General features: G+C 43.0%; 3 protein-coding genes across 3 annotated transcripts in view; all 3 read right to left on the reverse strand.

Annotated features, from left to right (window-relative positions):
• Positions 1-39,069: 39,069 nt before the first annotated feature.
• On the reverse strand, positions 39,070-57,281 carry baz1b (bromodomain adjacent to zinc finger domain, 1B). Its single transcript, XM_072695188.1, has 19 exons — positions 56,530-57,281; positions 54,910-55,026; positions 53,836-53,980; positions 51,577-51,766; positions 51,098-51,417; positions 50,702-50,890; positions 49,158-50,622; positions 48,690-48,828; positions 48,252-48,433; positions 47,684-47,804; positions 47,312-47,410; positions 47,041-47,218; positions 46,578-46,763; positions 45,736-45,883; positions 45,343-45,493; positions 44,913-45,019; positions 44,602-44,780; positions 43,894-44,000; positions 39,070-43,602 (listed from the first exon to the last, which is right to left on the reverse strand). The coding sequence occupies exons 1-19, from the start codon at positions 56,646-56,648 to the stop codon at positions 42,861-42,863; spliced, it is 4,884 nt and encodes a 1,627-aa protein (XP_072551289.1). The 5' UTR covers positions 56,649-57,281; the 3' UTR covers positions 39,070-42,860.
• Positions 57,282-60,789: 3,508 nt separating this feature from the next.
• bcl7bb (BAF chromatin remodeling complex subunit BCL7B b) lies at positions 60,790-68,832 on the reverse strand. The gene is made up of 6 exons (XM_072695705.1): positions 68,676-68,832; positions 66,843-66,918; positions 66,515-66,617; positions 66,117-66,290; positions 65,021-65,100; positions 60,790-63,718 (listed from the first exon to the last, which is right to left on the reverse strand). Exons 1-6 carry the CDS (start codon positions 68,765-68,767, stop codon positions 63,644-63,646), a joined length of 600 nt encoding a protein of 199 aa, XP_072551806.1. The 5' UTR covers positions 68,768-68,832; the 3' UTR covers positions 60,790-63,643.
• A 1,908-nt stretch (positions 68,833-70,740) lies between these two features.
• tsen34 (TSEN34 tRNA splicing endonuclease subunit) overlaps positions 70,741-72,089 on the reverse strand; it is a 4,856-nt gene continuing 3,507 nt past the window's right edge. The window contains exons 3-4 of the mRNA XM_072695266.1: positions 71,533-71,814; positions 70,741-71,103 (exon numbers count right to left, since the gene is read on the reverse strand). Coding sequence (XP_072551367.1) covers positions 70,898-71,103; positions 71,533-71,814 — 488 coding nt within the window. The 3' untranslated portion in view covers positions 70,741-70,897. The remainder of the gene's footprint in view (positions 71,104-71,532; positions 71,815-72,089) is intronic.

A 72,089-nucleotide genomic window follows, 5' to 3' on the forward strand; every position in this document is an offset into this window, starting at 1 on the left:
CCCGCATAAAGTAGACTCATGTTATCCCACAGATTCGACCAGCTCCCCCTAAAGTAGTCTTTTCATTCTCCTGTTGCTTTTTCCACAATGCCCCCATTATTTCTCCGTAATCAGCGCACACACACACACATATATATATATATATATATAGATATATATTGCGCCTGCATTCATACAAGTGGACGCCCCAAAGAAAGTGCCCCCTCCCGGATCCCGTCTCGGCCTTGTCGCATGCTATAATAAGAGAGAAGAGAGAAGTTGGGTCAAAGCAATGCAAATATTTAGATGAAGTAGCTGGGTTTGCATGTGAAAGGGGGTGGCTCTGGTTCAAATGCAAATTGGACCTCGAGAGACTCTTTTAGGAAGGCCTCAATGGCCTGGGCAAGCCCTGCATTACCAAGCACGGACTATGAGGCTTTAGTCGGGGTAAAATTGGCGTCGTCACTGTATTTTAAAGTGTGAAGGAGGAAGTCCAGGCTGGGGATTAGGTGTGTTGTGGAAGACGCTGTAATAAGCAGACGCGCACAATTTACTGTCGTAAAATAAAGGTAGAACCTAAAAGAACCTTTCGGTTAATGGTTCTATAAAGGGCAGCTTCACCGAGGTTTCATATTTCCTGCGATGTTAAATGGTTAAGATGTTAACAGGGTCATTTCGGGGGTTACAGATTGTTAAATGCACTGTATTAAATCACAGAATTTGGGATTCAGACGTCTGAAGAGTCTTTAAAGCTACATGACAGACAGCTAGAACATAAACTGCTTACGGATAAGTTGCCTGATGCCTGAGCGATGGTTTTACGATAGTCTAGAGATCAGTTTTTGGCCTAAAATTGTTTTTAAAGAGATGTAGATGCATGTTGTTGTAAGCATGACTATACAAAATGAATATTTCTGCTGGATGACCAATGGTTGAAATTTCACAGCTCAAAAATCTAGTTAAAATGTAATATTTACATCTTAACCATTGAATTATGCAAGAAAATTGTGCTGATGAAAATTCCCTTTAAAGAACCATATTTATAAATATATTTATTTATGCTTATTTATGAATTTAATGCATTGAATTAATTATAATTAAAGTTAATAAAGTATTTTGCCCCCCTAAAATATCCTGTATCCAAGCCAAACCATTAAACGCCATTATTTCTATAAGCTTGCAGCATCTGCAACTTTCATAATGCATCTTCACAATGCACAATTTACGCTAGTATGCCATCCAACATGGCGCTTTCCCGTTTCTCCTCCTCCTCCCCCAAGACCAGGTCGTTCCACTTCTCCCCCTCCAAGCTTCCTCAAGGGACCCTCTCCTCTGCATCCTCAAAGAGAATGGCTGAGAGCTCAGCAGGCAGTGGGCTGGAGCTTTCCATGTCAGCTCTCGCATCACCACCTTTAAATGCGGAGGCTGTTCTGGTGATCTATTTTATTAAGGAGTCCCCTTCTATCCACCCCCCCAACCCACCCCATCCCCCCCCTTTGCACCTATTGTTGCCTGCTGCTCCACTTAGCCCCCCTGCTTGTCCCTTTGATGTGAGCCACTCATGCAAATGAAGGGAATTTTCTCGACGCCTGATCCGGAGCAGCCTAGGTCAGATGATAGTCCTGAAGATGGCTTTCTTCGCTGCCCGGGTGACCAAGTGACCGCTCTAGCAGATCAGATCGCATGCACACACACTGCTGTGGCGCGTGGGTGTAAAGTTAAAGGTGTAAGGGCTGCTCGCACCTAAGTGCAAGCCACATTTGGCCGCATACTGAGAGGGGGGTCTGAGTCTGGCTGTGTCTTAGCTCAGCATTTGTTGAAGGTATTATTGGTTCTATTGCTTGTCAAAAGTTTATGGACTAGTGTGCTGTAAATCTACTTATTAAAAAGTAGAATTGGGTTAATTACAACAATAACCAGCGATTAATTTGACAGGATTAATTTTAAGGGCTAGCTAGCTCTTCCTCGAATTACAAGGAGAACAAATAAATATGAGAGAGAAGCCCGGACACAGAAGCTTTAGAAAAACAACATTTTAAGAGATAAATGGTTTAGTTAAACAGTCCTGAACATAATATAAATAAAAACTATTTAATGTATATATGTATTTAAATATATTATATAAATTATTATATCATTTATATAATATAATTATATGAATATATGAAAATCTATAAAAAAAAGTTAGTTAATAAGTAATAAGTAAGTAAGTAAATGTTTTTTTCCTAGAATATCTTTTAGAAAAACAACTTTTTTAGGAGATGGAATGGAAATGGTTTAGCTGTTGTAATTCCTCTTTAAAGAACCATATTTAGAAAGAACCCCAAGTTAAACAGACCAGAACATAATATAAATCAAATATATTTCATGTATATCTGTATATATATGTAATTTATATAATATAATTATATGATTTATATAATTAAATTAAAAAGTTAGTTAATAAGTAAATAAGTAAAACATTTTTTTCTTAGAATATCTCTCAGAAAAACTATTTTTAAGTGATAAATGGTTTAGCTGTTGTAATTCCTCTTTAAAGAACTATATTTAGAAAGAACCTCAAGTTAAACAGACCAGAACATAATATAAATCAAATCTATTTAATGTATGTATGTATATAAATATATAAATTATGATATCATTTATATAAGATAATTATATGATTTATGTAATTAAATAAAAAAGTTAGTTAATAAGTAAATATTTTTTTCCTAGAATATCTTTTAAAAAAACTAAGCGATTAAGCGAGCGAGGATAGAAGCTGATTTAATCCATATTTCATCATAAATAAAATCTGTAGTCTGATAATCTGTAATCTACCTCTTAAACCCATCAGTAGCGACGCTGTGTTTATGTCACTAAATAAAAAAAACTCTAATATGCCACTAGTCTCTGTGATAAGCGTGACTTACAGGAGGAAGTTGGGCCCAAGTGGCTTCATACCCCTGGCATTAGGCAGCATGGTGCCAATAGGTTCATGCTTAGAGTCCTATTCTATTGGCAGTACTTTTACTGTGTCAGCAGCAATGGGTGCAACTTAAAGTAGCTGAATGCATTCATTAGAAGGGGTGTCCACAAATATTTGGACATATAGTGTATCTCATTAGCAGGTGAGCACAAGGCCTCTTTGAGTAAGCACCGTAAGCTAAAGCTTTAATAGGCAAACAGCCATTAAAGCCGTAAAGCACTGTTCACTGGCTTCACGAGTGTTCTTCTGACGCGTCCGTGTCAGAGCTGTAGCGGCAGACTGCCGGAAAGGTGAATGAACGTTGACTGTCTGACTCACCTCAGGTCGGCATCCTGTGACAGGATCTAGAGAAGCTAGCGCTAGCCCCAGCCCTGGCTGATTAGACTGAAGGCCTGTTTGTTTTCAGCCAAGGTCTTTCCGGTAAAGCACGAGCACCTCGTGGAACGTGGAATTAGTCACTAGGCTAAATGTTAGAAAGTGTCTCACGATTTCATCACCACCGAAGTTCAGCTCAACACAATTCACTTTTATGAACGCAAAGCTTTTTATAACAGACGTGGTCCCAAAGCCGCTTCCCAGAAACGCAGACCCAGACCCCTAATGAGTGCCGCCACGGGCGACAGCGGCAGAGTGAACTCCCTGAGAGTCTAGGTACCAAGATCTCGCGTCACACAGTGAACTCCTTCATGTCTAACAGGTGAGTTTAGCATGATATGAAGATGAAAAATGCCTCGAACCCGTGTGGAAGTCTGCACAGGTAAACCTTCAATGAGGGGTTTTCACCCTCAAAATACCCATAAGGCCATTTTTTTAGGAATAGATAGATATACAGTGGGCAGTGGTGGCTCAGCGGTTAGAGCGCCGGGCTATCGATAACAGGGTTGTGGGTTCGATTCCCGGGCTCGGCAAGTTGCCACTGTTGGGTCCTTTACCCTCTCTGCTCCCTGGGCGCTGGAGTTGGCTGCCCACCGCTCTGGGTGTGTGTGTACTCACTGCCCCTAACACGTGTGTGTGTTAAATGCGGAGGACACATTTCGCTGTACAGTGTACACTGTACAGTGACAAATACGTGCACCTTTACTATAGATACCCTATATGTCCATATGTTTGTGGACACCCCTTCTAATGAACGCATTCAGCTACTTTAAGTTGCACCCATTGCTGCTGACACAGATGTGCAAACGCACTCACATACACACACACAGCTTGTCTAGTCCCTGTAGAGAAGAAGTACTGCCAATAGAATAGGACCCCCTGAAGCAGATAAACGTCATGAACCTATTGGCTCCATGCTGCCTCATGCTAATGCCAGGCGTGGGCTAGTAGAGGGGTATAAAGCCCCCCAGCTGCATCGAGCTGTGGAGCAGTGGAAGAACTGTGTTCTCTGGAATGATGGAGGATGGAGCTCAATACAATACCTCTGGGATGAGTTGGGGGAGCTGGGGATGGAGATGAGGTGGGGTGGTGAAGATCATCGTCCAACATCCTGACCGTATTAATGCTCTTGTTGCTGAATGCAATCAAATCCTCACAGCAATGCTTCCTTTACAATCTAGTAGAAAGCCTTCTTCCCTGGACAGTAGAGATTACAGTCACTCCAACAAAAGCGGGAGAAACTCTTTTAATACCCTTGATTTCAGAAGAAACCGTGAATGAGCAGGTGTCCCAATACTTTTGTCCATAACGTGTATGGGGTTTTGAGATGTGAGGCAGGTTTCTGAGTTGATTTAATGAAGTTTACAGTTTCTGTCGGGTTCAGTCTGACCCCGGGTGAGTGACGCAGGGCCTTAATTGAGCCCAGTCTCATCAGGAAGGGCTACAACACTGCAAAGCTCCTCGGAGACGGCTGTAGCTGGTGCAGCTTTCTTTTCACAAGCTGTACGGTCAAAGAGCGCTGACACGGTAAAGTCAGTGCTGCCGTTTTATGATGGCGTGTGTATGTGTGTGTGTGTGTGTGTGGTGTGTTTCAGCTTAGGTTGTCTCTCTAGAGCGAGGTCCTTTCACACTCACAATGCCAGTAAACTGCAGCTGGTGAGAGAGAAAGAGAGAGAGAGAGAGAGAGAGAGAGAGAGAGAATAGAGACATCAACTAGCGTGACCCTGCCAACAGACATGAGGTCAATGCTAGCAAAGCATGAGCACACACTCGCTCTCTTTCTCTCTCTCTCTCTATCTCTATCTCTCTCTCTTGTCCTCCACACACACACAGCTTGTTTTTGTACAATGTCAGGACATGAGGTTATATAATATTGACATTTACATTGAAGAAGGCGTCTAGCAGAAGCTCTTCTCTCCAGAGCGACTCACAGCAGAGCTTCACTGTTCACTCAGAAAAGACCCTCAGTCCAAAAGACCCCTCTAATCTTAGACTCTACTAAACACAAGTCAATATGGAGACCATAATACTCTTCTTTTCGCCTGAGTACTCTCATAAGAGGAGGGTCTTCAGTCTGGGTTTGAGGACAGCGAGCGTTGGACTCTGCTGTTCGGACACCCAGGGGAAGTTCGTTCCACCACTTCGGTGCAGGACAGTAAAAAGTCTGGACGCTCGTCTTCCGTGGATCTTAAAGGATGGCGGGTCGAGCCGAGCCGCACTTGAAGCTGGAAGGGCTCTTGGTGCAGATCAGCTTTTGACCATCGCCATCAAGTACTGGTGGAGGGGCTGGCTGGTCCAGTCTTGGCTTTGTAGGCCAGAGTCAGGGGTCTGAATCTGATGACCTGGGCAGCAGCTTGCATTAAATAAACATGTGTGTGTTTACATTTAATAACAGGGCCTGTGTGTATTCCAGTTATGGCTGCTTTGGCCTGAAACTGGACAAAAACAAACACAAGCTCACACACAAACTCTCTCATAGTAACCCCTTTATCTTGCCCTGTGGGATGCAGAGCCTTTGATTGCGGATACACTTTCACTGCCACGGTAAAAGAGTCCTGTCCCTCTCCTCTCGTATGAGCAGCATTCGCCAGTCTGAGTCCTGAAGTGACCCCGAGCAGCAAACACTCTCAAAGTTCTTGGTTCTTAGAGAACCAGTGTTTGTAAAGATGTGAGAACCTCACTAGAGTTTAAAGAACCTCCTGCTCTGACGTCTTTACAGTGACACTTTACTTGGATGGTCCACTGTTTCGCTTCGTAGATGCTCACCTGACATTCAACTAACCTTCAGCTGAACTCTAAGATGAATGTAACTGACTGTCTATTGAAAGGAGACATAACCCTAACCCTTATCCCAACTCTAACCCTACACTTAACCCTAAATCTAACCCTAACCCTTATCCCAACTCTAACCCTACACTTAACCCTAAACCTAACCTTAACCCTTATCCCAACTCTAACCCTACACTTAACCCTAAACCTAACCTTAACCCTTATCCCAACTCTAACCCTACACTTAACCCTAAATCTAACCCTAACCCTTATCCCAACTCTAACCCTACACTTAACCCTAAATCTAACCTTAACCCTTATCCCAACTCTAACCCTACACTTAACCCTAAATCTAACCCTAACCCTTATCCCAACTCTAACCCTACACTTAACCCTAAATCTAACCCTAACCCTTATCCCAACTCTAACCCTACACTTAACCCTAAATCTAACCCTAACCCTTATCCCAACTCTAACCCTACACTTAACCCTAAACCTAACCCTAACCCTTATCCCAACTCTAACCCTACACTTAACCCTAAATCTAACCTTAACCCTTATCCCAACTCTAACCCTACACTTAACCCTAAATCTAACCCTAACCCTTATCCCAACTCTAACCCTACACTTAACCCTAAATCTAACCTTAACCCTTATCCCAACTCTAACCCTACACTTAACCCTAAATCTAACCCTAACCCTTATCCCAACTCTAACCCTACACTTAACCCTAAATCTAACCTTAACCCTTATCCCAACTCTAACCCTACACTTAACCCTAAACCTAACCTTAACCCTTATCCCAACTCTAACCCTACACTTAACCCTAAACCTAACCTTAACCCTTATCCCAACTCTAACCCTACACTTAACCCTAAATCTACACTTAACCCTTATCCCAACTCTAACCCTACACTTAACCCTAAACCTAACCTTAACCCTTATCCCAACTCTAACCCTACACTTAACCCTAAATCTAACCTTAACCCTTATCCCAACTCTAACCCTACACTTAACCCTAAACCTAACCTTAACCCTTATCCCAACTCTAACCCTACACTTAACCCTAAATCTAACCTTAACCCTTATCCCAACTCTAACCCTACACTTAACCCTAAACCTAACCTTAACCCTTATCCCAACTCTAACCCTACACTTAACCCTAAATCTAACCCTAATCCTTATCCCAACTCTAACCCTAACCCTTATCCCAACTCTAACCCTACACTTAACCCTAAACCTAACCTTAACCCTTATCCCAACTCTAACCCTACACTTAACCCTAAACCTAACCTTAACCCTTATCCCAACTCTAACCCTACACTTAACCCTAAATCTAACCCTAATCCTTATCCCAACTCGAACCCTAACCCTTATCCCAACTCTAACCCTACACTTAACCCTAAACCTAACCTTAACCCTTATCCCAACTCTAACCCTACACTTAACCCTAAACCTAACCTTAACCCTTATCCCAACTCTAACCCTACACTTAACCCTAAATCTAACCCTAACCCTTATCCCAACTCTAACCCTACACTTAACCCTAAATCTAACCCTAACCCTAATCCCAACTCTAACCCTACACTTAACCCTAAATCTAACCCTAACCCTTATCCCAACTCTAACCCTACACTTAACCCTAAATCTAACCCTAACCCTTATCCCAACTCTAACCCTACACTTAACCCTAAATCTAACCCTAACCCTTATCCCAACTCTAACCCTACACTTAACCCTAAACCTAATCCTAACCCTTATCCCAACTCTAACCCTACATTTAACCCTAAACCTAACCCTAACCCTTATCCCAACTCTAACCCTACACTTAACCCTAAACCTAATCCTAACCCTTATCCCAACTCTAACCCTACACTTAACCCTAAATCTAACCCTAACCCTTATCCCAAATTTAACCTTTGAAGGTTTAGGTTAGGGTTAATGTTAGGATTGAGTGGTGAGGTTAAGGTTAGGTCTAGGAATTAGGGTTGATTCAATGGCAAGGTTAAGGTTGGGGTTAGGTTTAGGTTTAGGTTTTAAGGGTGATTCAGTAATAAGGTTAATGTTAGTGTTAAGGGTGAGGTTAGGTTTGGGTTTTAGGGTTAATTCACTGATAAGGTTAAGGTAAGGGTTAGGGTTAGGTTTTAGGGTTAATTTAGTGAAAAGGTTAGGGTTAGGTTTAGAATTAAGGGTTGATTCAATGGTGAGAATAAGGTAAGGGTTAAGATTAGGTTTAGGTTTTAGGGTTTATTCACTGATTATGGTGAGGGTTAGGTTTAGATGCAGGGCTACATTCAATAGACAGTCATTTACATTCAACTTAGAGTTCAGTTGCATTTAATAAACATTCAGCAGAATTTTATTTTATTTATTTATTTTAATAAAAAATATATTTTTATTTAAACATGTCTGAATATTCTCAATAATCAAAATGTTATTACTCTTTCAAAGGTTGTAATTGCATGATCATGCTAATATATTATCAGTGTATCAGATAATAAGAATATAAAAATAATATTCTTATATTAGAAGAATAATATTGTTTATTGTAATTATTTCTGGGACAATTTATCATTTAAAAGAACAGTTATGGCCTTGTGCCAGCTGTTCCATCAGTCTTCAGTAAGATGTGTTAAATTATGGCAAACCAACATAAAAAAAAAATGATAAAATAAAAGGGAGCACATGATCACTTTCCTGTAAAAAACTTGTATCTCCATTTGTGCTGTTTTTACTTATTTACATAATCTCAGCCAGAATTCCATGATGAATGGACCAATAGAAAAGCTCCAAAATGGCCCAGAATATTTTTTTTCATTGACTTCCATTAAAAAAATAAAGACAATGAATCCTTTTTGAACATACAAGGTTTTTGCATGTGTGTGTGTGTGTGTGTGTGTGTGTAAAACCACTCCATGTGCCTGCCTGCGAACTGTGTTCTCGTCTTGTCGGCCTGATCAGATGCAGCCGCTGCCGTGTGTGTGATAAAAGGCGATCATTATGGGATGTCGCCCCCAACCCCACCTCGGCTTATCACCCCACAAGTGTCCACCCAGCCCTGGGGAGAGAAGAAAGAGAAGGACAGAGGGGGGAGAGGGAATAAAGGCACCCCTCATTACACTCATTCGGCCTCCCCTCCCCTGTCCCCCGCACCACTATTCCTTTCCTTGGCTGTTTTGATGTGTAAATGAGCGCATTGAAAAGCGCCGGGCCCGAAAGGGACGCTTTCCATGAAAATGTGCCAGTCACAGCACAGCGGGGCCCGAGCATAGATCTGTGCTCTGGGTGCCCTCTTCAGTTTCACACACATACACACACACAGCACTCAAGCGGATCCTGTTCTCACTACACAAACTTTTACACACTCCAGTTTGCTCAGGAAAGCAGACACCCCACCCTCTCCCACACATCCACAGTGCAGTGAGACCACCCTTCGTTTATTTAGCCAAGTACAACCTATTCGTTTATCACCATCGAGCAATAACATTAGTACCACCTGCCTAATATTAGGTGTTTCCCCATGTGCTGCCACAACAGATCTGACCATACGAGGCATGGACTCTACAAGACCTCTGAAGGTGTCCTGCTGGGGTCTCTGGTACAAAGACTAACACTAGCAGTCCTGTTAAGCTGGAGGTGGGTGGGACCTCCATGAGCATCAGTGAGCCTCAGGTGCCCAGGACCTGGTCGCCGGTTCACCGGTTGTCCTTCCTTGGAGCACTTTTGGTAGATACTGACCACTGCATACCAGAAAACCCCACAAGACCTGATGCCTGATGTTCTGGAGATGTTCTGACCCAGTCATTATCTAGAACATTACAGTCTGGTTCTTGTCAAAGTGTCTTAGATTCTTATGGTTGTCCAGTTTTCCTGCTTCAGCACTTTCATCACCTTCAAGAACTGACCGTTCACTCACTGCCTGATATGCAGATCATCAGTGTTTTGGAAGGCTCTTAATCCCAAACGCATTCAATGATGTAGAGGTCTGGACACTGGGGTGGTCAAGTCCTGCAGCAGCTTCAGTTGGTTGATTCTCAAATGTTCTTCCTTGACTGCTTTTCTGAGTATGAGCTCCACGTCCTTCCAGACCCACAGTGGAAGGATAAAATTCAACACATTTTAAAAACATGGGGTCATACAGACAGGTGCCAAAATACGGCAGAATACATGAGCATAAGGTGTGTTGGTTCGGTGGTGGGCCACCACGCACCATTAGAACAGCTTCAATACGCCCTGGCTTCAATGCTATAAGCCTCTGGAGCTATACTGGAGGGTGGAGCACCTCCATTCTTCCAAATGGTGTTTTGACGATGGTGCTGGAGAGCGCCAGCCGTCTAAAACATCAGTCCTAAATCAGTCCTCTCTGAGACCTGGTGACTTCAAAGGCCACAGCGTATGATTTACATCATTTTCATGATGTTACATCCTCATCAGAACCATTCAGGGACCCCCTTAACTGCATCACAGTGCCCCTGACCCTTCTTCACTCATTTAATCAGGGTTTTCCTTCAGTGTGTCACCCACCTGCATATAAGCATGCATCACATGCATCACATATACATGTCTTAAGCACCTGTATGCTCCTAAACCTGTTGTTAAGTTCAACTAAGTTTACAAATGAAACAAGGACCTTCTGTAAAACAAAAAAAAAGCACATCCCGAAGCCAGGGCCCTTTTTTGTAAGGCCAGCCCTGTTTTTCTCAGTTTTCAGACCATTTTTGTCTGGAAAATGTAGGAAAACAAACACACACACACACTGCCCGTAACTATAACCCCTCTATTGAAGTCGGTACATGTGTACGCACGCATGCTCGCTCACACCTTCAAGCTAAACTTAGGCTTTGTTTTCCACCACAGGGCCCATTAAAGCGCTAGTGTTTCATCGGGCCGCTGGGTCCTCGCCTGAGGTTGCCAGAGGTGGAAAGGGCAAAGCTCTGGAAAAAAAATGGCAGCCTGCACACGACAGGAACACACGCATGAAAATGCCTGTTAAATATTTTTTAAATAAGCACGAAAATTCTCAGAATAACACTAAAGCTGCCCAGAATGCAGAATATTCAGCATGTTTGGAACAGTGAAGCCATTGTGTGAGTTCATGTAAAGTTAGGCCTCAAAAATGGCCAAACAGAAATGGGGTATTGACATTTTGGAAGGAGTCAGGGGGCGGTCAGGGCATAGCATAGTGTCTCACACCTCTGGCTCGCTGTATGTAACCACTACTCCTCTGCTTTTATACACAATTAAAACAATAAAGTATTGGGACACCCACACAATATATCTACAGGAGCTTAAATGACATCCCATTCGAAATCCATAGGCATTATTATGGAGTTGGTCCCCATTGGCAGCTCTAAGAGGGCTTCTGAGGGTGTCTGTGGGAACTTCTGCCAGTTCATCCAGAAGGGCATTTGTAAGGTCACACACTGATGTTGGGCCTGGCTCATAATCTCCCAATCTTCATCCTAGTTTGTCCCAAAGGTGTTTGATGGGGCCGGGGTCATGGCTCTGTGCAGGCTATGCAAGATCCTCCATACCAAACTCACCCAATCTTGCCTTCATGGACCTTGCTTTGTACACTGGGGCACGGTCAGTCACGCTGGAGCAGAAAAGGACTTTACCCAAACTGTTTCCACAGAGGTAGAAGTGTACGATCGTCCAAAATGTTGGAACTGGAACTAAGGGGCCTTGTAGGCCAACCCCTGAAAAACGCTCCCAAAGCATTATCCTTCCTCCACCAAACGTTAGAGTTGGCATAGTGCAATCAGGCAGGTCACATTCTCTAGGTGTTCACCAAACCCAGACTTGTCCATTAAACTGCCAGATAGAGAAGCATGATTCCTCACCCCATAGAACACCTTTCCACTGCTCCGGAGTCCAGTGAGGTGTGCTTTACACCACTCGATCAGTAACTTCACCAGCTGACTTGTTGTTGTTGGTGCAGCGGTGTCTCCTATTACATACAGAACCACGCTGGAGTTCAGTGAGCTCTTCAGAACCTCCCGTTCTTTCACTGATGTGTGGAAGAAAGGCCGACTGCAATACTAGAGGCTTGATTTTATATCCCTGTGTCTGAATGGGACTGAAACAAACACCTATTTTCAAATATTAAGCGGTGTGTCCCAATACTTTTGTCCATATAGTGTACCTTTCCATTTACAACCCTACTCCGCAGTATTGCATCACACTCTAAGCTTCATCCTTGCAGTGATAGCACTGTAACGCCACAGAACAACTGCTTCTGCTTCTCGAACGATATTTTCAGTGGATTTGATGGTATTTTGTAAATCTCCACACATTTGGTTCTTTACCAAGTAATAGCTGTTCCAAGGACAATCCAGCGTCCATCCAAGAACCGTTAAGCTTCCTTTATTCTTAATCCTGAAGCTGTCCAACTGCTCTCCACCTCCAAAGCCACATATATACCCCGATACTGTCAGCTGCCAGACCCACAATGTGCAATAACTGCGTTCCACTTTTAAAGGTTTGTGAGTCGTAAAAAATGACACAAGCTAATGGAGCGTGGTCATCATGCCCTCCCAGCCGATCGGGATCAGACAGATTTATTGATGATTTTTTGGAGGGAAACATTTCACCTCTTTTCATTTCTCTTTTCCAGCCTTGTTTAAACTCGGAGCAGACGGCATTTCTATAATTCGTCTGTTAATACCCTCAACGGTCCAAGAGAGCAGCACAGCAGTCCATTAACAGCACAACGGGTTTAGTGACCTTAACTAAAGTATTTTACGCTGGCCAATCAGATTTGAGAACCAGACCTTTCTAGGAACATTTTAACTTGATAAAAGTTGGGGTATAAGATTTAAATATAACTATAAAAGTGTTATAATTTAATATATTAAGACTTTCTTGGTATTTATGAGTTATTTTACAGTTTAAAACCACTTACAGGTCAGTATTGATTAATTGACCAATGGGTATTTGGCAAGTTTGGACCATGCCATTAGCATATGATGAATCGGGAGGAGACTGTAGGTGCAGGGAGAGAACTCAGAGAGTTCAGGTGGCTTCTGCTTCGCCCAGCATCACTACAGCGTTGACATCCCTATCACTGTCACTGTGCCTCACCCAGTTTCACTAACACAGCATTAGTCACAAGCCATGTTCACGAAGGTCCTGGGCCCCTCATACCTAAAAACTGGTCAATCTTAAGGCTCTGAGGGCTAGGCTGGAGCCCTTAAGTCAAGTAAAGTCAAGTCAGATTTATTTGTATAGCACTTTTTACAACTGTTATCGTCACAAAGCAGCTTTACATAATTAGTCATTAATAAAAGACAGAGACAAAAAAAAAGAAATAACGTAAGACATGAAGGATCAAAGACCCCCAGTGAGCCCCAACAGCCACAGTGGCAAGGAGAACCTCCTTCAGAGCTGGAGGAAGAAACCTTGGGAGGAACCAAGACTCACAAGAGGGACCCGACCCATCCTCCTCTGATCAGAACTATTGATAAATTATTGATAAAAATAACCAAACCAGATACAACAGATAGTTAATAGTGGTGATATTAACAGTGGCAGATAGTTAAGAGTCCATTTAGGTTTTAACATGGTCATTAAACAGGTAGCAATGGTATGAGGGTGTGCCGCTGGTCTGGTATGGGTGGTGGTGGGTGGGGGGCCTGCTGGTCGGACTGGTAGGTGGCAGCTGATCTGACGCAGGTAGAGGGGACCTCAGCAGGTCGGGCTGGGTGGCTCAGAGAAGGTAAAAAGAGAGAGTTAGAGCAGAGAATGTTGAGCAGTATCAGAGAGTGTCTGACGACTCCGGCAGGTCTGACTATAACAGCCTGATTAAAAGGAGAGAGCCAGAAGGTAACACAGACATGGGAGCGCCCTGAAACGCTAGCATCCATCTGGTCCACCGTCCACAAACCTAAGTGATTGTGTGCGAGCAGCTCCAGCATCTCAGTGTACTACAATTCCCCTGGACCTGCAACCTTTATCTAAGGGGAAACATTAATTACCAAAAGCTAAACTAAACAGATGAGTTTCAGCCTAGATTAAAGATTGAGACTGTGCTTAACCAGGCGGGGTCACAGAAAATGCCACAGAACCTTTTTCAACATGACGAAAGAGCCGATATTGTGGTCCCAAGCTCCCCATTGTTGGAGTGCCACTGACCGGCCTATGCAGCCAATAGCGGCCTGGTGACACTAGGCCTGCCTGGTCTGGACTTTCTCTGGTTTTCTCTTCTCCTGTAAAGAGGCATGACCACGACAATATGGTCCATTAGACAGAGGGAAGATGCCTTGCCCACTCCGCCAGCAGCTGTTCTCTCTGCTCACTCCCGGTCTTAGCGGGGAAATGCAGTTGCTCTATTTTGGTGTGTTTGTTACCCGGCGCGTTCCAGCATCGCTCTGCCCCTGCAGTAGAAAGTCTGGCAGTCTGGCAGCTTTGTTGCTCTACGCCCAGGGGACCCCAAGCTTTTCTCTTCACTCCCCCTCACCACCAACCCCTTCGCACACTTCAAAGTGGGCGCACGCGTATCATGAAGGCAGGCGTTTTGCTGGAGTGGCGAAGTGACAGACGCACGCGAGGCCTTTCATCGTGCTGCGTGATCACAGGCGCGCCGTTATGTAGGTCAGCTGTTCCGCACGCACAGGGTTTCTACCATTTTGATTTTGGTTGCTAGGCAGCCCCCCTCATGCTCTCTATCTATCTCTCTCTCGCTCACACACACTCGCCCTCTCTGTATCTCTCACTCTCGCTCAGGTTCTAATGGCATTATTAGCATGAGCTGTATCCAATTAAAGGAATGCTCAATAGAAAAGAACCGGACAGAATAGCTGGACCTCTCATAACCACACCCCCTATCTCCCCTATTCTCCCTCACTAGCTTTCTCCCTGTGTCTCTCTCTCTCTCTTTCTCTCTCTCTCTCTCGCCCTTCATGTCTGCCTCTTCATCTGTCTTCCTCTCTCTCTCTAGAGGCCTACTGCAAGGGATCAGCAGAAGAAAGGGCAAAGCAAGATGAGTGGGGAAACAATGCACCGTCACGGCCTGCTTTTAAAAAAATGGGGAGAGGGAGGGGGTGGGGAAAGAGGGGTATTAACTGAACCCCCCCTTACCCTCCCTACTCCCCCAAATCCGCCCCAGAATGCACACTGATGTCTGATGCTGCCAACCCACACACACTTCTTTGACATCCAGACCTAGCTACACTCTGTTGACAAAAGTATTTGGACACCTTCTAAATTCACTGTTTCTTCTAAAAATCAAGGGTGTATCCTGCTTTTGTTGGAATAACAGTCTCAACTGTCCAGAGAAGGAGACTTTCTGCTACATTTTAAGGAACATTGCTGTGAGGATTTGATTGCATTCAGCAGAAAGAGCTCAGAGTTAGTGAGCTCAGGATGTTGGATGATGACCACCCCTCATCACCCCAAACCCCAATTCATCCCAAATGCTACTAGATTTTGTTTTTGGAGCAGCATTGCTGTGAGGATTTGATTGCATTCAGCGACAACAGTGTTAGTGAGGTCTGGACTCCCCTACTCATCCCAAAAATATTGGATGGAGCTCCGCCATCCATCATTCCAGAGAACACAGTTCTTCCACTGCTCCACAGCTCAATGCTGGGGGGCTTTAGCTATACCCCTCTACTAGCCCATGCCTGGTATTATTAGGCAGCATGGTGCCCATAGGTTAATGTTGTTGATCTGCTCCAGAGAGTCCTATTCTATTGGCAGTACTACAGGGATTAGACAAGCTGTTTGAGTGTGTGCATTTGTACATCTGGGTGCTACCTAAAGTAGCTGAATGCATCCCATTAAAATGGGAGTCTACAAACATTTGGACATGCATATACATATACATATATTGCAGTGTGGACAACACGGCGTGGCCCTGTGCGGCTGAGGCAAGCCGATGATGGCTGATCTGCAGTCACAGTGTGTCAAGGCCAGGAGCTGATGGGTGTTGTCACGTGGCTGTCCATCCGGAAATTTCCTCACGTCACGCTCTGCCATCAAAGGCTGGACCCACAGGGACTGGAACTCCGAGAGAAGAGCTGGCACATCTCTCTTCTCTCTGGTCTTGCTCTCGTTCTCTCTGTCTTTAGAGCGCTTCCCCCAAGGTTGCTAAAATATTCTGTGTGTTTCACAGAGAGAGGGAAAGAGAGCGAGCAACATGCTTGATGATGCCACTTTCATCTTTTTCCCGCTCTCTGGTTTAATGAAACGCAGTTCAAAGGATGCTATTTTAAACCTATCAACCAGGCTCGGGCATGAGTGCATGGACGCCACATCAACAAGCTCACTGTTAAGGACAATTCATGATAATGTAGGTAAGAAAGTCTAGCAGAGGATTCATGAAGATTTTAACACAAAGCACTGACAAGCCGAACAAACAGCCAGCTGCCATAGATATGAATAGACAAAAGTATTTGGACGCACCTCTTTCAATCATTGAATTCAGGTGTTTCATTCAGTCCCATTGCACCACAGGTGTATCAAATGAAGCCACAAGCTATGCAGTCTGCTTTTCCACACATTAGTGAAAGAATCAGTGAACTCCAGCAGGGTTCTGTATGTAATAAGAGCTGTCAGCTGGTGAAATTTCCTCCCTCCTAGATCTTCCCCCATCAGTTTTGAGTGGTATTATTGAACCAGCAAAGGGGGACCAGCTCCATATTAATGCCTATTGGTTTAGAATGGGATGTCCTGGGATGTCCTGTAGGTGTAAAGTGAAGATGTCCCAATACTTTTGTCCATATAGTGTGTATACTGTATACACACTATATGAATATGGAAAGGTTGCCATTAGCATGTTTATACTAGTATTTTACCTAAGAAAACATAGTTAGACCAGAAAACTAAAACTGTCTGGTATAAATACTTACCTAAATATCAAATGTTTTACACAGACAATTTCACAGATTACAGAAATAATGGACTTGCGGGACTTTGACAAAGGACAAATTGGCAATTAATACTATCCCATCTGGGAATGTATTGATGGACAGATAAGGAATGTGTCACATCACAGTGCATCACACCCTGCAGCATATGCAAGTCCCATTGCCTATGCTAACACCTGTCCACCATCAAAAGTGCCTACGCAGTGGGTACGCAAAAAAAGATCAACTGGTCTGATAAATCCCACTGGCAGCATCAGGGCCAGCCCAAGCCTTTGTGATGACCTAAGCAGATTTTCTTTTGGGGGCCCCCTAAACCACCACATCAGCACCAGATGCTTCATCGTTTAATAGGGAGAGAGATATTGTGCAATATGCTGAAGCGTCCGGGCCTTTATCCATCACCCAGGCAGCGCATATCTGCATTTACCCAACAGTGACAGCAGCAGGAATTGATTAACCCAGTATTGGTGTGCCAACTATGAAAATAAAATAATATAAAAATGCCTTTATTTGTTTTATTATTCAATGTTATTATTTATTATGGTGCTCTTTGAGCCCCCCTGGTGGCATTGTGGCCCTAAGTGAATGCGCAGGGTCTTAAGTAGCTTGTAATTGTAAATAAAATACTTTTCTCAGCAACAAATTTATGATAATTCTTAGGAAGATGCTGGTGAATGAGTTCCATATTTTTTCCTCGACAGACAAACGTTAGGATATTATTCAGCACGAAGCAGTGTGTATTAAAAATGTTAGAGAACAGTGTTAGAGACATGAGGGACAGCTGGGACATGGGACAGACTTTCATCCCTGTTTAAGTTCCCAACTACATGCTCATACACACACAAACACCTCCAACCCTTAATGGGGGTCAAAGGGTCAAGGGAGAATCCTAAAAGGAAAAGATTGGGTTAACTTCATAATAGAGTTCTTTTAAAGCATTATCTGCACCACAGCACAGTCTTACAATACAACACAGAGAGAGAGTTAAAGCGAGAGAGGGGTGAAATGAAAGGGAGAGGAAGAAAAAAGGAAGGGGACATAAAAGACTCAAGATCCAGACAAAGGCCGTGCTGGTGCATATAGGCCTATATGGAGACAATCTGCGGCCATTGTGATTCTTCAATAAGCCTTGAGAGGCTAAGCGTTCTAATGATTTGACCATGCCTAAAGATTAAAACACTACTCAGCATTTTTACCTTCAAATAGCAGCTTTAATATAATCATGCTGATGTTCCACTGACCTGCAATCAGGAGAACAGAGTCTCTGTCACTGCTACTCCAAGCCTGGATCACTGCTAACTGAGCTATATAACTTTTTTTAGAAGCGTAACCGTGTTCATGTAGTCACACTGGTGGAAAATCCTGTAACATGACTCTACCACCTCAGTCCACATGCTTCTTTGGCTTTAACCCCTTGAACAGCCTATGGTCCGCCGAAAAGCCCCACAGTTTGTACAGATGTCCCTGTAGTTACTGAATAATAGGCCGTAGCATGTAATACGCCTTTCTGCGTTAAGGGGTTAACTGTGTTCTGTATCTCTCAGCTTGTCCAGAAATGCAGGTGTAAAGCGTGTCCTTTAGGGCCATTCTAATTTTCAACTGTAGGGGGAGCCCAGGTGCAAGAATATATATATATATGTGTGTGTGTGTGTGTGTGTGTGTGTGTGTGTGTGTGTGTGTGTGTGTGTGGATATATGTATTTGGGGAGAAATCAGTGGTATCTGTGTCGTCATTGGGGGTTATTAAGAGATTATAGGGGGTTTGATGTCAGTTAACAGGTGATGAATATTAAGTATGGGGGCGTGAGGGGTCAACGCGCCTGAAGGGATGCGCTGTATACCCGGCTCTGACACACGGCCAGCGGCGCACTAGTGTGATGTGAGGAGAGCGCCATCTACCCACTCTAGAGGAGGCAAGGCCTATTGCGCTCTCTCAGGGCCCTGGCTGCTGATGGTTAGCAGCGTGATCGGGATTCGAACCAGCGATCCTCTGATCACAGTGACAGCACCTTAGTCCGCTGGACCACTGGAGCTTTCAGATGATACCGAGAATGCTCTGCGCTGCCCTATTATACAACTCAACAATATCAAATATGAGATATGTAGTTCAGTCTTTTGTACATGTCTCACTCTGCTAGCCTGAGGCTTAACACACACACACACACACACACACACACACACATACACACACAAACACACACAGAGGACAATTCCAACTTATTTGCTCAACCTTTTTCCCCTAACGTCAATTAAAGCCTTTTTCCGGTCAGGGGTGTTGACACAGACTGATCACTGTACACCACAGAGTTCAGCTTTAAAGAGAACCAGCTGGAGAAAGACACACACACACACACACACACACACACACACACACACACACTGCCGCTTTTGTATGGTGCCAGTACACCGGGCCTCTGACTCCTAGCTGATTTCAAATCAATCTCAAGATATCTCTTTAAATAAAATCACCTTTAAAATAACCTTCATTATTATTAACAATTAAACACTAAAAGAAAAATACTTTAGTCTTTTTTATTGATCCATTATTTAGATTTTTTTATACATTTTTAAATGTATAATAACATGCAATATTTTAGAGGCACAAGCTGAAATGTTTTTGCTAAATAATTTTAAAAGTATCTCAACAAGACTACTATTTTTTTTTCATATAAGCAACCGGCACATTATTGAATCCAAAAATGGATGCAAACGTTATATGGTCTATCGTTCAGCAGTTACAAAAAAAGTAACAAAAAAAAGTAATAAATCTGTTGAGATATTCTGGATATTTGCACAGGTTACCAAAACCATTTGATCTGATCATTATCTAATTCAGAATTAAAGACAAACACAAGCTAATTAAGCTAAAGACACAGGAGCTGAACTTTCAGATTTCACAGTGCAGGCTAGAAAAAGTAAGTGAATCTCTGTGTCCATTTAATAAAGGCTCACAAAGTATGGTTACTGACAGATCTGCTGTTCTAAAGAAGGACTGATTAGTGTGAACTAGGGCTCGGCGATGTGGTAATAAATAAAAATATTACAATATTTAAAGACTTTTTTCGCAATACACAATATTTATCACAGACTAAACACATCAGTATCTACAGATTCTTATAAACTACAGTTCAGATCCTCTCCTGTACTGAATACAGTGATTTCTACTCAACATCTGCTGCTCTTCATCTAATGAACCCTTCAGTCTAATTACACTGTTAGTAATGAAACCTGCAGCTGATCAGTGTTTATTACACTAACAGTCTCCTCCACATGATTAGAAAAGAATATTGTTATCGATTCATCACGATATGATAAAATATCGTAATTTTGCAAGTTTTTTTTAGAAGTTATGTTCTGGAGATGAATGGAGCTGGAAAGGCTAAAAACCCAACTGCAGTAGATCTGGGTGTTCATTAATTCATGGTTAGACAAATTGTTAACAAATGGAGAAAATTCAGGACCTTAGCTTCCCTGCGTAGAAGTGGACTTCCTGTTAAGAGCATAATGGGCAATCCTTAAAGAGCTGAGAAAGAACCCTAGAGTAACAACAGAAGACACTAAAACTGCAAAAGCCAATGTCCATGTGTCTGCTATTAAAAAAAAAACCCTGACCAAGAATGGTGTTCATTGAAGCACCACTGCTGTCCATAAAAAACATCATGGCCTGTCGCAAGGTGGTCTCCAGACCACACCAAATCCTCCTCCCAACTGTGAAGCTTGGTGGAGGGAGGATCATGGTTTAGGGCTGCTTTCCTGCCTCAGGGCCTGGACGCCTCGTGATCATTGATCAGGGAACGAATGAATTCAACAAAGTGTATCAAAACATTGTACAGGAGAATATAAGGACAGCAGTCCATGACCTCAGGCTGAAGAGATGTTGGGTCATGTAACAAGACAATGACCCAAAGCACACACCAATTAAATAACCTTACTTCCATCGAGATGCTGTGGCATGACCTAAAGATGTCTGTGCATGCAAGATATCCCAGAAATACTGACGGACTGAAACATATTTGCGGGAAGGAATGATCCAAAATTGCTCCTCAATGTTGTGAAAAGCACTGTTTGGTGGAGGCTGCTAAAAGGGGGCCTTCTGGTTATTAAATGTATGTGCTTACTTACGTTTTCTAGCCTGCACTGTGATTGTGCTGAAAAGGGGAATTTATAGATGTTATTAGATGTAGGGATCTGTGGAAACCATATAACAAGAAAAAAACAGGAAAGCCTAGTTTTGCCGGACCGCCGTTGGCTACATAGAATGATCAAACAATGATTTTCAACAATGGGGAGTTTGGGAGGTTCAATGGTATAAAATGACCTCTATTCTGTTTCCTGTAGCATTTCCTGTGACCCTGCCTGGTAAAGGACTCAAGTCTTGCCCTCAGAGCCTTAAGATGTAGACTTCATATTTACTAGTGTTTAGATGTGGGGGGCCCAGGACCTCCCGAACATGGCTTGCGACTAACGCTGCATTAGCGATGTTGGGCAAGACTGGCAGCCATTGAGACAGCAATGCTAAAACCCCAGTAGCAATGTTAATGCTGAGGTAGCAATGCTAACATTGTGGTAGCAATGCTAATGCTCTGGTAGCAATGCTAATGCTCTGGTAGCAATGCTAACATTGTGGTAGCTATGCTGGACAAGACTGGCGGCCATTGCGACAGCAATGCTTACGCCGCAGTAGCAATACTAATGCTGCAATTGCAATGCTAACACCCTGGTAATGATGGTAATGCCACGGTAACCATGCTGGACGAGGACGGCGGGCGGTGCACTGCTAATGCTGCAGTAGTGATGTTCAGTCAACATGCTATTATATATATATATATATCTAGCTAAGACTGCAGCTCCTCTCAGCAGCTCAGATACTTGTTTTAGCTTTGTGGCAAAGTAGTCTCAGACCGTCAGTATGAGAAAATGTCTCTTCCAGAAAAGCAAGAGGCAGTCCAAGGTTTGTCATTTAGTCACACAACATGCTACTGAGCAAAACATCCATCACAGCTATCATCAGGCGCGAGAGCACAGCGCTGGGGGCAGTTATATAACGGTAGGAAAAATTGTCATGCATATTAGAACAGCATCGCTGCATGTTGCACACGTTGTTTTTCACCAGCAGTGGTTTATTTGCTGTTAACCGATGTGCCCTTCAGCATTCACGCCGTTCCCAGACCAAGGCTGCGTGAGAGCGGAATCCTCTCCTGTCGCTCGGACGGATGTGACTCGCCCTTCTGTACTAATTACACCTCTTGTAGAGTCTTTTATGGGCTGTGTTTGCTTTGTGCTGTGCATCTGGCTCTGTTTACGGCCAAAGCCAGGCGCTCGTAAAGACACGGGGGGGTCCATGTCAGCATTAGGGCCCCATTAGAGATAGCCAGACCCCGGAATAGCCGAATTCTGCAAAATAAGCACAAGAAAGGCCTGCAGGGGGAAGCAGAGATGTTAATGTCTCCGACAATGACCTAGCATCCGGAGGAGTCACGGGTAGAGTCTGCTTTAGACAAATCGGACCATATATGGGTACTTCGTCTGAACCAAAATTAAAAACCAATCACTATAAATTTCACTTAAAAGGACCTGTACTATAAAAACTGAAATTTCCTCTCGTTTCTTCACTCAACTTATAAACCGTGGTGTTGATTCTCCTGCACATACAGTCTATATACAAAACAGTCTATATACAAAATAGTCTATATACAAAACTATGAATTATAAAAACAGCCACTTTTGAAATTCTCGGTTTACAGAAATCAGCACTTCTACATATGATCTGCTTAATCAGTCTACATCAGTCTACATCAGTCTACAGCAACCTACAGCAGTCTACAGCAGCCTACAGCAACTTATAGCAGTCTATATAGCAACCTACAGCGGTCTACAGCAACCTACAATTGTCTACAGCAGTCTACAGGAACCTATAGCAACCTACAGCAACCTACAATTGTCTACAGCAACCTACAGCAGCCTACAGAAACCTATAGCAACCTACAGCAGTCTACAGCAACCTACAATTGTCTACAGCAACCTACAATTGTCTACAGCAACCTACAGCAGCCTACAGAAACCTATAGCAACCTACAGCAGTCTACAGCAACCTACAATTGTCTACAGCAACCTACAGCAGCCTACAGCAACTTATAGCAGTCTATATAGCAACCTATAGCAGTCTACAGCGGCCTACAGTTGTCTACAGCAACCTACAGCAGCCTACAGCAGTCTATAGTAACCTATAGCAGTCTACTGCAACCTACAGCAGTCTAAAGCAGCCTACAGCAGTCTATAGCAGCCTACAGCAGTCTACTGCAACCTATAGCAGTCTACAGCAGCCTACAGCAGTCTATAGCAGCCTACAGCAGTCTACTGCAACCTATAGCAGTCTACAGCAGCCTACAGCAGTCTATAGCAGCCTACAGCAGTCTACTGCAACCTATAGCAGTCTACAGCAGCCTACAGCAGTCTATAGCAGCCTACAGCAACCTACAGCAGTCTACAGCAGCCTACAGCAGCTTACAGCAGTTCACACTGAAGTTACAAATAGTGTTTCATCCCAGACTGCTTTTTGACAATACAGGACAGCCAATCAGTGCAAAGCTCACTTAAATACAATATTTCCAAATGTTTGTGGACACTCCTGCTAATGAATGCATTCAGCTACTTTAAGCTGCACCTATTGCTGACACAGATGTGCAAACACACACACAGTTTGTCTAGACGCTGTAGAGAAGTACTTCCAATAGAATAGGACTCTTTGAAGTAGATAAACATGAACATGAATGGCAGACTAGAGGGGTATAAAGACCCCCACCCACCCCCACCCTGGCGACCGTGTACATTAATGCTAGAGCTGCTCAAGTATGAAGCTGGATACAGTACAGTAGAAATGAGGAACAAAGCAAACAGACCCCAGTGTTCATATGAAAAGGAGTTGTGGGATTGCATAGATAACTGGGTAAAAGTAAAGATCACAGAGATCACATGATATTTGATATTAGCATAAAGGTCTTTATTTCTGCACTTTATTAAAATGCAGACCCCAAAGTCTAAGCACCCACTGATCAGACAATCAGTCAAACACTGTGAAGCTGGATGGTGGGGCCAGTGTGTGTGTGTATGCGTTTTAGGCTTGACTGGGTGTAAACCATATTTAATAACTATATTCAGACATTATTTTAAGCACAACGGCATAAATACACTTGACCACACATACTCTGATAAGGGGTGTAGATACCCCACTGCACTGCTGACTGTTCTACTGAAGCTTTACTTAAACCTTTATTTTCAGTTTAGTCAAAACAAAAGGAATTTTAAATGGTTAATGTAACTTTCTCATAGCAAAATGTATTGTTTATATATAATAACTATTGGTATAGTAACTTAATTAATACAGTAACTTATAGTAACTGTCAGTATAGTAACAATTAGAATAGTAACTTAATTGATACAGTAACGTAACCCAGTAACTTAGAATTAGTAATTAGTATAGTATGTTTGAATAGTAAATGTATAGTTACTTAGTATAGTGACTATTAGTATAGTAACTGTTAGTATAGTATCTTAATTAGTTTAGTAACTGTTTGTATAATAACTATTAGTATAGTACCTATAGCATAGTAACTATTAGTATAGTAACTGTAAGTATAGTAACTGTTAGTATAGTAACTATTAGTATAGTAACTGTTAGTATAGTAGCTATTAGTATAGTATCTTAATTAGTTTAGTAACTGTTTGTATAATAACTATTAGTATAGTAACTGTTAGTATAGTAGCTATTAGTATAGTATCTTAATTAGTTTAGTAACTGTTTGTATAATAACTATTAGTATAGTAACTATAGCATAATAACTATTAGCATAGTAACTGTTAGTATAGTAACTGTTAGTATAATAACTATTAGTATAATAACTGTTAGTATAGTAACTATTAGTATAGTAACTGTTAGTATAGTATCTTAATTAGTTTAGTAACTGTTTGTATAATAACTATTAGTATAGTAACTATAGCATAATAACTATTAGCATAGTAACTGTTAGTATAGTAACTGTTAGTATAGTAACTATTAGTATAGTAACTGTTAGTATAGTATCTTAATTAGTTTAGTAACTGTTTGTATAATAACTATTAGTATAGTAACTATAGCATAGTAAATATTAGTATAGTAACTATTAGTATAGTAACTGTTAGTATAGTAACTATTAGTATAATAACTATAGCATAGTAACTATTAGTTTAGTAACTATAGCATAGTAACTATTAGTTTAATAACTGTTAGTATAATAACTATTAGTATAGTAACTTAGTATAGTAACTGTTAGTATAGTAACTGTAAGTATAGTAACTATAGTTACTTAATTAGTATAGTAACTGTTACTATAGTTTCTTAATTAGTATAGTATGTTTGAATAGTAACTTCGTATAGTAACTGTTAGTATAGTAACTATTAGTATAGTAACTGCTACTATAGTTCCTTAATTAGTATAGTATGTTTGAATAGTAAATGCATAGTAACTTAGTATACTCAGTGCATAACTGTTAGTATAGTAACTGTTAGTATAGTAACTATTAGTATAGTAACTGTTAGTATAGTAACTATTAGTATAGTAACTGTTAGTATAGTAACTATTATTATAGTAACTGTTAGTAAAGTAACTATGGTTACTTAATTAGTATAGTAACTGTTACTATAGGTACTTAATTAGTATAGTATGTTTGAATAGTAAATATATAGTAACTTAGTATAGTAACTGTTAGTATAGTAACTACAGTTACTTAATTAGTATAATAACTGTTACTATAGTTACTTAATTAGTATAGTAACTGTTACTATAGTTACTTAATTAGTATAGTATGTTTGAATAGTAAATGTATAATAACTTAGTATAGTAACTGCTAGCATAGTAACTATTAGTATAGTAACTTAGTAAAGTAACTTAGTATACTATTAATATAGTAGCTTAGTCTGGATCTTAATTACCTTGACTTCCTGCACACATTTGTATTTATAGTTTATTCTCATACAGTATATATATGATATATCTGACTAATCAACAAAATAATCGATAGATTAATTGATAGAAATATAGTCATTATAGTTTCAGTGTGTACTACTGCAGCCACATTTAAGAAGAGCGGTGGTCATTAATTCTGGTCCAGAAGGAGCCCTGGACTCCATACTATAGTGCTTCTTCTGCTTCAACACACCTGATCCAACTCATTAGTTAATTAACAAGCTCTCCTGAGTAGACTCCAGAGTGCACTGGATCAGAGAAACACTGTGATGTTCAGGGTTCTGCTGGACCGGGTTTGAGGACCACAGGACAGGGAAACTGCTGGGAACTGACAGAGACACAGCAGAAATGTCATGCTATCAATCTAAAGAATGATTAATCTAAATTCATCACTTACCCGAGATGCGGCCAATCAGCCAAGCTACGCTATATGGCCAAAACTATTGAGACACCTGCTCATCAGGGGAAGTGTATCCTGCTTTTGTTGGAGTAACTGTCTTCTAATAGACGGGTTTAGTTACTTTTAGTTGCACCAATTGCTGACACAGATGTACAAATGCACTCACAGCTTGTCTAGTCCCTGTAGAAAAGTACTGCCAAAAGAATAGGGCTCTCTGGAGCAGATAAACATGAACCTTTTGGCAACATGCTGCCTAATGCATTGAGCTGTGGTGCTCCACCCAGTACTTTTGGGATGAGTTGGGGAATTGGGCATGATGAGGTGGGGTGGTGATCATCATCCAACATCCAATATCCTGACTTCAACTGATGCTTTTGTTGCTGAATGCAGTCAAATCCTCACAGCAATGCTCCTCCAAAATCTAGTAGAAAGTCTTCTTCTCTGGACAGTAGAGACAGTTACTCCAACAAAAGCAGGATCAGCTCTTTTAATACCCTTGATTTCAGAAAAAATAAAACAATGAAAGGGCAGGTGTCCAAATACTTTTGTCCATTTAGTGCATTTCTGTTTATAACAAACGTGGACTGCAGAGCTAATCTAACAGTGCAGAGAGGTTCTCAACTGAACTGGGAGGATAGCTGAGTTTCATCTGGAGTAAGGTGGAGTAAACAAAGCCCTGGTTTAAGGAACTATAAGGAACTATAACTCAGAAATGGGAACGGGCTGAAATGGATTTGGCTAGCATTTTGGAAAAGCCAACTGGGTCCGATCACACACTGTGACTTATCGTAAAACATGGACACAGTAACTGCCCAATTTGCCAGTTTTTATATGTGATGTGATATATGATAAATACTGCTGGGGTCTCAAGTATCATAAAGAAGGGCCGGAGTCAGCGGTGAACGCGTGTGTGTGGGAGGAGGATAAGGTTGAGGGATTAACAGCTGGGAAATCTAGAGCCAGCACCACTTCACCTCCTGAAACCATAATTTAAATCTCTTAGACTCACACCTACACACACACACACCTACACACACCATGCTCACTGATTCACTTACCATGTTGGAATTAAACCAGTGACCAGAGATCAGCTCTCAAACCTGACCCTGCAGGAGGGCCAGTACCAACACTGCTAAACTGCCAGTGACTAAACCAATATTGCAGAAAGAGACAAGCAGGAGAGAATAATGGGGCACAAAATACTGTATAGTACTGTACAGTGCTAACCTGGGACAATGATAACAATGCTAACCTGGGGCAATGCTAATAATGCTAGCCTTTTAACTATAAGTATAGTAACTTGGTAATAGTAAGTGTTGGTATAGAAACTTAATAAGTTTTGTAAGTTAGTATACTATTAGTATTAATCGGTAAAGTAACTGTAGGATAGTAACTATATGTATAGTAACTTAGTCTAGTAACTTAATTAATTCAGTAACTCAGTATAGTAACTTAGAATAGTAACTGTTAGTATAGTAGCTTAATTAGTCTAGTAACTGTCAGTCTAGTAACTTAATTAGTATATTACTGTCAGTATAGTAGCTTAATTAGTATAGTAACTGTCATTATAGTAGCTTAATTAGTATAGGAACTGTCAGTATAGTAGCTTAATTAGTATAGGAACTGTCAGTATAGTAGCTTAATTAGTATAGGAACTGTCAGTATAGTAACTTAATTAGTATAGTAACTGTCAGTATAGTAGCTTAATTAGTATATTAACTGTCAGTATAGTAGCTTAATTAGTATAGTAACTGTCAGTATAGTAGCTTAATTAGTATAGTAACTGTCAGTATAGTAGCTTAATTAGTATATTAACTGTCAGTATAGTAACTTAATTAGTATATTAACTGTCAGTATAGTAGCTTAATTAGTATAGTAACTGTCAGTATAGTAGCTTAATTAGTATAGTAACTGTCAGTATAGTAGCTTAATTAGTATATTAACTGTCAGTATAGTAACTTAATTAGTATAGGAACTGTCAGTATAGTAGCTTAATTAGTATAGGAACTGTCAGTATAGTAGCTTAATTAGTATATTAACTGTCAGTATAGTAACCTAATTAGTATAGTAACTGTCAGTATAGTAGCTTAATTAGTATATTAACTGTCAGTATAGTAACTTAATTAGTATAGGAACTGTCAGTATAGTAGCTTAATTAGTATATTAACTGTCAGTATAGTAACCTAATTAGTATAGTAACTGTCAGTATAGTAGCTTAATTAGTATATTAACTGTCAGTATAGTAGCTTAATTAGTATAGTAACTGTCAGTATAGTAGCTTAATTAGTATAGTAACTGTCAGTATAGTAGCTTAATTAGTATATTAACTGTCAGTATAGTAACTTAATTAGTATAGGAACTGTCAGTATAGTAGCTTAATTAGTATAGGAACTGTCAGTATAGTAGCTTAATTAGTATAGGAACTGTCAGTATAGTAACTTAATTAGTATAGGAACTGTCAGTATAGTAACTTAATTAGTATAGTAACTGTCAGTATAGTAACTTAATTAGCATAATAACTGTCAGTATAGTAGCTTAATTAGTATAGTAACTGTCAGTATAGTAGCTTAATTAGTATAGTCTTTGACAGTAATCACCCAGTCTGTATTCATTGTTTATGCCGGTCTCGTGTTGTGCCTGTTGTCTTTGCACTACTGTAGGTCCTACCTCTTCTGCACCAGAGACCTAACAGTGTTGATTTGTTTGTACTGTACTGAAATGTACTGAATTGAACTGAACTGGATGATTATGATTATAAAGCTTTAAACTTTGTATCACCTGAACTTTCCTAATGAAGACTGTGAACCAGCCAGAGCCCTAACAAGCTAATTAAGGTCTGAGACTGAAACTGAGACTAAGAGAGAGAGAGAGAGAGAGAGAGAGAGAGAGAGAGAGTAACTGAACACTATCTGAGTGTTTTGCCGGGGCTGCTGTTAATCCATCAGATCGGAGAAGAGGGAGATTCCCTTACAGAGCCGAAACCATGCTTGGATATTTATTCTCACACCAGGGCAAACATCTGCGCCCTTAGGGCCCAATGCTCAGACTTCCACAGGGTAGAAGGGCATGTGTGAAAGCGAGAGGCTCTTGTTTTGAGATGAATGGCTGTGGATGTAGGCGGGGAAGGTGTGTGTGTGTGGTGGGGGGAGCTGGGGGCGGTCAGTACTAAATTTATTTTGGAGTGTTAGTTTTTAATTAAAAAGGAACGCTAAACCTGCAGGCAAGGGACGAGTCCTCAGAGTCCTCAGAGTCCTTAGAGTCCTCAGTCTCAGGCTTCAGTTTCCCCTGTTCTGCCTGAGAGAGGGGTTATGTGTACACTATTGTTCAGATGTCTGAAAGCTTAATTAGTATAGTAACTTAATTATATATGATAATAATTAAATATTATTATATATTATATAATATCAAAATTATATAAATAATTAAGACTTTTATAAAAGCATCATCACAAGCCCTAAAACTAGACAAAGAGAACCAAACCCAATAAACAAATGATGCTCCAGGTGTGTCCCTATTACCCTCCATGCTCAGAGGCCCATGATACTGCCGCTCCCATGTTTAACAGTCGAGCTGAGCTCACAGCAGACGTCTGTAGTCTAGTATGAAGACTGTGTCCGTGGCAGAGACTCAAGAGAGCTGCAGTGAAACGTCCCGACTGAGCCCCACATTTACATTCCAATAAAGCTTATTGATCACACGCCTCTGAAGTCTGACTTTCTGCAGCTTTACAGAACTTCTAGACAACGACTCCTCATATTTTCCTCCATGAAGCTCATGTTGATGCTCAGTAGAGCACAGAGACGCTCCTTTAATAGAGCTGATATTACTGAAATGCTTCATTTTCAATGGGCAGATCTGCAGCTGAAACAGGAGCCTAGTGCAGCCCAACATTTTTAACATCAACATTTTAATAGATCATTCTCCTCATTATGGCTTTTAGAGAAATGGGGTTTTGGGGAGGGGGGAGGGGGGGTGTAGTGCACTATAGACCCCTGTGGCACGGCCTGAGCTTTTGGCCTTTGTTTTCCTTCCATTACTTTTACTTTTCTACTTGAAGTCGTTCTGAAACCAGTACTTTTACACTTTTACTGGAGTAAAAAGCTTCAGTTGATACTTCAGCTTCTATAGAAGTCTTTTAAACCCTCGTATCTCCACTCACTTCTACCTGAGGAATGAATGTTAACCCTTGTGACACCTTTGTCTGACAGGCAGCACTGTTCTTTTGGGGAGTAGTGGTTTCCTCTTTGTTATTCTGCAATGCGCATCATTCTTGTACAGCGATTGTCTGATGGTGGAATCCTAACCCTAAACCCTAAACCCTAACCCTAACCCTAACCCTAACCGCAAACCCTAAACCAAACCGTAACCCTAACCCTAACCCAAACCTTAACCTTAACCTTAACCTTAACCCTAACCTAACCTAACCTAACCCTAACCAAAAACCAAACCAAACCCTAACCCTAACTCTAACCTTAACCTTAACCTTAACCCTAACCTAACCTAACCTAACCCTAACCCTAACCATAAACCAAACCCTAAACCAAACCCAAACCCAAACCCTAACTCTAACCCTAACCCTAACCCTAACCATAAACCAAACCCTAACTCTAACCCTAACCCTAAACCAAACCAAACCCTAACCCTAACCATAAACCAAACCAAACCAAACCCAAACCCTAACCCCAAACCTAAACCTAAACCAAACCCAAACCCAACCCCAAACCCAACCCCAACCCCAAACCCAACCCCAAACCTAACCCATTCCCACTCCCAGCTCAAGGCCCAAGGCCCAGGCCCAGCCCCTAACCCTAGCCCCAGCCCCGGTTGTGACAGCGTCAGAGATTCCTTCGAAGGCTAAAAGTGGGGTCCACATGTGGTCAACGGTCAACAGCTCATATTTTCTAAAATATTTACTTCTTAAAAACATTTCCTCTTTTCTTTTGTTCTTTCCTTGGTAAAGAGTCACAGGTTTTCAGTGTGGGCTCAGGCTTTTGGACCCCACTTGTGTGCAGTTGTGGTGGTTTGGGGGAGGCACCATCCACTCCCAGTAGAAGCTCCCTTCCTCCAGCCGGCTCCCTCTCCTCCTCCTCCTCCTCCTCCTCCTCCTCCGTCTCAGTTTGTTTTCCCTTCCTCGGCCGTGCGGAACACCTCGGAGCTGACCACAGAAACCCTCTTGTCTCCTCTTTCCTTCTCTCGCCACATCCATCTGCGAATAAATCAGCCACAATCAGAACCGAAGCTACTGCATAAACACATCCCTGGGCATGGAGTGTTAATTAAACTCTACATTTATTAAATTAAGCGTATAAATCATTAACCTATGAAGTAGTACGTGTAATTTGTAATTTGCTGTAATTGTACACGGATCATTTCTCACCCTCGTAGCTCACTGCTCGAATAAGCTCGATGTCTTGCTGTCAAAAGTACAGAGGAGATATTAGACCATGCTGTGCAGGAGCCGTCTGGACTTGTAAGGGTTAATAAACACATCATATCGTTTGATATTAATGGTGCCACTCTCCATTCTCCATATCCTTCCTCTTTTTCCTTCGTAGAGTTTCTGAGGTTAAATAAACATTCTGTTACTGAAGGCCCTTTCTTTAGACAATGTGGCAATTCAGAGGCACATTCATCACCACCTCTCGCGCTACTTACCCCTCGTCTCGGGGAATTAGAAGTGAGGGCTTTTTCCATGCTGTCTCGTGCAGAGTGAATGTCTGAAATTCATACAGTCAGTCGGGTGGGGAGCTGTGTGGTTGGAACAGCGCAGGTATGTGTACGCAAGGGCCGCGTAATGCCCGGTCAGGCTCTCAAACAGCCCCTTCAGGTAGCTCCTGTTTTTCACAGGTCAGTGTCCAGTCAAAATGACTGAGGAACGCTGCTGTGAACCGATGAGTTTGCCTGGCAGCCACGTAATGCAATGCAAGCGATGGCGGCAGGTTTCCAGGGGCTGGTGAGTGGTGCTGCATGGTATGTTAAGTTGCGGCGGGGGATTTGTTCCTGGGCCAGATGCAGTTAGTAATGTTACCGAAATGAGGTAAGTAAGAGGATTGAGTTACAAATGGGCATGAGGGTTGTAGTAGGCCTACGCAGGTCAAATATGGAGATAGAAAGACAGAAGAAGAAGGAAAGACCTGGTTGGTTCCAGTCCTGAAATCCTACTTCTACCAAGCAGTGTACCTGATCTGATGGATTAGGATAGTTTAAAATAGGTAAACACCAACATATGCAGGACTGGGATACTCCAGAAGCAACATATGCAGGACTGGGATACTCCAGGACCAACATATGCAGGACTGGGATACTCCAGGACCAACATATGCAGGACTGGGATACTCCAGGACCAACATATGCAGGACTGGGATATTCCAGGACCAACATATGCAGGACTGGGATACTCCAGAAGCAACATATGCAGGACTGGGATACTCCAGAAGCAACATATGCAGGACTGGGATACTCCAGGACCAACATATGCAGGACTGGGATACTCCAGGACCAACATATGCAGGACTGGGATACTCCAGAAGCAACATATGCAGGACTGGGATATTCCAGAAGCAACATATGCAGGACTGGGATACTCCAGAAGCAACATATGTAGGACTGGGATACTCCAGAAGCAACATATGTAGGACTGGGATACTCCAGGACCAAGGCATGCAGGATATGGGTATTCCAGTACTGAGAAATGCAGAACAGGGGTACTCTAAAACTAAAATATGCAGGATAGAGGTACTCCTGGACCAAGATATGCAGGACTGGGATACTGCAGGACCAAGGCATGTAGGACTGGGATACTCCAGGACCAAGGCATGCAGGATATGGGTATTCCAGTACTGAGAAATGCAGAACAGGGGTACTCTAAAACTAAAATATGCAGGATGGAGGTGCTCCTGGACCACAATAGGGTGGACAGGGTTACTCCAAAATCGGTACGGAGGACAGGGGTACCTCCAAGACTAAGATATGCAGTATTTGAGTATTCTAGCACCAGGACATGGCGGACAGGTGTTCTCTAGAACTAAAACATGCTGGTTAAAGGTACTCCTGGACCAAAATATGCAGGACTGAGATACTGCAGGACAATAATTGGCATGACAGGATTCTCCAGGATCAACATTTGCAGGATTAGAAAACTGCAGGACCAAGACATGCAGGATATGGGTATTCCAGTACCAGGAAATGCTGGACAGGGGTACTCTAAAACTAAAATATGCAGGATAGAGGTACTTCTGGACCATGATAGAGTGGACAGGGGTACTCCGGAATCAGGGTACAGAGGACAGGGTACCTCCAAGACCAAGAAATGCAGTATATGAATATTCCAGCACCAGGACATGCCGGACAGGTGTTCTCTAGAACTAAAACATGCTGTATAGAGATATTCCAGGACATACAGGACAGGGTTACTCTAGAACTAATATATGATGGTTTTGGGCATTACATGAACAATATATGCAAAGCAGCGATACTCCAGGACCGGGACATGCAGGACAGGGAGAGCACAAAGCAGGGTATATGCAGGATTTGGGTAGTACAGGGACAATATATGCAAAGCAGGGGTACTCCAGAACTGATGCATGCAGGACAAGGATACTCCAGAATAAAGATATGCAGGATAGGGGAGCTCTAGGGCCAAGAAATGCTGAATAGAGGTATTCCAGGACCAGGACATACAGGACAGGGGTACTCTAGAACCAACATATTCAGGATATTGGTACTTCAGGACCTAGATATGCAGGACAGGGGTACCCCAGGGCAAAGAAATGCAGGACAGGGTTACTCTAGAACCGATATATACAGGATTTGGGAATTACAGGAACAACATATACAAAACAGAGATACCCAATGAGACCAAGACATGCAGGATAGGGGTACTCAAGGACCAAACCGTGATGGGCAGGCACACTCCAGAGCCAAGTTATGCAGGACAGGGGTACTCCAGGACCACGATAATGCATGAAGAGACTACCAAGATCTTAACCAGGAGTGCAGGTTATTTAGATAGGTGTTCAACAATTTACACTCTCATTGAGTAATCCTAATGTAATGCTTCTTTATGAGAAGAGAAGAGTGAAGTCCTTTTGAAAGGACCTCCATTAAACATAAAGGTTCTACAGCTACAACCTCCTACCAAAGTCAATAGGTGTAAAGCGGGGGCGTCAATTCCTGGCCCAGAATTCCAATTCCAGCTCAGTTTGGTGATTTTCCTGCTCCTAAAGTCAACCAAGGTGTGGCGGAGCAGGAAAATTAAAGAGTGCTTTTGTTTTAAGTAGACGATGCCTCGACGTTTCCCACCTCTACTGGACAGAGTGGACGGGCCAGACCGCTCTGGGCTCCAGTGCTTGGGCCCTGCCCATGCTGTCCTGTCCTGTCTGTCGCTGGCCTGCCGAGGCCACCAGACCTGACTGGATATAATTACCTCCACATCTGTAATGGATTACGCCCCCCTCTGCACACACACACACCCCTGCCATTCAAAGGGTCCTTTATAGGCTGTCGGCTTCTTACTGTTCCTTATTAGAGCAAGTGCACACACACTGACACACACACACAGCATTACTCAACGCATACCTATTCATGCTGATGCAAATACACTCCGGACACATGAGGCCGCACGCTTGCGGTATGCGTGTGCATGCAAAGTTGTAATTATGCACAGAAACACTCGCAGCAGTGTAAGACCACATGCAAAGCCTGTAGCTTTATATAGCGCATAAGCACTGCCCATTCTCTCTCCCTCTCTCTCTCTCTCTGTCAGACACACACACACACACACTCACACACACTCCACCAATCGTCTCAGTTACACTGGCTTACACCTCCGTAAGAAATCCTCCCTTTTCCTGCAGCTCTTGCTGGACAGCTGCTTCTGCCCATATTTTTAATGACTCCATCAGACCGTGTGTGTGTGTGTGTGTGTGTGTGTGTGTGTGTGTGTGTGTGTCTGGACAGAGAGTTTCTCTCTATTATCACAAACTTTGATGTCTTCATATGTCTTTCACATTCTCTGCCCCCCGCCACACACACAGGATGACCAGAGCTGTAATTCCCAGTCTGGCCTGTCCAGCAGAAGAGCTGAGGGACCTTCCTATTGGACAGTCCTCACCTCAGGGCCTTCATCATATCTCATCATATCTAAAAGGACGCCTCTGTTAAAATAGGACACATATACTGATCAGCCAGAACATTAGTACCAGGTAAAGTGACTGATAATCTGTTGAGGGGTGGATCTACATAACGGTCAGGTCTTGAAGGTGATGAAGGTGCTGAAGCAGGTACAAATGGTCAAGCGTAAGAATCTGAGACGCTTTAACAAAAGAACCAAACTGTGAGGTTCTAGATAGACGACTGGGTCATCAGAACATCTCCAGAACATCAGGCATCAAGTCCTGTGGGGTGTTCCCTCCTGGGATGCAGTGGTCAGTACCTACCAAAAGTGCTCCAAGGAAGGACAACCGATGAACCGGCGACAAGGTCATGAGCACCTAAGGCTCGTTGATACTCATGAAGGCCCCGCCCACCTCACAACTTACAGGACTTTTTCTATATAGCGACACCAATCCTTGACTGGAAATGGAAAGATATGATTGGTTGCCTGGCTGGTCGTTAAAAAGCTATAAACCAGGAGGGAACTTTGTATGTACAAAAAGGGGCGTGGCATTATACAAGGGGAAAGTACCTGGGTGTGCTGCTCTCAGCCATGATCCTTTGGGTTAGCGCCAGCTTGTCTTGAGAGAAAATCCAACATAGCGGAAGCAAGCAGCATTTTGTGCAAAAGTTAATTACGATTTTTAATATTAAAATAATATTTTATTTATTATGAAAATGGTCAGAGAAATATTGGTCTAAATTTGGCCTTTTATGTCCTTTAGCTTTTTATCTTAGGTTTTTTTTTTTTGTCCTTTAGGCCTTTAATTTGAATTTATCACGCCACCTGCTGACAGTAGTGGTCGGCAACCTGGCAACGTCATTAGGTAAGGTAAGAATTTTTTTGGCGATGTATTAATGCAAACGTTTGATGTTGTCTCTCAGAATAATGCGTCATCATCTCTAAATAATTCAATTTTATTTCATTAATTCGTTGTTAGACGCAGTGAGAGTACTTTTTAAACTACTTATTGCGTAGAGAAATAAGCAGTACTTAGTCAAAAGGTAAATAATAACGGGTGGTCCAGTGGACTAAGGTGCTGTCACCATGATCAGAGGGTCGCTGGTTCGAATCCCGAATCCTCTGATCATCGGCAGTCGGGGCCCGAGAGAGCGCAATTGGCCTTGCTCTCTCCAGGGTGGATAGATGGCGCTCTCTCCCCAGCTTCGCTGCAGTGCTGGCAATCACTAGTGTGTCGGAAGCATGCACTTCCCTCCAGGCGCTTCCCCATGCCCGGAGCACTACTGTGGCACCTGGGAAGCAGAGGGCCTTGCTCTCGGCCCAGGCAGCTCATCGAACCCAGGCATCAAACCCACAACCCTGTTATCAATATCCCAGCAGAGCCGGAACACAGTGCCCCGACATAGTAAAATAATCTTTTTACAATACGCTTCCCTCCAGGCGCGTTGGTTCCCCGGCGAAGTACGAAATACTAGGACTTGACTGTGCACGCTTCGGAGGGGGGCGTGTGTTGGTTCGCCCTCACTGGTGTCGGGGGCACATAGGGGCACATGGGGGCACATGGGGGCATACAAATGGCTGAAAGCAGCACATCCAGGTACTTTGCCCTTTGTACAATGCCATGTGGGGGGAGACTTTGTACGGGTTGGGTAATTGGCAGCCCAAATTAGGGAGAAAATCATTCATTAAATTAATGAATTAAAAAATAAAAAATATATATTTTTAAAAGTGGAGAGAGTGTTATTGCTTTGAAACACTTATGATTTATGATTTGAAATTAAAAAATAAGTAATTTTGAGATTCTGCGTTAAAAAAAGTAAAAAAAAAGATAATTTTGAGAGACTGAATAAAAACATTATTATGAGATTCTCAAACTTTCAACAAATTACTGCCAGAAGCTGCATTTAAACACACACACACGCACACACACACACACACACACCCACCCACCCACACACGCACACACACACACACACATTTTTCCCTCCCTTTTTTTCCTCCACCTGGCAGGAATGAGCGTCCATACAAATGAGCTCTATATTACGCAACTGGAGTGAAATTTACTTTCATATAAGTTTCAAACAACTGAAGCTGCATGACTGTTCCACCGTGGAAAACCTCCGAAATGTCCTGACCAAAACCTGGTACCCGTGAATCTGACCAATAAGCACCACAATCATTTTTACTCTTGTCTTCAGGGTGATCAATAGGAGGCCTGTCCCCAGATGTGCAGAACCAGAGGAGGCCTAGATCGTCTCCGTCCCGTGAAAAGGAAAAGAGGTGTGTGTGAGCCGTTTGGGTGAGAGTCTGTGAGAAACTGTGAGGTTCTGGATAGATGACTGGGTCAGAACATCTCCCAAACATCAGGCATCATTCATCATTCATTTAATACCTAATTTTTCTCATTTTGAGATTCTTGCAGGCGGATTTCTGAACATTTTATTGATTTAATACCTAATTTTTTCTCATTTTGAGATTCTTGCAGGCGGATTTCTAAACATTTCATTGATTTAATACCTAATTTTTCTCATTTTGAGAGACATTTGACCTCTGACCACCACAGAGTCCAGAATCCAGGCGAATTTCTGTAGAAACGCTGAGTCTGAGTGGGTTTGCTGAAAAGGACGACAGCTGTGATGAAGATAATGAGGAGTGGACGCACTGGACACTAAAACATCTGAAATAACTTAATAAGAGTTTAATAAACTTGAATAATAAACTTAATAAAAATAACTTAATAAGAGTTTTGACTGAAATTGAAATAAATAAATATAGTCAGTTAAATAATAAACTGCACTTCTGTCCAGTTTTATAAAGACCTGTGTGTCATACGGGGCCCGAAACCCCCCAGGCAGGCCTATTGGAGATTACTGAACAGCTCGCAGGCTACAGTACTATATGGGCTTCCAAAGAAGCAAACTCTGGCCATCAAACCTATTTGGGTTTGGGAGGCACAAATTTTTGCTAGACCCCTTCCACTACTTTGGGTCCCCCTTTTCCCTCCATTCCTCCATCTGCATAAACAGTCAGGGCCTCCCTCTCTCCCTCCGTCCTATTACTGCAGGCCTTCCCTCTTCCCCTCCGCGTTCTGAGGCTGCCCTCCATCCATCCTCCCACAGAAGGTCCCCTTGTTCTTCCCATCTCACCTTTCAGCCCCCCCTCTCCCGCTCCCTCAGTGGAAAGTGTTGGGGGCCAGGCAGGCTGGACCGGGAGGCCGATAATTACCTGGTGCCACCTGAGAGCTCCAAGCAAAACACCAGCGAGGGCCCGTAATTAAAAGAATGAAAGGAGCGAGTCTCTTTCTCTAGGTTTCGTGATCGGGGGCCCCAAACACCAGCGAGGGGCCAGCGAGGAGAGGGGTGTAAGAAGGAGAAAAAGACGAGAGAAGAGGTGGGAAAGGATGAGAGGGTGAGGTGGGATTGGGGTGGGGGGGCAAAAACTCATCTGCTTGTTATGACTTCCACGCTTTCACACCTCGACCGTGACCCAGAAGCCGCTGCCAACGTACACTCTCGCTTTGGCCCGGACCCACCTTCCAGAACACGCAGAGGCGCAGGGAACACTGGGAAAGGAAAGACCAGGACAGACTTTGAACATTGTTCAAGGTTTTATTAAAAAGTCAAGAAAAAAGGAAAAATACAAAAAAAGAAAGAAAGAAAATCAACCTCGCACTGGATCCCTGGGCTGTTCCTAACCCCTCTAACCACCCCCCCCCCTCCCCATTAATATATATTACAAGGTTTTACAACTGGCAGTGGTGGACTGAGGGGGGCTGGAGGGTGGGGGGGGGGCACTTTAACTCTAAGTTTCGTAAAAGGGGAACAATCCCGATCACAACCTGATCTAAACATACGTCCAGACACACGGCTCCCTTCATCACGACACTGAGAAAAAGAAAAGGAGCTGCAGCTCCGCTCTCGCTTTAACCCTCCTGTTATGATCCACTGTGAGGAACAGCAGCAGCGTCCAGGTTCGACAGACCCCTGTTTAAACTGACCACCCAAAAGCAGTTAGAAATAAAGAGGACTTTAATAATAAAGTATAATTTAGTGTAATTTAGTCAATTTCACCCCTTACAGAATTCACCACAAGACAAATATAATAATAATAATAATAATAATTTGGCTGGATTTTGGTCTAAATGTTATATCTGTACCCTTTGTCACCCTTATTACTGGCTCAAACTAAAGAACAGTATGTGTGTAATATATTGACATATATCAACATACAGAAAATACAAACACACACTAAATTAGTCATATTTCCATGTACATGGTTATTATACTAATTAAACCCAACAGAAAAGGTTTCATCCATTAAAAATGATTAAAAAAATAAATAATAATAAATATATATATATATTTCTGACGTCTTGATTCAGGTCCTAACAGGAGGGTTAAACAGGAGCCACTGGCAGCAATGCTGTCAAACTCTAAAACTGAAGCCTTTATGTAATAACAGTGGGCCTCGTTCCCCAGCATCGTCCTAAAAACAGCCTGGATCAGTTTTATGGTGTTTTCTGCTCTGATAAGGCTGGATCCCACATATGAAAACACTGGGGAATCAGAATCCTGGTGAAGCTGAATGAAGCACCAGTGGGTTTAAGAGGACACTGAATGAGGCCCAGTCTCACTAATAACAGCATCATCACAGGGAGGTGGAGCCACGAGCTGAGTGCGTCCATAAGGACAAGGAGAACCTTTTGGGCTCTGTGATGGCAAAGCGCCTGTCAATCAAAAGCAAGCAAGGCTCCTTCCGCTCATCACTGGAGAGTTTAGGCTGCTAGAAATCTGCTCTGAAAAACAGCAGCTCAGCATCACATCACCCATCTGCTCAATCTATCCAATTACCTCAATATCTGATAAACTGCTATATTTATAAAGAAGACACCAGCACTAGCCCCGCCCACCCAAAAAAAATAATAATCACAAAGCAGGGTTTCTCACACAGCCAGATAATAAAAGGGTTGCCCAATAGTAATCTTCCACATCTCTATTCCTATTGGATAAGCCTGAGTTGGGCCTTTATCTGTTATCTGGCCTCAGAGCAGGGGTGAGCAAAGTCCAGGCCGAGTGCAGCACAGGTTACTGACCTCCCTGCCAATTAACAGGTCAGTTAGGTCAATTAGCTAAGCTCTTCAGTAAACATAAACAGTAGCTTTCTCATCATTGGACATAGAAGCAAAGCATAAACGCAAAGGTATGGTGCCACCTGCAGGTCAGTATAGAGAACTACAGCACGACAAACACATTTCCCTGATATTTCAAACTTATGTCCTATGGGGGGGTAAAGAAAATTATATATATATATATATATATATATATATATATAGTAATACACACTATGTCCAAATGTTTGTGGACACCCCTTGTAGTGAAGGCATTCAGCTACTTCGTCATACATGTGCAAATGCACACACTAACACTTAGTTACGCTTCGTCTAGTTCTAGTTAAGACAGCCTCTCTAAAGCAGATAAACATGACCTATTGGCACCATGCTGCCTAACGCCAGGCCTGGCCTACAGAGGGGTATAAAGCCCCCCCAGCATTGAGGAGCTGCAGAGCAGTGGAAGAACTGTGTTCTCTGGAATGATGGATGGTGGTGGAGCTCCATCCAGTACTTTTAGGGACGAGTTGGGACATTAAAAATCAAACACCCTAATGCTCTTGCAGCTGAATGCAATCAAATCCTCACAGCAATGCTCCAAAAACTAGTAGAAAGCGTCCTTCCCTTGCTAGTAGAGTCAGTTACTCCAACAGCAAGATCAACTCTTAAAACCCTTAATTTTAACAAGTGTCCCAAAACTTTTGTCCACATTGTATATTACTATCTAAATATTGTCCCGATCCTTTTCCTGGAGAAACCAAATTCAAGCTATAACCGATTCCACTGAATCAGTGGCTGAGCCATGAGTGCTGAATCCTGGTCATGCTGATCAATCAGCCTCTGGATTTGAGCCCCAATCAGCCAATCTAAGGCAGATGGCAGAGTAGTCTGAATAATAGAACCAGGTCTCAGCATCCCTACAGCATCCCACCTGCTACAGGCAGCATCTCCAGGATCGGGTGCAGGAAATTTAGGATTACTTGAGCTTCCGTGAACGCTGGAAATCTAGGGAGTGTATGTTCTATGAGGAGAAAGCATTGAAAATATATATAAATAAATAAAAATAAAAAACTTACACATGATAAAATTCACTCAATTAACATCAACAGACATGAGCACAGCAAGACCCGGACCAAGTGATCTTGCACTCTTCCAAATGACCGGAGTAGATTTTTCACTAATCTTTATTGCAAAACTGAAAAACAATGACTGAAATAACAGACGATGGCGGCAGGTTTTATACAAAGAAGAAGAAAAAGAAAAACACGTTAAGAAAAACCTCGTGTTCGGTTTAATCCACCTCTCGGGTTTCATTGTAAATCGAAGGACAACCAAAGACCAGTTTACAAGGAATCCCAACAGCACTGACTGAAACCAGGGGGAGGGGTGCACCAATACGACAGAGCATAAGGGCTTCATTAAAAATATCGACTGGTACTCAGCACCAACAAACCGCTCATCTCAGAGGCGTGGAGATTCGCACCTCCGGCTGAAGTCGTGTCATTTCACTACGATAATGAGGTGCTTAAAGAAACGATCCGAACGCAGCAGACATGATTTCAGCTAGATCAAAAAAATGCTTTATTCATTTGTACTTTGTACTGCTTGTACTCTGAAAAATAAAAATAAGAAAAAATAAATCACATTACAAAAAATAATTTGGTGCTGGTTCTCTCCATGAGGATAGTACTACGACATAGTACTGGTGCACCACAAGAACAGCTGGAGGTCCTATTCTAGAGCATCACTAAAAAAACTGAAAAAAAGAAGTTCAAGATCCTCCAGAATATTCGGTCGCAGCTGACTTGTGCTTAATTAGCTGCCCTGCCTGACGAGGAGACACAGACAGGCGGAGACGTACACCGACGACAAATCCTTGTTTTGTTGTTTTTTCTGTTGATTTTTTAAGAAATAAGTGGCTTAAGGTCAAATCTGAAATGAAGGGGAGGAAAAAATAAATCTTAAGCGCTCACAGAGATCTCATCAGAGATAATAAATTTCCTGGCCAAGAAAAAGGAAGAGTCACCAGTAATAATAATAATAAACGACTTACAAATATAAATCGGCTTTCTTTCGTTTGTCAATATGAACATAAAACATCAAAAAGGGTCGAATATACCAGGAAAAAAAAAAAAAAAAAAAATCTAAGCAGGGAGGTTTCTGTTTAATACGCAAAGAAAGCAACGAGGGTCCACATTTTGCCTTTTGGAATCGAGGGAGGTAGGATCGGGAGTAAGAATCTGTTGTACTAAGAACGCTAAAGAAAGCACCCTGCACTTTATTGGGAACGTTTTTGCCTCTTGGAATGTCGCTGGCTGACCGAGTCCTCGTCGCTGCTGGCCTCCGCGTCGTCCGCCGCCCTCCTCCCTGAACGCCTCAAGCCAGTTCTCCTGTTCTCCCGCTCGCTGTCGCTGTCCTGCTCCCGGTAGTCCTTGCGGTTTGTCGTGGCTACTGTCCGCTTGCTCTTCCTCTTGCTCACGTCTTCGTCTTCTTCACCTTCGCTCTCGCTCGCCGCTCGTTTGCGCTGTCGGCTTCGGTTCCTCGTCGACCGGCTGCTGGATGCGGTTCTGGCTTGCTTCCCATTCTGAACCTTCCTCCTTCCCTTCTCCTCTTCCTCATCCTCGTCATCATCCTCATCCTCATCCTCCTCATCATCCTCATCTTCTTCTTCTTCCTCCTCCTCTGCATCATTATCATCATTGTCGTCGTCATCGTCATCATCTTTCTCCCGGTTTGGGGCAGTGCGTTTGCGGGCCCTGCGTCGCAGATAGCTGACCCCAGGCAGGATCTTGTGGAGCAGCTCGGTGAACGTCTGCTCCGTGCGGGTCATGAACTGCAGCACGCTGCTGCCCGGCTGGTTGTACTCCTCGGCGTTGGAGAACACCAGCTTGATGTCGTCAATGAAGTCCTGCACGCTGCGATACTGCGAGGACTTGAACTTGCTCTGCATGGTGCTGAAGTCCATGGGAGTGCTGATGATGTCTTGATAGTCTTCGGCCTCCTCCGCTGACACCGGCTCTCTGGATGGGGAAGGAGAGTAGAGTTAGAGATGGCAGCCTCACAAGTTCTCAAGCAACCACTGTGCCTACTGGACTACAAAATGACCAACTATAGGCTTTTTGTGGGCTGTTTCGGGACCCGTTTGAGAGACCTGAAGCAAAAAGGTGGTAGGCCTACCAGCAAACACACAAGGATCTCCTTTCCTAGTGACTAAACGCCTCAAAAAGAACAGCCAATCTAGCCACATCTTGCTTAAATGTATGAAGAACAAGACAGTGAGAGACTGTGAGAGTCAGTGTGTTTGGGATTACCTGAAGGGCCAGCTGTAACGGAACTTAATCAGTTTTTGAAGGATCTCTTCACACTTCTCAAGCTCCTGTGCTTGCTTGCTCTGTCCTGTTCTCGAGCTCTGACGCACCTACAGGAAAAAAAAAATAATAATAATTACAAATATAACCTGGATGCATCTCAAATTTCATCCCCATCACCCAGAAACACCTAAAAATATATATAAAAAATAATTTTAGAATATCTGTTAATATAATATAATAATCTGATATTTTATAATCAGATTTCACCCATTTCCCGGCCCAATTAGGGCCGCCAATTACCCAACCCGTACATAATCTCCCCCCATTGCACGCGAACCCACGTCACCAGTCAAGCTGATCACTTTTCGAACTGCTGCTGAAGCAACATTACCGGGGAACCACCCGGCTCCAATACACCAGCATGCAGACGGCACTGACCGCCAGCACCGCAGCGAAGTGACACACCCTGGAGAGGGCAAGGTCAATTGTGCTCTCTCGGGGCTTCGACTGCCGATGGCTAGCAGCATGACCGGGATCATGGTGACTGCGCCCAAGACCCCCTGGGGCCCAAAAAATAAGTGTTTTTAGAAACACAGAGACCAGGATGCAGTTTGGGTCAATGCTGATCTCATTGAAGAACACCAATTTGTGGCCTCTACACCCCCAGATGCACAGATCTACTTGTAGGATTCCCACAGGGTTTCTCACCAGTTCCTCGATGTCTGCAGGGTTGCTCGGAGCCGACCGTGATTTAGGAGCAGTTTTAGGTGCTGGTTTTGGGGCAGGTTTAGCAGCAGATTTAGAAGAGGGTTTGGCACTAGGAGGAGAGCTTTTCTTGGACGTCGACTTGCTCTGACCTTTGGACTTCACCTTCTTTCTCGGCCTCACTATAAAAAAAAGATAAATACACGAACGCCACCAGACAGGAAGGGCGATGATGTGGTGAGTGGGCAAGATTATGTAGGAAACATAATAATAATAAAGAAAAGTCAAATTATAAACAAGCCAAGACGACTCACAGCTGTGCCCAGTGTCCCGCTGCTCATCTTCCTCAGAGTCATCCTCTTCAGACTCATCCTCGTCTTCCTCCTCTTCGTCCTCCTCCTCTGTGTCTTCGTTATAGTTTCTGTAGCAAAGAAACAGAAGCAGCTGCGTTTACATTTGTGCTGTCGCTTAAACCGCGTGTAAAGGCAGGGCTGGGTATTGGCGAGAACCTGGCATGCATAAATTCAAAGCTGATTTTATCCAATCAAAGCCGTGGGATTCGTGGACACTGCCATCTAGTGGTCAGAGTTTAAACAACACAATTTAAACACATATCAGTGCTGCAAACATAACATTGTGATGTGTGTGTGTGTATTTTCCTCACACCCATAATGTAAGGGTACATTTTTCCTATGAACACCCTGTGACTGAGGGCAGGGATTCCAGGTTCCAGCATTCTCTCACCTGCCACGAGAGGAGCGGCGGGCGACGGTGGGTTGGCAGGCTGGGCAGAGCCATTCACCCTCGGGTATGCGATAGAGGGCCGGTCTCAAGCAGAAGAGGTGGAAGGCCTTATTGCACTCATCACACAGAATCAATTTATCATCTTCTCCAACTAGAAAAACAAGAGATTTTGTTTTTATTATAAAAGAAAAAATCTCCAACTTATCAAACTTCTAAGAAAGCCGGGATCAATACATTTAATTAAATTTAACTAGATGCTTAATAAATGAGGCACAATATCAGGTATAAAAACATTAGAGGGGTCAGTCTACGGTTCCCAGTTTATGGTTTTCCTCAACCCTACAGTCTTGCTTCGTGAGTCTTAACAGGCTGAACAACTTCAGTACCGCTTACCTTTCTTGCGGCAAACTTTGCAGCGAGCGTTCTCTGCCGACATGTCCCACTTGATGCAGGCATCAAGCATACCTAGAAGGACATGCATGCGGGAGAAGGTCTGAGCCTCACGTATGGCAGTCTTCCACTTCTCCACCGCTGTCGCCACCTAGAGGCAGAAAGATAAGATGAGGAAAAACAAGCAGAGCACAAGCATCAGTTCTACAGCAGGCTTTCCAAGTTTTGGTCTAGAAGAACTTTGACACTGTGTGTCCAAATGTTTGTGGACACCCCTTCTAATTAATGCATTCAGCTACTTTAAGTTGCACCCATTGCTGCTGACACAGATGACACACAGCTTGTCTGGCTATTTTAGAGAAGTACTGCCATGGAGTAAAATTCTTTGGTGGAATGATGGTGGCGCTCCAGCCAAAACTTTTAGGAGGAGTTGGGGACAAAGGATTGTGATCATCCACCATCCTGACCTTACTAACGCCATCAAATCCGCAGCAATGCTCATCCAAAATCTAGTAGAAACCCTACCCTGGACAGTAGAGACAGTTACTCCAACAAAAGCAGGATCAACTACTTTTAATACCCTTGATTTCAGGAGGAACAATGAAGGAGCAGATGTCCCAATACTTTTGTCAATATAGCGTATGTAGGGCTATTTGAACTAATTAGATGGATCAAGAGAGTTACAGCAAGCTTGTATACTATATAAGGACCAGACTACAGGATGTCCACAGTTGGAAATTGCTCTAAAGGACATGAAGGGAACCCAATTAAAGACATTTTTCTAATCCAAGATGCTTAATAGATTGCCCTTGATTACACACTCACGCGCACACACACACACTCACCCTAGCCTCTTCAGCCAGTTTTTTCTCCTCGTCCACCTCCTCAGTCTTCCCACCCTCTTCCCCACCCTGTTTCTTCTTCTTCTTTTGTTTGGGAGCCATGAAGCCCTGCAAGAACTTCTTAATCACGCTCTCCTGCAACGTGATCACACACTCTCCGAAATCCTTCAGCTTCTCCAGGCCTTGCACCTGAAAAATAAATAAATAAATAAATAGGTTGTCTAGGGCCAAAGGGAGAGCTCCTGAAGATAAAAGTAGTACAAAATAAATAAATAATAATACTACTAATAAAATTGCTTAGCTTTTCAGTATGATTTTTGCAAATGTCTCAATATAACCTTAAATATTTAATAGCAAATTCTATAAAAATACAAAAATTGGTGCCAGTCAACATTTAACATTACAAAGCCCACACTCCAGCCATTGCAGAAGAACACAAGTGACTACTAATTCCCCAACCACTTACCCGCTCCTCAAACTCTGACGTGTCCTCCATGAAGCCCAGTCCACCCTTCTCCAGACGGGAGGCCACCTCAAGGATATCGCTACGCAGAAATTTGAGCAGCTCCTGGTGGCCATCGCAAGTCCGCAGGCCCAAGTTGCCCTTCTTGCTCAGATGAATGGAGTGCATGATGTCCTGGTACCTAAAGTGAGAAGCCATTAGTACCACATACACACACACACACACACTTCAACACCACTGAAGGAGTAGATGTGCATATAAACACCACACTCACTTGACTTCGAGTTTGAGTTTCAGCTCACTCTCTCGCACACCTTGTGAATGAAGATTTTCTATAAGCTCCTCCAAGTCTTTTGGAGAGTCACACACGAACCTGAGAGGAGAGTCGGAGAGATAACGCAGTTATAATATCAGCTGGCTCATTACTTTGCTCTTAAAACTGGGTTTAAAACGGATGTAAAAACGGACCCTAGATCTAAACGTTGCCACAATATTGCAAACAGGCAGAGTTGGGCATAACACATCAGATCACATGCAGCACAACATTTCTGCTATGGATTTTGTATATATCTGAGAAATATCATAAACAGAAGACAACACACCAGCTAGTTTATTCATTCAATGCTTTACTTCCATAATTTCATACCAGAGGTTTTGGCCCTGTTTCGGCACAGTGGTCTCCATGTAGGTCTCCAAAACTGGCAACCCCTGCTGGCCATTCTCATTAGTGGCACTGGCAATGCTTCCCTCGTCATCCTTGTCCCCATCTGTATAAAATAAATAAATACAAAATACAAGTTTAACATATGTAATTGTCACGGTCATATTAAAAATATAGTATATTTTGGCCAATTTGCATTTTTGACAAATGTCAGCTGTCCTTATTTCACAATTTCAGGACGAATGGACCAATAGAGATGCTCCAAAATTGCTTGTAATAAAAAAATAAAATAAAATTATATATATGTATGTAAAACGGACTTCCATTAAAAGTCTCAGAAACGATATATATATATTCTACACATATATGTGTGTGTAATTTTATATATATATATATATATATATATATATATATACACACATATACACGCCATTTTGTAGATACAAGGTTTTTGCGAGCGCAACTGAACATCTAATTATCCTATATGTAACTGTAAAGGACAGAAGTTGCCCGTGTGAAAATGCCAAGGCTTTTTTCTTATGACCACGCTCACCCTCCGCATCCTCTTCTTTCTTGATCTCGTCCTCATTCTCCTCCTTTTCCTCCTTCTCCTCTTCCTCCTCCCCCGGTGCCGGCTCAGGCTGGGGAGGAAGAGTAAAGCTGTATTCGATGCTCTCGTGCACCCAGCCTTTCTCTATATACAGTCCAGGAACCACATCAGAGAACAGCCAGTACCTGCAGAGAAAATGCAGATCAACATCAGAAACACAGGAGATGTGGGCATGATGCAGGAGAGTCAGTGTTAGGAATACTGTCTAAACGGATAACGGTCAAATCTTTGACAAGATCTAAGTTTCCAGTTTATTTTGATGAATAAACTCTTAATAGAGGATCAGTAACATCAGCAGCAGCAGCAGTGAAGCATCTGAATAAACCAAGGTCAAGATCCTGAAGACCACCCCATATTAAGAAGTCCCCCTAGTGGCTGTACCGGTTGTGGTTGCGGTCAGTGCCTAGGGGCGTCCTTCTCATCACCAGCTTGGCTTTAGCGATGCCATCCTGGAACGCTCGCTCCGCTGCAACTCTCTGCTTCCGGATTCGCTCCTCCTCAGCCTCCTTCTCCATGCGCTCTAGATCCAGACACAGCACAGCATTACACACATACGTAAGGTGACCCTGTTGTTCATGCAGTGGTGTTTTCCATCTTCCCTTTTTGCATGTTTCCCCCCTCTGGCTCATGTGCTTCACATGTAGGTATTAGACATAGTGGTGCTGGGAGTAGCTTACAGTGTCAACTCTGTGATTGACCGTCAACATGACTGAGTGAATGCTGTAGGCAGAATACCCTATACCGGTGTTCATTTCTCATACAAATCAAGTCATGCTGGAGCATTTTTGGATACTTTCTGGCTTTTATGTAGAATTTTGACTTTTTTGAGAAAAATGTTAATTTCTCTACCTTTATTCTGTCGTTCCTGTTCCTCCTTTTCCTTCTTGGCCTGAATGGACATCAGCCTGCGGCTCTTCACCGTACTGATCATGTCCTCCGGCTCCGTGGAGGCCTTCGCCGACTCCTTCTTGGAGCTCCCCTCCTTCTTCTTCTCCGCTTTGCCTCCAGCATCCTCTGCTTTTGTGCCGATGCCTCCTGCCAGCATTTGCTCCTTACGCTTCAGCTTCTCTGCCTTCCGGCGGATGTTGGCCTCCTTGAGCGTGGCGAGCCGCTCCCTCCAGAGCCCAGCCGCGCGCTGCTGCATGGTCTCCACGTGGTCCTCCACCGAGTACGTCATGAGTATGCGATGGCAGAGTGCCACCATCAGGCTCACTTTCTCTTGGGGGGTCAGCTCAAACACCTCAGCTGTCTCGAGGCGCTCCAAGAACTCGCTGCTGACCACATCGTCGTAGCCGCCACCTCCGGACCACTCGCCTGAGCTGCTGGTGCTCTCGTCGCACTGCGCGTCCGACGGACGCAGGCACAGGCGCACGAGCTCGGACACAGAGTGCATAGTCAGCGGGATCTCTGAGAGAGGCATGTCCAGCTCGCTGTAGGCCTCCGCCAGCTCGTCCTGCAGCAGTGTCTGGAGGAGCACCACCAGGACACGGTTCAGGTAGAGAAAGCCACCCTTTTCTGCCGCCAGTGCCTCCATCAAGGCCTGAGCCGTGATTGGGTACTGGTCATCAGGCATGAGAAGATCGGCAAAGCAGCTGAGGAAGTCCGCCACCATGGCTACTTCTCCGAACAGAGCGTTGGGCAGGCCCTCGGGCATGTCAACCAATCGGAAAGCGGGTAGACCCTTTCCGTCAATCTCCTGGTCCTCGTAGCGGCGCTGCTGCTCGCGCCGGAGCTGCAACTCCTTCTCGCGCCTCTCTTTAGCCTTCTCGCGCAGCTTCTCCTTCAACTCCTCGCGCTTCTTCCGCATTACCTCCTGCTTTTCCTCTTCACTCATAAGGGCCCAGCGCCTCTTCTCCTCCAGACGCTCCCAGCGCTTCTGTACCATCTCCTTTAGCTCCTCAGGGAGGCGCCCACGGTCATCCGCGGTCAGGGTCTTCGCTGCCCTGGTCACCAACGCAGACAGCGCGTTCTTCTTGTCCTCTTTGCCCTTGTTCTCCTTATAGAAGCGCAGGAGGTGCAGAGCCATGGGCGGCAGAGGTTTGCCCAGTTTCGGGGTGCCGGGCCCCGCGCTCCGCGCTCTCTTTTTGGGGCTGTCTTTAGCGGAGGGACTTTTAGCCAGATCGAGCAGCGTCATTTGCTTCATTCTGGGCTTCTTGGAGCCTTTTTCGTCTTTTTTAGAGCCCTTCTGACTGTTTTGGGACTTGCCTCCGCTGCTCTTGCGACTCTTCTTAGGGTCTGAAAGCTTCTTGCCCTCGGACTTCTTAGGTGTGCCTGAGTTTTTCACCTTCAGTGGAGAGCCATTTACTTTCTTTACCTGAAAACACATTAACACACCTTAAAAATAATACAACCAGGACTGTCAGCACACAGTGATGGCCATGTAAGAGACATACCTGCATGTTTGCCCACAGCGTCGGGCTCAGCGGCATGTTTTGAGAGTCTCTTTTTTTCTTCTTCTTTTTCTCCTTGTCTCCTTTCTCATCCATCTCGGGTCCCGATTCTGAGGTCTTCAGCTTCTTGTTGGGTCTCCCTTCTGGAGAGCTGAGGCTCTTTCTCTTAGATGAAGGATTTTCTGCCAAAAACTACACACAGATACACCTGCATTATTATTATTCTGCTCATTTATTTATTTATTCTGTTTACTTTAATTTACTACTTAGTTTAGCACTCACCGCCCACCTTAAAACTCTTATTAGAAATTACTGTAATATAATAAAAGTACTATTACAAGACCAACTGCTGGAAGACAAGTCAACCATCAACTCTGCAGTAAAAGCAGTGCACAATACCTTATGCGGATCCAAGAGGAAGTCACTAAATTTGCTGGGCAGGTTGTATTTTTTCACCAGCTCGTCTTCCACCACCCAGGGGGCGCTCTCTCCCATGCCAAGCCTCAAAGCGTAGTGTCTGATGAAGTAGCGCATGATCTCTTTATTGGGGGGTCTCTCCGTTCTGAACAAGCTGTCAGCCGGGACGTCACTGATCACCTTATCCTCATTGAGCAGCTTCACGTCATATTTGTGAGGCAGAAATTTAGGCATGACCCACTTTTTCTTCTCCTCCTTCATACTGGTGGGAAGCTTTCTGGGAGAGCGCCGTGCCCGATCACCTACCGGGACAAACAAACAAAAAACAAACAAACACAGATATAAAACAAATATATAAACATTAAAAACAAACTTATTTAAACGGACAAATTCAGATGCTTTCCAGTAGGTAAAGGGCAACTCCGCTCTGGAGAACACGGCTAAGATTCGTAGTGTCTTACAGAGACTCTCTCTTTTGCTGTCCTCCTCCTTAGGCTGCTCCTTCTTCTGGTTCTCCTGGCTGGCGTTCTCCTTGTCACTGGAGGGGGAATCGCATGCGCCTTCCAGCTTTTTCTCAGCCTGTTCCTCTTGAGCCTTCTCCAGCGGGTGTATCTTCACCACAGTCACCCGCAAACTTTTATCCTTACCAACCTGAGCAAAAGCAGAAAGGCAGACATAAGGACCTCCCATAGGCTTCCACAGTAACACCAACACACAGCTTATGCAGAGATACAACAGCCAACAGTTACGCAACCATTTCCATACATTATGCAAAGATGTGATGAACAGAAGCTCTAAGCATGTAAAATATTTGCCTGGACCTGGGTCTAGAGCTCCACGGCGGATTGGTGGTGTGGGTTTAGACATCATGGCTTTCCATTTTCCTTCTTCTCATTTACGGCTACACCTAAGTTATTTTTCTGATTAATTAATTAATCTAGCAACTAATTTAATCGTTCATTTTAAAGGCTTCTGTGGGTGCACTAGATAAATTACCCATAAATAAAAATGCTTAATATTTTAATATTTTCTTTAATAATCAACCTACAAACACACAGTATGCATTTGCAGCTAACGTAATGTTACAGGTAACCTTTATTTTATTGGCTAAAATTCTCTTTAGGCCAAAAATGCTCTAGTTAGCTGATCCCGAGAGCCGATCCGAGCACATTTGTGAGTTACGTTTTACAGCAGCTCTGCACAAACCTCCTTAGTCACAGCACTACGCAGTTTCAGTTCAACGGCCTATAAGGACTTTGGATAAGCCATCTGCACTTTGCAAAGCTGGCGGATCACCACACTGCTGGGTCTCTGTCCAAATCTCACACACTCCTGATGCCTGTGGGCGAGTTTTTAAGCGGCAGAGTGTTTCACAACGGTTTAAAGGTGGTTGATTAGTAAAGTGGTAGTGAAGTATAGTACATGTACTCGAGATACACTGCAGGAACATCACAGAGGCCCTCGAATGATATCTGCGATCTAAAAGGTGATCGGTTTTGGCACAAAAAACACTGATTGGGCCATGTCCAAAAAACTATAAATAACTATAAATAAATTACATCACTGGATTACTACTGTATATACCTAAGGCACTTAAGGGAGTTCACTATAAGGACCTGGGTATAAGCCATCTACACTTTAAAAAGGCTACATAGGTAGTGCTGGGCGATATGGTAAAATACTTTCAGGACATTTTTCATGATGCATTTAATTACAGAGTAAATGCATCAGTAGCGAGAGATTTACTATAGACTATTATTCCGATCCTCTCCTGTACTGAATACAGTGATTTTTATTTATTTATTTATTTATTTATTTTTTTATGTGCAGCTCTTCATCTAATTACACTGTTAGTAATGACGCCTGCAGCTGATCAGTGTTTATTCAGCACCAACAGTCTCCTCCATATGCTTAGAAAGGTATATTGTGTATCGAGCTGGGCAATATGATGATACTTAATATTATTGGATAAATTTTGTTATGGTGATCACAATAAGCTTCTCTAATCATATGGAGGAGACTGTTAGTGTAATAAACACTGATCAGCTGCAGGCTTCATTACTAACAGTGTAATTAGACTGAAGGGTTCATTAGATGAAGAGCAGCAGATGTTGAGTAGAAATCACTGTATTCAGTACAGGAGAGGATCTGAACTGTAGTTTAGAAGAATCTGTAGATACTGAGGAGTTTAGTCTGTGATTTACTGCATGTATGGTGATGAATGTCGTGTATCATAGTATTTTTAACATATCGACCAGCCCTACTTGTGTATCACACATACACACACTTCTATACTTTACTTCCTACATTAATTAACACAGGTTTAATGGTGGTGGACACTTTTCAGTATAGGAGTGTGTGGGTTTGGGACACAGCCCGTCAATGCTCTTTGTGCAAATTGCATAAAGCCGCATTTCTGTGATCAATGATGTGCACAAGTCGCCTCAGCCCTACTCCCAGGCACAAAACCCCATGTAACTAAAGCAAGTTAGACCATCTAATTAAACACATTTTTGAAAATGCACATAAAAGCCTGAGGACATCACTAGACTGCTTGCTGTTAGAGCTTTTCAATCAGTGTTAATCAATCAATCAATCAGTGTTAAAATAAATGCTGTTAAAACAATACTTTCCTCTAAAACCACCGGACTTTCTTTTGAGTAATCACAGGAAACTGCTGCATCTGCGGCAACATTCCAGCCGCTAGTTAAAACTCTTACCAGGAAGTCGCACTCCTCCCCAACGGCGTACTTGGTGAGGATCTCCACCCAGGCAAGATCCACCAGTTTGTCTAAGGACACCGTGTTGTGGTGCACGATCTCCAAAACGGGCTTCTCAAACCACACAGGGTATTCTTCCTGCAGCCTGGGAACAGCCAAGACCACAGACATGTTTCAGGCACAATTTTTAGGGTAAATACCAGGATAATGTTACAGGAAAAGCAGCATTTTTGATGTTTGTTGGGTTTTTTTGTTGTTTGTTTTTTTTTTTCTACACCCTCCTAGTCTGATGCTCTGGCCCAAAAAATAAAAATGACCCGTTTTCTGTGTAACGTCAGAAGCCTGTAAATGTTGCAGCGAATCCAAGACTTAATGAGACCAAGCCATGGAAGCGAGCAGAGAGAAGTTGTTATGGAAACTAAATAAAAATGGATACAGACACTTTGAAGTGTGTCTGTTCTTCTTTTGAGACAGTAGAGGGAGCTACGTCAAGCAGGGCCCAAGAGACACAGTCTGAGAGTTATCCGAGAGTTATGCAATCATCCTCTATGAATGGGCCATGTTTTTACTTGTGATCTCTCTCTCTCTCTCTCTCTCTCTCTCTCTCTCTCTCTCTCTCTCTCTCTCTCTCTCTCTCTCTCTCTCTCACACACACCCTGCATCAGTCATAAGGGTGAAATATCCTCATTACAGCTCTTCGTGACACCACTGAAGCCACCACACGGGTGACGTCTGCTGAACTCCAGAACAGACGTAATCTGCACACAGTGCCGTTAGATTGGCAGCAGTGGTGACAGTACAGCCAATGACAGAGTGGAGGAGGAGTCATGTGACATTCACAATAGAGTGACACAGGAGGCTGGAAGATCTCCGTTGATCCTTCAGCCTTTGACAACAGCAACACCACACCAGGCCTCGACACATGCAGAGGACTAAGACAGCATACAGCGGCTGAAAGGGACACCGTTCTGCACCTTAGTCAACATGGTCTCGGTTTCAGTGACCGTTCTAAGGCGGGTTCTAGACTTTACTCATGGATTCGAACACTTATTGCCTGATGGTTTTATTACTCACAGCTCTGTGACCTCCTGCTCCTCCTCCCAGGCCTCCTTGTGCGTGAGCTGGCTGCTGCCGGTGCTTTTGCATGTCCAGATCCGCTCACCGTATCTCTCCAGCCGGGCCTCGTATTCTCTGAACAGCAGGGTTAAGGACAGAGACACAAGAGCAGCACACAGACACTCACTAAAAGACACACAGCTGACGAACATCTCACATCACCTCACTGCAGAGGATGAGGAGGGTGAGGATGAGGATGAGGAGGATGCTGATGATGATGATGATTATTATTATGATGACTTGAGATACCCCACAGCTTCCATGGGCAGCAGCTGGCTGGCCTGCCACTCTACTCAAATCCAGCCTCTGGTTCCCAGGCCCTTTGGGAGCGAGGGAAAGCGCGCCCATTCATAATTAAGAAGTCAGTTTGTAGCCGAGGAGCTCAATAATTAAAAGATGCAGCATCGGCCACGGATCCGACCCCAGCGTATTTTTCTGAACGAGCTCACGGTGTCAAAAAGGCGACACTTGAAACTGCGAAGCCCTTCAATTCGGGCAAGAAGCAGTGCGTGAATTAGGAAATCCTTACTCGGAAACTACAACTACTTTCGCTTGCAGTTCTTCTTAGGGAAGCCAGGCAAGTAAGTGTGTGGCAATAATAATAAAAAATAAATAAAACATTTAAGGAAAGCTCTGATACACTGATACACAAAGTGAGCAGGCAAGAATTAAAGGCATGAGGCACTACAGGAGGAAGATCCCTGCATTACCTGAACACGTGTGTGTACGTGTGTGTGTGGGGGGGCATCCAGCACCTTCAGACAGATTAATAGGAATGAGGATTAGTGGTGGGACAGGTTACAGGGGTCAGTCAGCACAAGGGTTTCCTCTGCTCTGGACTCACAACACAGGTCATGCTGACCTCAAATCTTTAACCTTAGTTATTTTAACAGCAAAAAAGGTGGTAAGTTTTCCTCTATTGCAATAATAAAAGCCCGTAAAGACACGAAAGCAGAGACACACCGGGTCTGTGTACACGGCGTTAGCCAGCAGGCTAACAACAGCCCAGCCAGCCGCTTCACACACCCTAGTGTGTAATATATATATATATAAATATAAATATATATATATATATGTGTGTGTGTGTGTGTGTGTGTGTGTTGTAGAGAGGGTCTTTCCTCCCCCCCCCCCCCCCCCCAGACCGATGTGTGACGCGTGTTAGCACGCTAGCTTGCTTGCTAACGTTAGCTACCTAGCTACCTACTGCTAACCCACTCGCACTAGAGGCACAGAGAGGCAGCAACTATCCCCGACGAGTCAGAGTCAGTCCGAGGGCTCACTGCCTCCATAATCCCTCTAAACCAACCTCCTGAAATAACGCCAGCTCTCGGTGCCATCAGCTAGCTAGATAGCTATAGCATAGCAAGCTAGCTCCAGCTACTCCGTTAGCCGGTTAGCTTCGGCGCGACAGCACCGCTGATCCGGGAAACGACTAATAAACAAGCGCAGGAAAAGAACCAGCGGAGCCGGACGGGCAGCTGGCTGGTGAAGCCCCGAGCCCCGGGGTGCTACTCGCTGCCCCGCTGCGGCGGAGGCAGGAGGCTAGCGGGCCCGCTGGAGCTCGGGCAGGAAGGATACTCTTTGTTCCTGAAGGCCTCCTTGCTGTGCTCGATGGTGTAGACCTCCTCGCCGGGGCCCGGCGGCTCGGCCAGCGGCTTCACCAGCGGGTAGGGCTTCCGGCCCAGCAGCGGCGCCATCCTTCCCCTCACAAACGCGGCGGATCAGTCCAAGCTCCGTCTAACGCTGAATCTCGGCTCACAGCACAAGCCCGACCATGAACTCCAGAATCCAGCGAGACCGCGGAGCGCCGTTCCCCGCGTTTCCACCGCCGACATCCACCGCGAGGCTAGGCTAGGCTAGGCTAGGCTAGGCTAAGCTAAGCTAGGCTAGCGCTGCCGGGGGAAAACAATAACAGGAGCTCGGGGGTTAGAAGAAGAAGCCGCTTAGCCGCCAGACACCGATTCGAGGAGCCGGCTGCAGCATATCCAGTGACCGGCCTTTTCGCACTTCGCAGCCGTGGGAAGACGGAGGCACGGCTCTCGGTGAAAACCGGGCCGATGGGAAACTTCTGAAGCCGGGATGGAGCGAGAGAGACTCGCGGGAAATCAGAGGCGCCTGTCCGGGGGCGTATGGCGCGCTTTCTGAGCCGTCCCACAATGCCCGCTGGCCGCCTTCTCCCCGGTGACGAACGCTGGTCTGTGCGGGAGACCCCCGGCACGCTCCGGCCGGTTCAGGGGGGGGGATTCGCTGCGAAGAACAAGTAAGTCTGGTTGAAAAATGGCGGGAGATCCTACTCCACCGGCAACATTCCGCTCGACCCCAAAAACTCCGTTACCCCGGCAGCAAGCGGCGTCTCGTCGCTCCGCCCCGCCCACGTCCCGCCCCGAGTGGCTCCCGATTGGCTCCCGATTGGCTCCTCAAACACCGCGCCCGAAGCAGAGCGATCGCATTGGCTTGCTTGGCTGTCTATCAGCTCGTCCGCTCCTTGAGCAGCCCCCCTGAGAGCGAGAAACAGCCGGGCACGGAGAGCGCGTTAGGTTGAAAGGAAGAGAGTGAAGGGCAGCTGGTGTTTAATTATTTATTAAAATATATTAATATTCAACTATATAAATGAATAAAAATCAGCCAGTTAATCAAATTAAACATTAGGACACAATCCAGCATCCACGTCTCCGTGAGGCACTTTCCTCCACAATGGCGTCCGAGTGTCATCCGCCTGTTTCTGGATCCAGCCCTGAAAGAAAGAGGGCGGCCGTGTGGATGGAGCAGAAACAATAGAGCAGACGTCATTTAGACCATTTCCCTCTAAATCCCCCCACCCCTCCCTCTCTACCTCCCCCCTTTTTTCTAACGCAGTAAATTTCAATACTGATCAATGCCTAGGAAAGGGTGTGTAGGTGTGTGTGTGTGTGTGTGTGTGTGTGTGTGTGTGTGTGTGTGTCAAAGCCTCCAGGGGATCTCAAGTCCACTAGTAAATTAGTAAATCTGGCTTCCGCCGTTTATGCCATCCATACAGTGAACACCCCCCACACCCCCCCAGTGAACATACACATCCGGAGTGGTGGGTGGGCAGCTATATATATAAGGGCCTTGGTATCGGGTGGTAGCCCGGGTATCGAACCCACACCCCTGTCATCAATAGAGCCTGGAGCTCCAACCACCACTGAGCCGCCACTGCCACCAAGCAGGGCCAAGTAGAGGTGCTTAAGGTGGAGCTACATCCAATCTTTTCTTCTGCATAGTTCGAACATTGAGATGTAAACAGCGTGACGTCCAGGGTGGTGTGATGTGAGAAAGGAGAGTTAATAGAGAAACTGACTGACTGACTGGAGGGGATTAGGGCTTTGGGATTTGAATATGTGTGACATAACAGGGGCAACGATTCAATATATTTTAAAAATCATATTTTTGGAAAACTGCTGTGTATAGAAAAACACCTTAGTGATGATGTATATATATATATATATATATATATATATATATAGAATATAATATACAACATGTATATATACAATATAATATACATCAATATGTCAATATTGATATACAACATATATATATATATATAGAATATAATATACAACATCAATATGTCAATATTGATATACAACATATATATATAGAATATAATATACAACATCAATATGTCAATATTGATATACAACATATATATATATAGAATATAATATACAACATATATATACAATATAATATACATCAATATGTCAATATTGATAAACAACATATATATATATATACAATATAATATACAACATCAATATGTCAATATTGATATACAACATATATATATATACAATATTGATATACAACATATATATATATATACAATATAATATACAACATCAATATGTCATTTGCAAAGCAAGCAGTGAATTTAATGAGTTGAATGTGCAGGACAGTGTTTTAGGCCCCAAAATACAAACTTCTCAAAATTCTCAGGCCGAATGTTCATAACTTTTTAACATAACCTCCGTGACGTAGCTTTTAGACCAGATCAGCTCTTCGGACGCCTTTTCCATCACAGCAAATTTGTCTTTTTTTTTAAATAATAAATAAACACCTGTTTAATTTCTACGGCTTATTAGTCTTAACAGGCAGGCTTTCAACTGTAGGTCAGTAGCTCTGCACCTGGACCTGGTTGTGACCTCTAGTCACATAACTCTATTGAGCCAAAATACAACGAGAGCCCAATATAGAGTGAGGGTAGTGTAATATGACCACCACGCCGCAGGTCATCGCCAAAGAGAATGATGTATGGCTGACCTAACCGGGTGGGTCAGGGGTAGAGAATAAAGTCTATAGTGTGTAAATATATATATATATATATACTATAGTTATATAGAGAGCTGTCTAACACCGAAGCTTTCAGTCACATCCGTTAATCTGTATAACTACTTTCCATGGCTTCAGCAAAGGCCACTATCACCAAACACACAAAGAACCGAAGCAGTTTACAAAACACTCTGGGGTTTATATATATGGGCGCTCATGTGACTTGCTGACCTTGGGCCAAGGGAAGCTTTTCTTTGCGGCCAGTGTCATCAGACGGCCACACAGTGGAGCTATTGTACCTGTGGTGCAATTTCATCACCTGGTGTACCAGTTATTATTTGCTACATATAATATTATAATATTCAGATATGCCTTATGATACACTGAATTAAAAAATACAACAGTCTTCAGGAAAGTTGCCAGAGCTTTTCCTATTATCTCATTATTCTATTGCGATAAAAAAATTCCACTGTTCCCAAAAGGTAGTTTTTATATCATGAATATGGGTCTATGCTGATTTTGTTCAGCAGATGGTGTAAAGGGCTGCTGCCTTTTTTTTTGATTATGTAAAAAAATCTAAATTAGGAAATATGTGATTTAGCTTACAGGTTATTGGAATGAATTAGTTAACTATTAGTGAAACACACCTGCTCACTCATTTAGCAACAGAAAGAAAGACTTAATTAATAATTTGATAAAATTTAATTATGTAAAGTCTTTTGAAGCTGAGAGAATATTTACTGTTGGAAAGCATTGGAGAGTGACTCATTTCATTGTCCCTTTAAAAAAAAATATTTTGAAATTTACCTTAATTAATGTATTTTGCAGCAGGCCAGAGAAGTCAATCTCAAGATTCTCCACCGGGGGCTCATTAAAAGAGTCATTAAAAACAGAGAAAAGGCCCCAGACATCAAAAACAGCAGCATCACAACTAAACACATTCAGAAACACACTTATGAACAAACATGGTAAGACAGAGCCGGTTTATGGAGAGTCTGGCCACTTCCTACTTTCTCAAATAAATAAATAAATAAATATAAATGGCTGAAAAATGCCAGAGGGAGCTCAAAGTTAAACTAGTGTTTAACAACATGTTCAGGATCTTCATTTAATGTTAAAAGTAGAATAATGTAAGAAAACCTACTTATATATTTCCATTATCCTACAGTAAACCGGTTTAGCATTGCTGCTACTGAGTGAGCACACATGCCCAGAGCGGTGGGCAGCCATTGCTGCAGAGCAAAGAGGGTAAAGGGCCTTGCTTAGCAGTCCGAGTCCGCCTGCCAAGTCTGGGTATCGAACCCACAACCCTGTCATCAACAGCCCGGTGCTCTAACTGCTGAGCCACCATTGTGTCAGTGGAGGGAGTGTGATGCTCTGGGTAACTTTCTGCTGGGAAACACTGGGTCCAGGCATTCCTGTGGATGTCAATCTGACAAGTCAAACATATACAGTACATATAAACAACAATGGTGATGATAGTAAAATATGCCATATCTTCTTTAGTCGCATAGGACTTTACAGCAATAGACATTTTGACCAGGGTTTAGTCAGGATTGTCTGCAATTTTTATTTTTCTGTAGCAAAAATATTCTTACAGAGACCTAAACAGCATCATATTTACATTAAAACAGAAAACAGGCAAATAAAATAACCATAGGGATGCATAATAAGACTGGAATCATGCTAATTGCTTAAAAACACTTCAGTACAGTTTAGATAGCTTCTCATTTTACTGCATTTGTAAAATCCACAGATAAAAATGGTATATTTCTCTGCAGTGCTAACCCAGCTGGATTCCCATAATCACTACATCCCTACTGTAAAGACCTTCATAGTTGAAGTGCAGGTCTGCAGATGATTTGATTGTATAAATAAAACCCCTGTAAAAAAAAACACAGCACTGAACACAGGGGCCTGATTTACGATGCACATTCGACTCGGACAGCGTTACTGACGAAGTTTCAGCCTCACAGTACTGAACAAAGGCCTGAAAAGCTGCAGTGCCGAGCGGGCCGATATGTTACTCGCAACTTTTTTTTATTTTATTTATGTCGTTTTTTATATTGGCTTAAAAATAAAAACATGTAAGTAAGCTTTAAGCACTGCTTCTGGCTTGATCGTAAATCATGGACTCTGCTTTGAGAGCCATGGGTCTAAACGGCTTGAGTGGTCCAGGGGAATAAGGCGCTGCCACCTTGACCTGAGCATCTCTGCTGCCTGCCATCAGCAGCCGGAGCCTGAAATAGCATGATTGGCCTTGCTCTAGCTCTCCGGGTGGGTAGATGGCGCTCTCCCTCTCCCCACATCACTTGAGTGTGATGCTGGCCAGCATCATGTCGCATGTGTCCGAGGAGGCATGTGTCAGTCCTCACCCTCGGAGTGTCAGGAGCGTGATGTGTGATGGGGGAGAGCAGTAATGAGTACTAACGAGCAGGTTGGGTAATTCTATATCTGTAAATGTGTGAGTAAAATTGGGTAAGAAAGAAAAATAAATAAAATAAAGCATTTTGTAACGATAAAAGAGCCGAATGAGCCGTGAAAATAGACTGTTAGCGGGGTGTGAGATAGCAATGAGCATCACAACACACCGTCCTTGAAGTGGAAACTGCCTTAAGAGATCTGGGTACAACCTGGTGTCTTCAGACTGAGACTCCCCCCAGTCTCCCGACTCTTGCTTAACTTGACCAATGAATAGTAAAACACTCATATGCTGTTTTAGCCATTTCTCATCAGTGCCTAGAAAACTGCCCCTGACTGCATGCAGTACAACAATGTAATAAAGCGAGAAATAGAATAAGCCTGCAGAAAAAAGGTAAATTAAAGGATAAAAGAAATAAACGAGTACATATTTAAAGGTCTGAAAGCATACAGTGCTGTGAGAAAAGCACCTCCCCCAAATCCTGACCTTCTTCATTACATTACTGAACGCCTTTGGATCTTTAAACGAGTCGTAATATTAGAAATACATTTTTAACACTGTTATTATGTGAATCCTCAGGTCAAAAAGTAACTGCTGAATGAACCCTAGCATAATGAACTGTAGCCAACATTACCTAGAATCTGCAGTCAGCCTTTCGCACTGCTGTCTTTGCAGAACTGCCTTGATTCAGATATACTGGCCTGCTGACCTGCCCGGGGCTCTGCTGCAGTGCTACAGCATCTCAACTGGGTCCAGGTCAGGAGTGTGGCCAGGCCGCTCCAAAGCATTCACGTTCTTATTTAAATCATTTAGGGTTGCCTATGTTAAAACATGGCTGTGTTCAATCAGCTTCATTTCATTTCCAGTTCAAATTGTTGCTTGAGTAACGAAGCAACTCAGGGAGCAATATCTTTTTCACACAAGTGATCTGTACGCTGGATATCTTTGTTTCCTCAATACATAGATGATGATATTTCGGGTTTTTGGAGTTTGGGCTCTTCTTTCTGTTTAAAGACTTAAAGGGGTTTCACACAGCACGACTCCCTGCTCCCTCTCCTGTATTTACAACAGAATAATACTGACGGCTTTTCTTCAAGTACATGTTTAACGACAGAAATATCAAATTTGCAGCATAATATTAAAACGGCTTTCCAGGGATTTCATGGCTTACATGTCTTTTAAAGTTCTAGGGCCCTATTTTAACCTATTCCGTCAACCGCGCACCGTGCAGCTTGATTTAGGGGGCGTGTCGTGTGTCTTTGCGATCGCAACGACGGGAAACGTTCGCCTTGCTCAGTTCAAAATGACCAAGAGTCATGTACTGAGTCTCTTAATTAATCAGGGGTGTTTGAGTGTTTTTTTGGGGCGTAACGTGCAGTAATAAACCAATCAGCGTGTCTCTCGCCGTTCCCTTTAAGAGCCAGGTGTGGTCAGACTGACCTTGGCGGGTTGCTGTTTCAGTGGGGTAAAGTGTGGGGGGGTGTACGAGCGTCGGGGTGCACGCGCCTGTGTTGACAATTCACTGCCGAGATAGCAACGAACGAACGTCTGACTGTTGACGAACGTCTGTCTAGGCTGTTTTCAGTCAGTGGAGCTCCTGCTGCCGTGTTTTCCGTTGGCAAGATACACAGCAATACTCCAGAAACTGACCTGAACACCCCTCATTTCGAGACCACCGCGCCCATCAGCGTAGAGATATTCACAAGCAGCCCTGCTGTTTAAACCACGCAGGCGGACGGAGTGAAAGTAGACTGTTGACGGGGTGTAAGATAGCAATGAGCATCACGACGCGCCTTGTGCAGGGTGTAAGAGAGGGAGATAGGGCCCTTAGAGTTCTTATGGTGTTTTGTTAACTGCTAATTTTACAGAATGACCTCCATGAGATGATGCGTTCTTTTCTAATCTTCAAGTTCAAGTGGACACCAGGGCTGCCCTCCTCAGTTCAGTGTGCCCAGGTGACCCACACCTCTCTTGGCGCTAACAACTCAGCCCGGACTTTTCCTCTGTGCAAACTCTTTTCAACGGTGGAGCGACGGCCACCTCCTCGTCCTCCTGTAATAACAATAATGTCACATATGGCATTTGATGTATTTATGAAGGTTATTACTGTAAGCTGATTACGAAATTGTTGGTTTGGCAAAAAAACAACAACTAAGAAACATGAGTTATGATATAAACACTGGGCTTAAACTGTAACCAATCTCATCAAAACAGCCAGATCTTTATTGGTTTGGTGCAGACAGATTTACTTTAGTCTATAAAAACTAAAATAAGCTGAATGGTGGGGCAGCTGTTTTTTCAGTAACCACTGCAATTTTAGCTTAACTGGTTAAACAAGGCTGATTTATCCCATTTTATTAAATATTTGTTTGTTTGTTAGATTTTTAAGGCGAATAAATTATCTCATGAGCAGGTGAAGATGGGATTGGTGACAGTCTCAAAGTGTCCAGTGTTTGTTAGCAACGTTAGCCTGGCCTCCCCGGCCCATACAGAAGATGCACACGTCAGGCGTTAAATGTGTCTTGGCTGATTGAGTGAATCTGGATTAAATGATAAATTGTGTTCATTTGATTATTTTGACAAACTATTTCCTCTATAGCATTTCGTTCATCATTTAGGTATTAGAGGTGTACGAATGTGCAAAATTCAGAATTCAATTTGATTTATTAGTATCTCAATTTGCTAACATTACTGATATGGAAAAATCGAGGAGTGATGAAAAATGTGCCTTATGTTGATGTGCCAGTGGTTCCATTTACAGATGATTAGAGCATTCCACATTTAAAAGAATAATATATAAAAATATATAAATATTTAGAAGCTGTGCTTTATAAGTTTGTAGTTCGTAAGCTCCAAGCTAACGCACTAGTCATAAGGTAATATGCTATTAGATAGATGCATTATGATATGCTGCAATACTGTTTTATTCAATATTATGATATTTCTAATCCCAAACATGTGTTCTTTTAAAAGATCTGCACTTGTACTCAAGTATTCTTGACATTATTTGCTTTTACATCCTTTAAAAGCACCTTTTAAAGGAAGATTTATTTATTTATTTAACTTTTTACTTCACTATAAAACTTTAAATCACTGTAAAATGAACTTGTCCATTACTATGCTTTCAAAAGTTTATGAGAGGACTCAAAAGTCCTTCTAATTTTGAACTACTCTTGACTATGGTTGTGAGACAGCAAAAGTACACTGTATCTTTACTATTTCCAACCTTGATTATTATTCTAAATATTATCCAATACATCCTAATGTCCTATGCAATATCCAATCTACAAACTATTGTCATAAATGTCACATTAATTACATCACATTAATTGGTCATTAATTACTGTGAATTACCTGAGCAGAAAGGGGCAGCAAATCCTCTTTTATCAAAGTTGGGGGTTCATCTGTGACTTCACTGCTGGTCATTGATGGCTCTGTGTGCAGAGTTGAAGAAAGAAGGGCTGTGTTATGGGTGTGTAAAACCAGCTAGATATAATAAGGTGTAATGTGTACAGTGTAATACAGATGCAGTCGATCAGCCAAGACATGTTAACTGTCCAAATTTTACTTTTTTAGTATGAAACTGGCACTAGAAGTCAATAGTCACCTGTATTGCTGCGAATTAGCAAACATTTACAGTGTAGGTGAATGCAACAGGCAGCCATTTATATAGCGTTTGTTAGCTACCTTAGGCTCACAGCTCCAGTTTACATGTCTTTTAATTTACGCCACAGATTCACTACAGTACAAATGTAAAAAACTGACAATATAATGATGATACCACACATATAAATGACAATATTTAATTTAATGTAATGTAACTTTTGTAAGAATTGATGGCGATGGTCAAAAGCCGGTCTGCACCAAGAGCCCTTCGAGCTTCAAGTATGGCTCGGCTCGACCCGCCATCCCTCAAAATCCGCGGAAGACGAGCGTCCAGGCTCTTTTCTGTCCTGCACCAAAGTGGTGGAACGAGCTTCCCCTGGGTGTCCGAACGGCTGATTCGCTCGCTGTCTTCAAACGCAGACTGAAGACCCACCTCTTCAGAGAGTACTTGGACGAATAGTTCTATGGTCGCCTTATTGTCTTGTGTTTAGTAATGTCTAAGCTTAGAGGTATCTTTTGTATTATTAGTCTATTCTAACTAGCCAAGTTTTTCTTGGGTAAATAGCAAAGCACTTTGTAAGTCGCTCTGGATAAGATAAATAAATGTAAATGTAAGAAACATGTGTGGTTTGCGGGAAATATAATGAGGAAAATGGAACAATTATTCCATAATAATTTTAATAATAATAATAAGAACAACTCACAATAATGGAATAACTACTTTTTCCCTCCACATTATTTGCTGCAACCCACTGACACATTTCACAACAGTTCTCCAGTTCGTACTACAGGAAGTATTGTCTAATGGTATTTAGAAATAGGAGGTGTGTGTGACCTGTCTTACCCTCCATGGTCTCCTGGCCGAGGGTGGGCGGCTGGGAGTCCTCTGTGCGGAAGTAGGAAGTGTGAGTGGGGCTGACGGCTCCGCTGGCATGCTGTGGACTAGAGTTACTGCTGCTGTCTACTTTGTTATTGGGCTGATAGGCGTCTGACAAAAAGCTCAGGTTACTGCTGTCGTCTGTTGAGAAAAAGTAATGAGTGATCACTTATTCACTGAGGTAGTTAAGAAGGTTTGCTCATTTAATAATAAATAAATGTATTATTAATATTATGATTATTATTACAGACTTAATCTAAAGGTCACCTTATAGTCACAGCACGTCATCACTGTGTACATAAAGTGGTTGTAAGGTGATTAAAGCAGCATCTACAAATATATTACACGCTCAACCACTGTATTACCTTGTAAATCCAGTAAGACTGAGCGAGCGTTCTCCAGCACCACGTCTGTAGGGAAGCCTTTCAGTTCCCTCACTGCCCCGGATGAGCCTTTCGTTTTAAATATCTGGGAGATGGAGTCAGAGTGGAGGTGGGGAGAGAGAGACAGGGGGGGAACATCACTGAGATATTTAACACCATGTATTAGCGTGTGTCCAGCAGTTGTGAGCAGTCGTGGAATGAAAACCCTTATAAATGTTGAGGGTAATGTAAACAGGGTGCTACAATCTGACGACACAAGGTGTTATGTGATCAGACATCTCTCTAACACACGTCTGTTAAGTGATCGCACCTGTTTGGTCTCTGTCACAGGGACCCACTTGAAGATCCTCAGGGATGTGTCGCCCACAGTGACCCATTTCTTCTCCCTACAGACAAAAAAAAACGTAGTAAATTTGATGGCCTTTACAAATAATGAAGGAAATATTGTTTATTAAGCAGATAAAAATCTGTACAGTGTGGCCAAAATGAGAGAAACAGAAACAGATTTTTTAAATATAGTTTTTATATATTTAATTTTATATATATTTAATTAAATTTACATTTATTGCATTTAAACATTCAAACATGAGTAACTACTGGATTTCTCTGCCAAATACCACCAAATTTACATCCACAGGTATGTAGCAACAAGTTACATTTGTTACTTACTGATTTTATTTTTATTTACATTAAATCTTTTATCATATTTATTTAACTAAGTGCTGATGGATTTGAAGTTGAATTTAAATAAAAAATAATAAATCTACTTGAGTATATTTTGGATGGAAGGTATTTTTTTGTTATTTGGCTTATTCTCTGGTTATGGTGGTTCTGTGTTGGTCTTACAGACTGTTTGGAGAATTTTCTTATTATTTGGATTAAGATAAATAAAAAAATAATAATTATCCTTAGATCTGTTTTATAGCCATTTCAGATCTTTACTTGCTGTACCAGGTCACAGAGATCATACAGATTTTGTTATATTTGTAATATTTTTGAGAATATAATTTTTATAAGGAAATAATGTTCAGTGCCATAACATTCAATCCTGTGTTTGACAATAAAGCTGACTTTGACTTTAACCATTTAAATAAATGCTGGAATATTGATTTTCAATTTCTATATTAAAAAATGAAAGTATGCTTCACTTATCAGGCACTGTTTAATGAAAAGCATTAACATATGATGGCACAAATATACATAGGTTAATACTAAGCATTACATAGGATGATAAATATCATATATTTACTTTTTATTCAATTCTTTAAGCATTTCTCACTCCTAATACCAGCCTTTAGGCAGTAGAAATTGTTTTTTTGTATTTTATTACTTTCTATCATTATAAATAGAATATTAATAAATATAAATTATCATTTATTTTCTCCTTTTTAATTAGGTAGGCAGGTGAGTAGGTACTTTATTGATCCTGAAGGAAATCTGGCAGAATACAGCACAGCAATACAATAATAAGGGTGGTACAGTACAAAAAAGAGGTAGTCCAGGCACAGCAAATAAATATTATATATCTATCTTTTTACATTAAGCATGAATTAACTCTTAATTATTATAAAGTTATAAAATAAAAAAAATTAAAATAATTATAAATTACATATAATAACACCATGACATATAACTAGCTAGATACATATCTGACTTGAGTCAAGAACATATACCCAAAAATATACAATAATAATAAAAATAAACACATTAATGAGCCATGGTTTAATTAATAAACTAAATGTATTTAGCAGTTAGCCAGCTAGCCAAGTTTAGTTGATCTGGCTCGTGTAGCTGGCTGCTTTCGCTCAAGCTCTTTTCTTATGAAAATCTACTTTTATTTAAGTCGTAATTTTTCTCCAAAGCAGCGATGGTTAAGCCTGTAACCAGTAAAACAGAAGAACTGGGCGCCAGTCGATGCTAACAGCTCTGCAGCTCTCCAGCTGAAACGTGCCTCCAGCGCGGACACTCTCAGGACACGCCCCCCGCATTTGCATGACGCCTTAGAACCGCGATTGGTCGTCTCTCGGCCGTCCAGCTGTCACTCAAGCCGTGGTCCCGCCCCTCCACACTGAAGTTTGTTGTCGTGGCCATCATCATCGCTCACAGCTAGAAACTTAACCGTCTCGCGGGTTTCTCGGCTTACCATCTGCGCACTCTTTCGATCGCCGCCATCACTTTTTTGATGTCATCTTTAGCGCGGCTTCTGGTCTCCGCTCGCACGGACCGTCCCGACATCTTGTTCGGATGAGTTGGTGAGGGCGTCCCTCTTCTCCCCGTCCACTCCGCCGCCTGCGCCCGCTCTCTCCGCGCACTTCTCAACTCTCGCGAGACTTCGCGAGCAGTGTCAGTTTTCTGAGTTGGTGTTTTTTTTTTTTTTTTTTCACATTTTCCTCTTATTTAGGGCGAAGTGAGTCCACACCAACATCAACACTCAATTTTTCTGTGTTTCTGAGATTTTTCATTTTATTATTATTATGAATTATTATTAATTATTATTTGGCCCTAAGCAGATTTTCATTTGTGGCCCCGTATACCGCCAGCACCAGATGCCTCACCTTTCCTTAGGCCACACTGTGTGTGTTACATAGCCACTATCAGCATTAGCATTATTTGCATTTGCCCAAAACAGCTATTGATTTGCCAAATATATATATAATAATATATATATATATATATATAATAATAATATAAAAATCACCACTTACCTGTGTGATACCATTTTATTGTTTTAAATAGGTATAATTATTTATTTTTTATAATTAATTATATATTATAATTATTTTTTATATTATAATATTATATATTATATCTTGGTGCTCTTGAGGGCCCCCTGGTGGCGGTGGAGTATTGGTAGTATTGGTAGGCTCTGTGGAAACACATTAGCAGCACTGACAGGTGAAGTGAAACTCATGGACGATTTTCTTCATCTGTCTTCATCTGTCAAGGGCTGGGATCTACATGTTAGGCAGCAAGTGAAGAAACAGTGAAGTCAGTTCTTGAAGGTGATCCGAGACAAGAACCAAACCGTGAGGTTCTAGACTCTCCGAAACATCAGGCATCAGGTCTTGTGTTTTTTTAGTGATCAGTACCTAACAAAAGTGCTCCAAGGAGGAAAGGACACTTGGTGAACTGGTGACAGGGCCATGGGTACCTAAAGCCCATCCATCTGCTGCTGACTTTAGGCTCGGTGCCAGATCCCACAGCAGGACACCTTCAGAGGGCTTGCTGTGGAAGCAAAAGGGGGGCCAACTCAAATTGGGGCAGCGGTGGTTCAATGGCGGCTCCGGGCTATTATTGATGACAGGGTTGTGGGTTCGATGGCCGGGCTGAGCTGGCTGGCACTGTTGGCACCCTTTCTGCTCCCCGGGTGCTGGGGTTGGCTGCCCACCGCTCACTACCCCTAGTTCACTAGTGTGTGGGTAAATGTGGAGCACCTTTACCTTCATATAAGAGAAGTGAGGCGTTGAATGTTATGGCTGGCTGTAAATCAGAGAGGTACACAGTGAATAAAGGGAGTTCCCTTGACGTTTCAGTCGTCCAACATGCAACAGATAACCTCTTCAACCGACAATACACTGAGAAAAATATGATAATATGACATCACAGCAGTGTCAGCATCCGGAAAGTGTAGGATTCTCTGACCCAGTCTGTCAGGTGAAGCAGCAATATGGTAAAAAACATCAACAAGAAGCCAAATCAATAGAACTGCATTAATCCTTCAGTATTTACCCTGCTGAGCAACTCCACTGATTAGCCCTTCATGCATTTCTTGGAGAACTCCACTAATTTACCACTGATAATCCATACATCTGATGATGCACCGAGTCAGAATTGTTCATGGGGGTCACCGGGACCAGATGTGTGAAGTGTTTGAATGTCTAAAAGCTCCCGTACAGACCTTTATATTACATTAACTACAAATACACTGCCCGAGACCTTGTTTTACAGCAGCTTTGATACGATTTGGGCCTTTTACCAAATCTATTCCCAGTGGAGAGCTACACAGGCAGGGCGTCGTGGGGCAAAATAGTCCCTAAATGTATAAAAACCATGTTTCTATACATCAAACCACTCTGAAAGACTTTGCTTACATCAATGTCTGAATTATGCAGAAAATCTGAATAGCTGGTGCACACCCCTTATAAAAAAAGGTACACAAGGGGTTCACCTGAGCCACTGAAGGATAAACAGCATGACCATTTCACAGGTAAACAAAGACTAGAGAAGTCATAGGCTTTATTTATTTTTATGGTGAACACACCTGCAGAAGGCACAGCCAACCAGCTGCTTCAGTTCCATCCCATGTTTGGATGTTTAGCAGTTCTCTTAGTTCATGAGGGGATGAGGGTCTAAAAACCTCAAACTCTAAACCATCCCGCTCCACTGAAGAGATGAATATACAACATCTCCCTCTGCTCCGCCGTCTGAGGGATCCCGCGGGGAGCACAGGAGCACAGTTTTCTTCACGTTGGAACCCAGCCGTGCTGCAGCAAGAATATCGCACAGTGGTAACCGTTCATCCATGGACAGACACAGTGCAATGAAGTGGGCGTGGAAACGCAGAGGATCGCCTGAAGGAAAACAGCAGAATAGTCAGTTAGAATGGTAAAAGAAAATGACAAAAGTTTTGGGACACCTGCTTATCCAGAGCTGCTTTCGAAATTCAGGGTAATAATAGGGAGTTTGTTCTTCTCCCTTCGCTGCAGTAACAGCCTCTACTCTTCAAAGCAAAGGGTTTACACTAGATTTTGGAACATTGCTGTGAGGATCTGATGGCATCATTTGACCATAATTAGAGCATTAGTGAGGTCAGGTACAAAAATGCCACTCAGGCTGATCCCAAAGGTATTGGCTAGAGCTCCTGCACTCCACTGCTCCACAGAGCTCCCAGTGCTGCAGGGCCTTATACCACCTCCCCCCGCCCTAAATACAGGATGGTGTTGGGCATGGTGACTTAAGACTTGTGGTGTGTGGCAATGCTTTTGGCCAAACTGGATCACCTGGATACACCAGATAGTCTCCTCCGAACTTCCCCGCTGCAGTCAGGTAGAAGCCCTTCCCCCTCAGGTCCTTGTACACCCGGAACCTCGTCTCTGAGCGCTCGTCTCTAGGCATCGGCCAATCAGCTGCCAAGAAACCTCGTTCTTCGGGACAGTGGCTGAAGCTCGCGCGGGCGGTGCAGAGTTGGACCGCCATGGCAGAACGGGGGAAGGAGAAGCCTTTCTCCAGGGCGCTGAGCCGCTCCCTCACTGCCCGCTCCGTCCCCTCATTACCTGACGGATCTTAGCAATGAGACACAGAAAAGAACCTGCCTGAACACCAAACACCAGAGACCACCTTCAACTACTTTATACAGAGGAATGATCAGACCTAAGCTCAGCTGTGTGTTTTTAAAGAGGTGGAATTAGCTCTTATATCTAAATTTAGACGGATTCAATTTAATAATGCTCCTCCCTATGTGCAATATCTACTATGTGCAATACCCCCCCCCTCCATGTGCAATTAAGAGTCTTTTGCTGTAAATAATATTGTTATTGCTCTTTTCTTATTTATATTG

This window comes from Salminus brasiliensis, chromosome 13 (assembly GCF_030463535.1).
Source record: "Salminus brasiliensis chromosome 13, fSalBra1.hap2, whole genome shotgun sequence".
In the NCBI taxonomy this organism is placed as follows: domain Eukaryota; kingdom Metazoa; phylum Chordata; class Actinopteri; order Characiformes; family Bryconidae; genus Salminus; species Salminus brasiliensis.

Coding starts and splice junctions, on each gene's coding strand:
- baz1b (XM_072695188.1), bottom strand. CDS start 56,648: ATGGCGCCGCTGCTGGGCCGGAAGCCCTACCCGCTGGTGAAGCCGCTG. Junction 51,418..51,576: donor CAGCAAAAGAGAGAGTCTCT/GTAAGACACTAC, acceptor TTGTCCCGGTAG/GTGATCGGGCACGGCGCTCT. Junction 47,219..47,311: donor AAACTCAAACTCGAAGTCAA/GTGAGTGTGGTG, acceptor TTCTCACTTTAG/GTACCAGGACATCATGCACT.
- bcl7bb (XM_072695705.1), bottom strand. CDS start 68,767: ATGTCGGGACGGTCCGTGCGAGCGGAGACCAGAAGCCGCGCTAAAGAT. Junction 66,919..68,675: donor ATCGAAAGAGTGCGCAGATG/GTAAGCCGAGAA, acceptor TTTTGTCTGTAG/GGAGAAGAAATGGGTCACTG. Junction 63,719..65,020: donor TGCTGCCCCTTTCTGCTCAG/GTAATTCACAGT, acceptor TTGTTATTACAG/GAGGACGAGGAGGTGGCCGT.